Genomic DNA, 72089 nt, shown 5'->3' with positions numbered 1-72089 from the left:
GGATTTTCTGTCGACCAATACCGGTTGTTTTGGGAATTTACGTACCCAGACAGGTGGAACCACGCCTCGTCCCTCATGATGAGCATTAGTGGATCCAAGAAACCACTGGCAACATTGCTCAACAGCCATGAACAGAAATGCACCCTCTTCTGCAGGTCAGGCTCCTTCAGTTCTTGCACAACACTTATCCGGTACGGTTTTAACTTCAGTCCCCTTAAAACACGTCTGCAACTTCTCTCACTCGCATGAACCTGTTGACTCAATCTCCTGGTTGACTTTCGAGGACTTCTTGTCATTATCTCCTCCACCTGCATCTTTAATTCAGGTGTGCAGACAGATGGTCGTCTGTTCCTGGGAGCATTTTGAACCGATCCTGTACTCCGCCATTTTTCAATCAATTCCTGAATGGTGCTTTTTGCTGGCACAGAACGTCCTGGAAATTTCTCTCCAAAACAAATTCTTTGTTTTCACAAAAGATCCAGTGAGAATGAACCCTTCAACAATGGCAACACGCTCGGGTATCGAATACGGCATTATCACACACTGACACTCACCCGGCTTAACACAACGAGGCCTTTTTCTCAACTGGTTTCGACAAGTTTCACTGGCTGCGGCTGCACGTGACTGCTGCAGGTCACGTAAGTCGACCCGACCTCGACACGCCATCTCTTGGTAGGAAGGTAGATTATCTAAGTGTTGCCAAAAACACAATATACCGGAATATTACGACGGGCCGGTTTTACGTGCCGCACCCTGTATATCCACAACATTATGTAGCAAAATTGAATCGGTTCACAAATGTTTCATTAGGCTATTGTGTAGAAATAAGAAAAAAGATTACTACTCTCATAGTTATGATTACTGGAACGAATACTGGGGGTTGCAAGAATTACAAGTAAAAAGAAAAATGATAGAGAAAAACTTTATTCAGAAAATTTTAGATAATAGATATAGTAGTGAATACTGCCTACATAATATAAGTATAAGGGTACCAACATATAATCTTAGAAAAGCATCGGAAGTGGTTCCCATGAATAAAAATTCTATAATCTTAAGAAAACTGACAAGTTCTTTTAATATATTATCGGGATAATTGTACTTATTGTACAGACGTATAGATTTTAATAGGTATGTATATTTTTATAGTATATTTGTATGTTTGACGGTATCCTTGTTTTAAGGACAATTTTAAGAAAATTGACTAACTATTTTAATGAATAATGAAGTAATTGTTTATCCAGACAAGATACAAGTCTAAAATTATGTATATATTTTAAGATAGACAATGACCTCCTATCGTCGAAACAAATATATTGTTAATATTAAAAGGTATATAAGATGTGTGTTATAACCCTTAATTCTATGACTAAGTGCTGTATTTTTACTATCTGACTGTTCATGGCACTAAAAATAAATATATTATTATTATTATTATTATTATTATTATTATTATTATTATTATTATTATTATTATTATTATTATTATTATTATTATTATTATGTTACATATTGCTTGAGACTACCATTAGGAACGACCATTAGGAAGATCTAGGCGCAGATGGGAGGACAATATTAAGATGGATCTCGCAGAAATAGGAATACAAAGTAGAAACTGGATCCAGTTAGCTGAAGATAGAAGCAAGTGGAGAGGTTTTGTGAACGCGGCATTGAGCCTCCGGGTTCCATAGGCCATAGAGTTAGTTAGTTAGTTAGTTAGTATTACTTGAGAATCAAACTATAGTTGCAATATTTTTTAGAAGGAATGTTGCCTAATTGATAATGCCTATGAAAATTTTTAGGTTTCTTAAGTTGTGGAAACTACCCTTCCCACTCTGGGAAAGCAGTAATTACGTAAGTTCTTCTTACCCTCTACAAATAAAGCTCTGTATAGCACATATACCACTGGAAAAATATATTAAATTTTAAACTGGAAATTAGAAATTTACATATTGTTTTGTCTGTGAAACATATGCTTGTTTAGCTTTATTGGAAAGTGTTAATTTTGACAAAAATATTGAACATCTTTTTATGTGACTCAGGCACGTAGCCAGGATTTCGTGAAGGGGGGGGGGTCCGTGACATGAAATACTGTGGTCATCCCAAAAGGGGCTCGATCATTCTAAACTATTTTACTGAAACATATATTGGTTCGTTTAGCCAGGATTTCGTAACGGGGGGGGGGGGAGGGCAGAGTGACATGAAATTCTGAAGGCCCAGGAGCTCGATCAATCTAAACTACTTTACTATCAACATATATTTGGTTGTTAGGACAATAAAATGAGGATATGTTGGCAAGTATTTTAATAACAAACTATAAAGAAATTTCTAGCAAATAATAAAAAAAAGTATTGAAAAAGATTTTACAATATTTACGTCCTTCTCCTGTTTATTCAAATATAACAATTTTCCTTTCGTTATGACCTCAATTATTATAAAAAGTACTTACTCAATACTGTCTTGTAAACTATCTTCTAATATAAATAAAATAAAGAGTTTGTTTGTGTGTTTGTCTGTCTGTGTGCGGCCTGGGGACCAGATGAGTGGACCGAGAGTTACCAAATTTTGGTCAAGGGTACCTTGGCTCAGGCCCCAGATCAAGACGAAGCGTTTTTTTAAATTTCTAAACAGGGGGTCTCAGAGGGCGTTTACCGGAACCGGTTTGGGAACCAGACAAATTGACCGAGAGTTACCAAATTTTAGTCACGAATACCTTGGTCCAGGCTCCAGACCAGATTTAAATGTTTTTGTCGAAATTCGAACCAGGGGGGTCTCAGCGGGGCGTTTACCGGAACATGTAAAAGTAGTAGAAAATGACCGATATTTATTTATTTATTTAACAATCACCAGATACAGCTCAGAGGCCATTTTACACTGGATACCCAACAACAACAACAATAACAATGGAAAGGATTTGGGAAGGTATCGGCCAGGGCCTGTTTAGTAGGTACCATCCCGGCATTTGCCTGGTAGGACTGAGGGAAACCCTGGAAAATCTCAGGATGGTCGGCAGCAGGATTCGAAGCCACGACCTCTCGAATGCGAAGTCAACGCTCTACCACTTGAGCTATTAGTGTCGAATTCATATTTTCGCGGTCGTTGAAATCAATGGTGAAACTCGGATCGCATTAACTTCCAAATTCACGCTATTCGGCTCCGGGCCGGGGGTCGCCGGAGGGGAAAGACATAAAAGTAATCCAAAATGATCGACATTAGAGTCAAATCCATAGTTTTCGCGGTCGCTGAAATCAATGGTGACATTTCCATTAGCGATGACGTGCAAATTTAGTTACAATTGTATGCGGGCTGGGAGTCAGCGGGGGGTGGATACCGAGACATGTAAAAAATAGCCCAAAATGACCGATATTAGTATCAAATCCATAGTTTTTGTCGTCGCTGAGATTCATGGTGATACTCCCACAGGCGTTGACTTCCAAATACAGCCCCTGTGGCGAAGCATGTGTATGTTCAACTAGTTTTACAATATATACGTTCCTTTCTCTGTTGAATCAAATGCTAACAGAACTTTCTTTCAACATAAATTATTGTTTTTATTATTCCGTCAACTATTGTCGGTTCCAAATGACAGGTTAAAGGAGCAATAGAAAATTGTCCTTGAAATAACATGTTGGATACTACAAGGATGCGATGACAAAAAATTATGATTTAAAATGTCCACGCTGTTACAGAACGGCACTATGCTTTCGAAAGCTTGAAATCTCCCTGACTAGTAGCAGAAATTCTGAGAATTTCATAACTTTTCTTGAAATTTCAAATTCCCTGACTCTTCCAGAATATCTCGCTTACCTCGCCACCATATTGGAAGTAATACAAATTTCCTCATAAGAAAGAATAAGCAAAAGCTTCCTGTAGTTTTCTTTTTAATTTTTAACGGTGATCCTTCATTTCATTTTGTCATTTCGTCATTTCATTTTGTTTTATCCTTCCTTAATTTTTTCATTTCTGGTCTCGAAGGGGGGGTCCGCACCCCCCGAACCCCCTTCCTTGGCTACGTGCCTGTGTGACTCTGTTTCAAATACAACCATTATTAAACACTACATTTTCATAAACTTATTCTTATAGCAACTATATTAATTTCCTAATTAAATTCAATTTATAGACTTTTGTCTTACATATTAGCTGATATTCATGCTATAAACTATACAATAAATTAACATTTGATGTAAATAAATAAGAAATGTAAGATATTACAGATTCTGGAATTGCCATTTAACTCAATTTTTAGCAGTACACATTTTCTATATGATTGTTCAAATTACTTTATAAAAAATCCAGATTATGATTTACACTAACTATTTTAATTATAAATACAAGCATATATATAGTATTTTATCTCTCTCTCGCAGTCTCACTTTCTCTCTACATATACACCTGTGTGTTGCAATAGATATTAATAACATGAATAATTTTCATTCTAGACGTATGGTTTAAGGTTGCTATTCAGATCTCAAATTTGTTCTCATTATAACGGATGTGGTATTAACGTTAATAAGGATAGTTAACGTTCCTCATTTTAGTGTCTTCCTATATACCCTAAGTGATGAACATACTGAATAAATGTGACTGAGATTTGAAAAGTAATTGTTCATCTGGTCTTGGGTTTTCAAGCACTTCAAAGCAGGCATTTATATTTTAAAAAAGATGTCACTATATTGAAGAAAAAAGGAGCTTTCTGCACTCAGGTTTGAACTGCCACCCTTCGATTCTAGAATTTCAACAGCATTGCTAAACACGCTTGGCCATGGAGGCGTGTTACGCAATAATGCATTGTGATATCTATATATATAAAAGAGAACGCACAAATCCTTTGTGAACTCATCACGCTAATACGGCTGAACCAATTTCTTTCATTTTTGGGGGGTTATTAGGATTTGGACCCTAGATGGTTTTTATCATATCACTTTAATTTTTAATTACCAGTGTCTTGAGATAATTGACCATTCAAGTGTCCATAACGTACAAATCCTTTGTTAGTTCATCATAGGTAAAAATAAACGTATTTATATGCAACCCGCATGACCGTGTCACTCGGCGGGTTAACATAAATGACAGGCGATATAATGTTAACATTTACTGCAATCTACTATGGTTTTTATCATATCACTTGAAAGCGAAAAAGTAAAAATTATCTAAGTAACAACGTTTATTGCGTTCCGGGGTGACCCCAGCGAAGCGGGGTGAACGCTGCTAGTTAGAAATAGAATCGCTCCAAGCGCAGGTTTACACTTGGAGTTTTAAATAGCCATTTTCTGTCTTTTTCAATAATTTCAACTGAAGATATTGATTGATCTCCCATATTGGAACTTCGCGTGAAGTGTGAATTGTATGTTCATTTTAAAAATATATTATTTTCTATTCCTTCAATTTTACGTATTTGTGCTCCTAATACCTGTGCACTCTGTGGAGTCAATTTCCCTCGGGATATTCTTCGCGTAATTATCTGACAGACTAAAGTTCCATAAGAGTCAAAGTCTCTTGCTTACAATTTTCTTATTTTGCTTTATTTTTTCTCAAAAATCATAAACAACTATACATTACTACACTGCTTTGTTAAGGAAAGCACAAAGAAGCGATAATATATTAAGAAAACTGAGTTATTAATGAAAATGTGGAAGTTACAGTATATGTGAACTTTTTTTTTTTTTTTTTTGCGGGTGACGATACAATTGATAGTAGGAGTTGTTCTGGAGATACGTGCAATAGATTTTTATATATATATATATATATATATATATATATATATATATATATAGTGAAACCAGATTGATCACTGAGCCACCGCGATAGAGGTCTCCACGGGCCGGAAGATTTAGCCCGGGCCCGGCTCGGCCTGTGAATTTACAATGTGAGGCCCGATCCGAGTCCGCAATATGTTTTAGCATTTAGGCCCGAGCTTGTGTGATAATCAAATGAACTCGAAATAACCCCGAATTACCGAAACTTAATAATTAACGCAAAATTGTATTTTTATTTACAGCAATTATTAATTTTGCAGTTGTGCTTTAGAAGTTCTCCAGAAAGAACGGTGCAATATATATCGTTGCACAGTATATTTACAAAGTTAGGCCCGAAAAATATGGTTGTATATTTAAAAATTTACGGCCCGGGCCCGAAGTGATATATGCTTTGTAGGCCCGTGAGCTCGGTCGGAGCCCGTGCAGACCTCTAAACCGCGAGCCCTTTAAAACGAAGAGTTGCGGGTAATGTCGAAACAGAGTAGTACACTATTTACTATTTACTTTTGTTACTGTTGGTAACAATTAATATACGAAACAGCCTACATTACTTAGTTTGAAGATGATTGGTAATCGATTGATAACGGGCTCTCTTTCTTGTTTCTACAGTGTCATTATTATGTTTCTGAATAATAAAAATTACGGCAGACTATTTATATCTGCAGAATTAAATCAATAATTCACAAACTATTGTTGCTTTCATTGGTTTTTCACGCCAGTGTTCTTTTCCGATCTTAGAAGTTTATTTTGTTTTGTTGCGAATGTTGCATTAACTTTGTATTTTCCCGTTTGTGTCAATGTGTGTATGTAGTAAAATGGCAGCTTCGAGTTCAAAGAGAAGATTGTACGATACAGTGAAGATTACATAAGGTATGGTTTTAGATGGTATTCAACTACCACAGTGTGTTATGTGTTATGCTGTCCTTAGTAATGATCAGCGTTGCCAATGTGTGTGTAATTGCACAAAATGTGTGCAATTTTGGCCTGTTTGTGCATTTTGTGTGTAATGCCAATCTGTGTGCATTTTGTGTGTAATTTGGCACAATTAAAAATTTTGAACATTGATGATTTTTCGAAGTTCCTTTCATTCAAATATTCATTATTTCCACAATTTTTTCCCCTGAAAATTACCTTCTAAAAACTAAGAGCTCCAACGCCTGACTCCAGGTAGTGCAATAAAACCACAGATAAAATAACAAGGTATTTGTTATTATAGTTTATCTCTTGTTATTTTCTCTACAGTATGATAAAACCTATCTTGCTTCCTTGGTACCTCAATTCTTGTTTTTCAGAGGCGGGTGTCATGACATTCCCAAGCAAGCAAGCAAGCAAGCAATGTGAATGAATGTTGACCCTTGATGTTGGCCAAAACATGAGGCGGAGGGGGTAAGAAGTCTTGTTTTCTCACCACTTGTGAAGAAAATGCCACTGGCGTCTCTGGCATGTAAAATTTAGGGGGGGGGACATCAAAGAAACTTATTTAAATGGTACTACCTAGCCCAACCTGTTTATTTATCATTGATTCCATGTGTTACCTTTCTGCTTACCTTCACGGACCCCCTGAGGTATATCACGAACTCTGTTACCTATTATATTGCAAATAAATAAAATAATTATTACTTATATGTAGTTCTGTCGTTAGTAAATAAATTAAATTAGAATAAAATATTGAATATTTTGTACTCCAAAATATTGGGGGGACGCGTCTTCCTCGTCCCCCCGCCAGAGACGCTCAGGGAAAATGCCATTTTGCAAACAGATGAACGACAGAGTGGCCGATGTTCAATTGAAAACAGTAAGTATGTCGAAAGCAATGGCATAGACTTTCCAAGATTTATGTGGGTGCATATCAATGGGGGGTCATTTTAGCCTATATGTTTTCAGGGAAGTCTCGATGTTTGATTGATTTACTTTTAGTTAAAATATTTTATGAACATTGTCATAAAGGCCTATGCTGTGAGAAAGTAAAATATTCCTGTACTATAAGGATAAGTTGGGGATGCCCTAGCTCAGTCAGTAACACGACTGATTTAAACGCAAGAGAAACTGGTTCAAACCCGGGTTCAAGCTAAAAATCTTGTGGGTTCAAGCTAAAGATCTTTTGACATGAAATTTACCACATACATGTCTCTGCCGATTATACACATAGTAAGAGTGTTAAATGTACCCTGCGATATCATTATCCAAATATATTCGCGCAACAAGCCTGTTATAAATATGCAACAATCATTTTGGACATGAGTGTACGTATAGGTATGTACGTCATTAGACATAATATACATATAGTTAGATAGTTATGTATTGTGTAATGTTGTGTGCACTGTCTTCCAGCTTGTGTGTAAAATTGTGCAATTTGGACGGAAGGTGTGTGTAATTTTGCTTGCCGTGTCTGGCAACACTGGTAATGATGCTCCCCGCTCAGTTCGAATGAAACGACATTTATCAACAATACATCCAGCCTACAAAGACAAATTTAATTTTTTCTTATTTTTATTTTGAAAAGAAATTTGCCGAAATATATGAAGTTGTACTCCTCTGGAAACTTTCACAAACAAAATGAGAAGGTGATGGAAGCATCATATTAGCTTTCTATTCTCATAACGTATAAAGAACTTAATATTATTGGTGGTAAACTTATCAAACCTTGCATACTTCCAAAATTGTACTTGGGAAGAAAGTCGCAAAAAATTGACAAAATATTGCTTTCAGACAATACTCTGAAACGTAGAATTAATTAAATGGCCTTGAATGGCCTGGGCCAGGTAATTGAAAAGGTTAAAAAAAAACTCCATTTTTGCCCTTTAGTGTGATGGTTTCACGGACATTCTAAGTGTTGTCATTTAATAGTGTATTTTCGATTGATAAATGAAAAGAGGTTAATGGAAGAAATGTAGTTTTCAAAGACTTTGGAGACATCATCCTAAGGTTCTGATGCTTTCTCTGCTACCAGTATTTTGTTGTTGTTGTTGTTGTTGAAATTGATTTGAAATGTTGTTGAAAAGTATTTTAACTTCATTCTATTTAACTTCATTCCATTTAAATGCAGTTTTTATCAATGAGCGGTCTCAAAGGCCAAATGGGATGGAAATCTCCAAGAGAGAGGAACAAAAACAGTTTCTTATGATAAATTCTAGGTCAAAGTTCGAAGCACTTGTTTCTGACAGGTGCTTTTTTCTTTATTTTTTGGAACCTAATAAACTACAGTATATAATATTGCAAATTTGCAATTGGATTTATTTACATTGCTATTTCTGGTAATAAAGAAATTATCATTGGAAGACATTATGTGTTTTGTTTCGTCACCCAACGCAAATCTTAGGGTTGCCTCGTCCCCCAAGATTGATATCGAAAATTTATGATATGGATATCTCGATGTTGATATATTTGCGATATCGAATGTTATGTGTCAATATTGATATATTGTACAGGCTTAGATCCAAGAAATAATGCTTGAAATATACTGGAATCAATAATCGAAATCTAAATGTGTTCTTCCATTCTGTATCCAACGTTAGGCGGAAGGGGTGTAATGCGTTAACCCGTTGCATTACATAACATTTTGGAAGTATAGAGAAGGATACCGATCTGTATCGGATGATTTAAATACTTAAAATCTAAATTAAATCTTCAACTTTTTCGCATCGAAACTCATAAACAAACTGGTAAAAAAAGATGGCCTGTAAATCACATATCGTGTAGACGACATTTTCTGATTGTTAACTGGTAATTTAGTTTGAAAATATGAACAAGTAAATGTGTAGAGCCTCTTATCAAAATGTCTAGTGCTAAAACCAACTGTAAAATTACATTTGTGCTTAGATTTAAAAATAATAACCAGATAAAATTAAATAATTAAAATTAGATCGAGCTGTCGCATTTACGTCCATATTCTATCAATGATTTGCAGTTTTACAAAAACATAGTGATTTAATCAATTAGTACTTTTGATGATGTCTATACGCATATATACATTAAGAATCTAATTCTAGTTTTGAAAACAGCCATTTACAGAATTCGATGAAGAAATACGAGGGATTTTAATAATACGATAAAGTATGATAATCATATACAGTATAAATATAAAGAAGATTATAATCTGTATAATGAATACTTTATAATATGTAAAAAACCGTGGAAAGATTTCAGAATTGATCTTAATTAAAATATGATATAAATATATATGTTTTCTTAAATGCTGCATAATCTGGTCGATCTTTTCATAGAGTTAATTGCACAGCTAGAGTATTACTAGTCAGATGTTCCTCATTGTGGGAGTTTCTCCATCAACACACGAACCTCACATATGAATATACATCAAATGTACAAAGTAACAGTACTGTGAGAGCAGGTGAGTTTCAGGGATGAACCCGAACAAACATTTTAAGCCCAAAAAAATTGTTTTTTACCTCTGTTGCTGATTGTTATCAGAAATCAGCGACAGTACACATACTTTACATAGTATAGCAATATACTCTATAATTTTTCACAACTAAGCAAACCGGAAGATGAAATTCTTGTGATAATAAAGTAGAATGTTCTACAAAGTAATCATAATTCATTGGCCTTATTTCTGTCAGTAATTCTGACACAGACACAGAACTACAATATTAATAGGACTAGAAATGAGAGATTTAATTCCTTTCTTCTCTCTCACTAAAAGAAGCTCTGCATTTTGCTGAGATTGTCTTCCTTATATATAAGTCCCCTATCCCGGGCTAATTCTGGATACCGGGGTTTCGAGGTATCGGTACCGGAAAGTGTAAAGTTTGTTGACTCAGATCTCGACAGTTTGTTAAAAGAGATTTAACAATTCATGTTGTTATTTCTTCGTTACAAAATACTTCTGATTGACTATATTCATGGTGAATAACTGAACTTATACACTCTGCATAAAAAAACGACAGCTAACGACAGCTAGGCCATCCAATATATAAATTCTTATTACACAATCGTGTATAGTAAAGAGACCCGCTGTCACTCCTCCTTTTCTTTCTTCCATATTAAAGTCAGCACAATTCTAATGAACATGAACACAATTCTAATTTCAAAATATACATGTATTAGTGAAAATAAAGTGAAAGAATAAAAATGAGACGAAACGAGATTCATAAGTTGATGTAGAGAGAAACTTAAACATATCTGAATAAAAAATTGAAACCAATAGATATCTGTTGAAGGTACGGAAGTGAGATAGAGAGAGAAAAGGATATAGAAGTAGAAAAAGGAACGTGAACACAGATAAAAATATTGGATTTAAACGTAATAAGGGAAGTACCTAACATGATAAACTTCCGTCTTCAGGAATCCAACAGTAATATAGAAATAATGTGTTTTTTTATTTTTGTCAGAACTATTGAAATAAATACTTAGAGGATGCTTGAAAAATTCATTAAGTCTCTTTGAAAATGAATACCAAACTTGGTGATCAAATTCAGTACTCAATTTCCATTGAAACTGACAAGTTCCGAGACACATCTAGGATCATGCCAAAAGTTTAACACACATTCTGTCTCTCCGCGTGGTTCGGTTGCAAATTCGGTAGTGTTCATTAAACGTACAGATCTGAAACACATTATAATAGACCTAGTAGGTAGCGTCCAGACTATTAATGAAAACTGAACAAAGAAAAAGAAAAAAATATAGAAAAAGGACAGAAAAAAACATTGAATGAGTCCTAGTTTACTGCTAAATTTCTATTAGAAATAGCCTACACTAAAAGTCGAAATTGTATCATAATGAAAAGTTACGTATGTTTAAACGGAAAATTGGATGTTGGTTCCTTATAGACGTAGCAAATCTTGTATTTCGCACTTCATAGTGGATAAAACAAATTGAAGAATTATAGGACGAAAACGAATTTTGCGTGAATTTAATATAAATAAAATCTCTTTTGAAATAACCCAAAAGGGAGTCATTTCGTAGTCATTTCTAAACATTTGTCTTCTATGAATATCCACTCTCGATTCCAGTTATTGCGGATATAACGCTGTGATTTGCAATGTTAAAATGAACACGCTAGAGGTGAAACGGGCCATCGCTGTGACACAGTGATTCGGTTGAGACTCGCCTTAGTCGTGGGAGACTCAGGTTCGATTTCCCCTCATGTTGTCCGGATTCCATGTTAATCAGTAGGTCCTCGTCTCATATAACCTCGCTGCTGAACGGGACGTTAAACTCAAAATCAACTCAACTCGATTGAGACTCACTAACACAAAAAAGAGACTTTACTTATTTCCTTGACATAGAGTGTGTATTTGGGTTTTTGTGAGGGAGAAGAGAAAGATGCAAGACATGATAAGGAAACGTCAAGAAAGATGAATAGAAAGAGAGAAAAAGAGACGAATATAAATATTAAAACTACTTATCAATACTCTGTATGATCAAGATGACACACACAGTTTATTCGGATTCTCACCTTGTTACTTCTCCAACCAATGTATTATGAGAAAAGAAACATATTACCTGATGGGCATTCAAAGGGAGATTTTCCGTTTGGAAGTCTAGGACGGTACAAATACACCAACGGTTACTCTACCGTATTTAACATAAGGTATAGTGTTTCTGTCTAAGAACAATAACATGAAAAGTGGATAGTACAGACCAGTTAAGTGTTCCGGATTGTCGTAGTAGCGCCGATAGTTATTATTTGCCCTTTCCCAATTAACATTTGTAAATCGTCTTTCATGATACTGGTGTTTGCTTCCACATTCTTACGGATTGCTCGTTTAGTATGAGAAGTTACTCTTCGATTCTTCACGATCCTTTGTGGAAAAAAAAGACCTTCGCCTTCACCAGGATTCGAACCTACGCTTTGAACCTATACCACTCGTTAGTTCTGAATGTTACCCCTACACTACGCTGCCACCTGAAACTGTAATTCAAATCTTACTAAGTTCAGTTCTGATCTTTGGAACGAACTGGCTTTTTTCTGTAAGGTTATTTACACCAAAGTGCACGCCGAAATTCACTGATTCGACGACCTGGAGACAAATTAGTGGCAACTAATAAACGAAATAACATAAAATCCAGGAAAAATTACACAAATGATAAGATACTGTGCTTTAATTACACCGTGCAAGTTCAAACCAAATGCCGTAAACGTCGCCAACACATAGTGGCCCACTTGCTGGTAAATGTCGATCGTCGCTATACCGACGTGTCGAAGGATTGCCGCTAGTGTGCCACTGGCGGCAGGGTTTCGTTGAGTCGAAAGAGATATCTAGGGTCGGAGTATTAAAGTTACCACCATATCCATATCCTAAATTTTCGATATCGCTGTTGTGGGGGCGAGGCATAGGGGGCCCCTAAGACTTGCGTTGGGAAACAAGTAGAGTTCCGTCTGTTTACCTTGCATGGGAGGTTCACAAATCTACGCTAATGGTATCCCTTAGTCTGTGTTTGTCTCTCTTTCCGTTTCCTGTGCTGTTAAGCGTTTATATTAAACCTTTACATTATGTAACCTATTTTCTTATTTCCGAGTTTTTTTTAAAAAAAGCAAGAAACTGCTTTCCTCTTATATCTATTTCTTACCATTCATCTTGTTTCGACTGATTAAATAAGATGATTTTGTAACTTTTTGTGTCATCCATTTCTCTCAGAGTAATAAAACCGTCATTCTTAACAATTTACTTTATTTTCTTTTTTGCAGTTTGCCACACGATATACTTGTAACAGAATTGAGGTTTGGTCAAATGCCTTTCGAATTGTCAATACATCTTCCTATCATTTTGGGTTGCCTACTATTGCAGGAAAAGGAGAATTGCAGGTGGTAATGCACTTTTGGAGTCGTGTATACATGTTGTATAAGTGTGTGAATGTGCATGCATATATATATATATATATATATATATATATATATATATATATATATATATATATATATATATATATATATATATATATATACTTAATCATTTAAGTTAATTAATTGTTAGTTTAGATTAGTTTAGTAAACATTGTCATTTGTGTGAATACATTCAGCAAACTTACAGGTGTCCTTATACTTCGATTTACTAACTCAGTTAGTTGAAGGAGATTGGCTGATGCCAGTAGTCAATCAGAAAGAAGATGTGTCAAAATTAGAAGCTTTGCTTGTATACAAGATTGTAATACCTGTATAACTTATATAGTGTTGCTGAAGCAAAACAAGATATTACTTTGGAGGCGAAAACCGTCGTAAATATATTGTTTTGCTCAGCAAATAATAAGTTTGTATTTAATTATATACAAAGCAAAGCTTCTAATTTTGAAAAATATCACAATTGTTTATTTAATATAGACATCATATAACAAGTTATGTAATCGAAGTATAAGGACACCTGTAAGTTTGCTGAAATGTATAATGCAAATATCCGTAACATATCGGATTTTTAAGCTACTACAACTAATGTGTAATTATTTATACATTGTTTAGTGAATATTAATGAATTCAAGACTGATAATTACGAACTGTATGGGCAAATGTATCGTTATAAATTAGTAATATTTCCCACCCAGAAACCTTTGAGATCAGTTTGAAGCCAAAGTAAAACTATCTCAGATACGTTATATAAACAATAACTCAAGAACGGATTACATTCTGTCAGGTAATAATAAGAAAGTATATAGAAATACAAATATGAATATTTGGGAAAACGGAGATAGCCCTAGTGCTAGAGTTGAAGATAAAGATAATAATATGACAGCATCTGAATCAACAACGAATGTAGTCGATCTTATACGGCAACTTGGACAGCAAATGAACTTAATGTCACCAAAATATCGTATCCCTCTGTCTATCGGAAGATATTTACTATCCAGTTCTGGAACCATCGGGTAGAGGATGAAGGAAGAAGGGTACGAATAAACGTCACGCGCTGAAAATTTAGCAGTTCTATGAAATTCTATGAAAAATACAAAAGAATTGTTCGGCGACTTGCTGGCATCTAAGCAGCGTCGATAACTCTTAACTAAAGGAAACTAACCTGCATTAATATTATCTTCCCAGCATTCCAAGCTTAACTTTGTATAATTTGTGGACGTTGATTCAGTAGCTAAGAAACACTCGCGATCTCCCTCACTTGTTCTCCAAAAATATATAGTTGAGTGTTGGTACATTAGTCTTCAGCAGTACATATTCTCTTAGTTTCCAGAAAAAGTCGTTTTGTGTCCATTGAAATTCTGCATCTCTCTTCCAATTTCGCCAAATGTTATGCTATTATAATATACAGTGCATTTAGCTTTAATAGGCTAATGTGACACAATTTAATTATCTCAGTAAAATTAAAATAATAATTTATGTATATTTAATTACATCATCATTTGCATTTTGCTATGCAAACAGTTTGATATCAAAATGTTAAAATAAACAACAAATCTCCCCAACAAAATTCAAATTAATAACACACAGGTAGTATACACTTGTTTATTGTTCCTATTGTTATTAATTCTGTGTGTGTTGAGTAAATATTGAACTTCATTCGTAAATGTCATACATTTAGCTTTTACACAGTTGATTTTTAACAAGTTACTTCTGTGCCAGTTATTTGTTGTATCAAAATGTTTTTTTAAAAGTAATTATCATATTCATAGTTAAATATTCTAAAAAGTTTTATGTCATGTGTGTAGAGTAGTATTTTTGATGTTTGATTTTTTTATGTTTAATAACAAGTGTTTCAAATACAAATACTAATCGACTTTACACTGAAACAAGGCAACATAAAATATACAAAAAAACAACTAAAAATAAAATAATTTATATATAATATTTATCATATTTACAAATATATTGATTGTTAGACACTTTTTGTCTAACAATAGCTAGAAAAAAGTTAGTAACGTACTCAAAATAGGATAACTGAGAAGCACAAGCTATGTTCCATAATGGTAAATAATATTCAATTTTAGATTACAAAAAAAATGAAGATACTGAGAGGTTTGATATTGCAAACAATTAAGTAAACCTGTACAGACTATCCAGCATTGTCATAGTACTCTTCACAGTAGCAGGTAAATAAGGAGGAAACGAGGGGTCCTACTGGAGACCTTTGAGATATTCCCTTTCCTCTTTGACCTTGACTAGATAATACATTACCATTTTCTACTTTAAAATTTCTATTTCACAGATAGTTTTCAAATCATGCAATATTTATGCTAATGATAGTCCGATATTTGATAGCTTCTTAACAAGTAATTCATGATCAATTAACCCGAAGGCCTTTGACATATCGATATGTATAATATAAACCTGTAAATTACATTTTAATTCAAACTATGTGAAGTCAGTAAAATGAGTAACATTGTTACAATCGATCTGCTTTTCTAGATTCTGTGTTTATTTCAGCTAAAATATTTTTGCGTTAAAATACAAGTGTTCGTTTATAATTAATTCTAGAATTTTAGAGAACACATTCAGTAAACTTATAGGCCTATAGTTTTTAATATTTTTGCCAAAACCTGATTTATGTGTTGGCACAACACGACTTGTTTCCATTTCGAAGGGAATCCTCCAATTTTTAATTTAATATTAAAAATCGTCGATACATTTGTTACTACATCATTATTACACTGTAGTATGAAATATTATCAGGTCCAAGAGTAATACTCCTTTAATTCTTCAAACTGTTTGAATTACACCAGTTTCAGCGACACTTGGATTACAAATCGACATATCTAAACTGTTACTAAATTTTCTCAATTTCATAACTTCACATTTTAAATATTGATTGGAATCTAAGTTAAAAGAGTTATAAAAAAAATCTTTAAAAGATCCTGCAATGCAATCATCTCCGTCATTGACGTGTTATTATATTTATTCTACCTTGGGATTTGATTGTCACGTGATATTTTTTTTTGAATATTCTTCAGAAATGTAAATTATCCCTATTAATACAGTTCTCCATAGTTGAGAAGTAACTATTTCTTTTAACAATCTTTCTCAACTCCGAGTCTCTTTGATTTCAAATATTGTTGTCTGATCGTTTGTCCTTTACAAAACATTTTGTTTTTATTTATTAATGGTTTAAGTTCTCTGTTCATTCATGGATCCTTTTCTGCTCATCCACATATTATTATATTTGTTGCTTTATTATACAATTTCTTAAGAACATGGTCATCAAACACTTATTTATCATAGAAGTTTATTGTCATTTCGTGGGCATTATTTGCATGATCCTTATTTTCACTTATTGCCTTAGTTCCGTAATATAGCTTAGGGAAATCAGCTTTTTAAAAAAATCATAATTAATGGTCTCATATATGTTCTTCTTAGAGTTTATTATCCAATTATATTCTAAATATGGATGAAAACGATCAACTTTTGTTAGAGGAGACCATTGGGGTTTATGACATTATATTCACCAGATAATTGTACGAAATGTTCATTTGTTTCTTTGAACCATGTTTCAGTAATGCAACATATATATATATATATATATATATATATATATATATATATATATATATATATATATATATATATATATATATATATATATATACAAGGTTAGACTAGTCAAGGGGTACACCCTTTCTTCGGGAAGGGCATGAAGGGAAATCTATGGGATAGGTGATAGAAGGTGAGGGCTAAGTGATTTAAATGAATGGAGGGCAATTGGACAAGACAAACACAGGGAAGATGATTAGTATAGACAAATGCAGGGTTAGCTTCTGTTCTGTGGCAACTCAGAACTAATGAGCACAGATGAGCCTCTGGAACCACAATGATGAGTACTAATGCAAAGATGGATAGATGTGCCGTGATAAATGATCAGGGTGGTAGATGGCAAAATCTTGTTTATTAGGATCGTTGTCATCAAGGGTATTGGAGTACATAGTAAGAAGATGTTGAAGAGGGCTATCAAGATGTTGAGAAGGCGTGTCTAGCAGGATGTCTATATGGATGGCGTCAAGAATAAGGGGATTACCTGATTGAATGCCTTTGGGTGATGTACTTGAAGCGTGTTTGTTCGAGATGTTGAAGAATGGTAGGAAAAGGAATTCTCTCGTAGAGTAGTGCTGTAGGGGACGGAAGGCGAATGCGAAAAGCTAGTCGAAAAGCGTGGTGTTCAATGATTTCTAGTCGCTGATACAGTTGTGGTAGGGCAGATATCCGCAATAAAAATCATACTTTTCATAATTAATTTGTAAATGAATATTGCTTATGTGTGAAATCATTTACATTTTATTAGTACAAATGGGTGGTCCTATGCCAAAACGGAGTAACTACATTTGTGATGAAATTTAGATAGAGTAGCATTTTCTGAATTGAGAGCTTTATCATGCCAGAATGAAGTTCTTTAGTTCTAGGTTCTTTACTTGCCAAGGGACGGTGCAGTGATGCCAACTCGTGGGAAAAACCCCATGTTGAGGAATTTTTTTGACAATGATTTCTCGAAATGGGATAAATAGAGTTTTAATAAAAATTGGCAGAATTTGTGGGATTTTTCATACATCTATTCCATTGAAGCTGCCAAAGTTGTCTATAGGCGAAGAGTAGATAAATGAGTCTTCAATAAACTAGAAATTAATACTAATTTCAAATTGTGTTACTGTAAAATGCATGTTAGTGTTAAAATAATTTATGCAATGACTTGTTTATCTTAAAAAATAAGCGCCAAGAAACGTTAATTGTACTCTGGTATTAAAAATAAGAGAGAGAGAGAAATGAAAGAAAGAACAGAATTAAAGAGTCTTCATCCCGGCGAAATTAAAATACCGCTAATTTTACAGTAATTATGTGATATCTTCAAATAGATAAAAGATAATCGAAATGTGGAAGAAGAGCGCCCTAGACAATATTATTTTACATGAGAAACCGTTATCATGACTCACTTATCTGCTTTCGATTTCGAGCCACTTTGAAAATCGGCATTTATTTTAGCGTTTCTAAACAGCTGAAAACGGAAAGCCACTAGGTGACTTGTGATAACGGTACCTCACGCAAAATAATATTGTCTAGGGCGCTCTTGTTCCATATTTCAATTATCTTTTATCTATTTGATGATATCACATAATTACTGAAAAATTAGCGGTATTTTAATTTCGCCAGAATGAAGACTCTTAACGGAAAAAAATAAAACGAGAAACGTTCAACTCCCAAATTGTTTCATATGCAATGACTAAAGAATGAAGTTGAACTAATTTTATTACTTTCAGCTGAAGATTATGACATAAAAGCGAAATGAAATACTAACCTTACAACAAAATTATTTTCACCAGCATTTTAACCAGCATTTTCTATTGTCTCTTTCAATTAAGGAAAATGCTTTTTCATTAACTGTTTGATAAACATGGACGATAGGAATTTTTGAATAATTCACTCATACATTGAAGATTATTGATATACACTAATTTCACTGTTTATATTTTAGAAATTTCTTTAGAAGTTTAGAACATTTTGTTATTAGTATTGCGTGAGAAATTCAAAAGCAGAATGAGAATTTCTGGCTCTCGAGATGAGATTTTATAGCGTTTCAGGTTGGTATCACTTTGATAGAGTAAGTTGTGATGAGTGGGTTCTATGGCGAGTGGGTCCCGTTTTGGCATGGGACCATCCAAATGCAAGTTCAAGTTTTGATTATGTTATTTTTCGTAATATATTTCATCAAACTGACTTTTTTCTCCGTTTCATTTGATTGTTGCACAGTTATTTCATTCGTCACACTACTACTAAAAGTAGCAAACAGAACATCGTCCAGCGAAATATATAAATTACGCACAGTATTAAATTCATTTCCTCACATAGAATGACGAGTAGCTGTAATGTTTAATGTTTAACCGACTTAGAAAAAGAACATCTCAAATGAAACATAGTACATAAAAACAGTAGCGTAGCCAGTAATTTTGTTTGGGAGGGGCCTAAATATACTGTATATCTATCTATCTATCTATATATATATATATATCTAAATATATATATATATATATATATATATATATATATATATATATATATATATATATATATATATATATATATATATATATATATATATATATGTGCGTGTGTGTGTGTGTGTGTGTGTGTAGGTGTGACTTCGTCAAGGGAGACAAGTTTAGTTTTTTATTATTATTATTATTGTAATTAATAATAATAATAACACTAACTTCTTTCTCTTCTTTAGATTTTTCTTGGTTGATTCTCGATTGTTTTTGGATATTCTCTTCGCCAAAATTAACACCACTACTACCTGTTTTTCGTGGTAGCCACCTTTCTCAAACGTTTTTCGAGTCTTTCTCTGAATTAATATCTTGTTTATATCTTTCTCCGTTTTTTTTCTTTTTTTTTTTTTTTTGTTTATTTGTTTGCACATTTTCTTCACCGAAATTAACACAATTGTCCTTCTTCCACTTTAACCACTTTAGTAAAACGTTTTCCGACATTTTACAATTGCAGAGTAAGGTCTTATGCGACACCATGAACACGTATAACTCAAACAAATCTTCTGAACTGATCTAACTGATCAAACATCAGTGACACGCTACATGTCTTTACAATTATTTTCTACTTTCTCCTGTTGAAAATTTTTTCCTCAAAAGTTTGTCATCTGAATGAAACCAAAACAAGGGAAAATCTTTATTTTTACTCTTTCTTTTTTTCTTTTTACCTTGCACGTTAAGAAAACTAGCTGCTAAACATTTATCGATATCAATTGATCGGCGCTTTTTTTTTTTAAATGCGAATTGCGGCCCTTGAACTATGGTAAAGATTTTTGGGGCTCTCCTTTTATTATCAGAAAGGAACTGATTCTTTTCAGCATTGCCTGGCTCTGCCTCCGAACTTTGGCTTTGCATCAAAGAAAACTCGTAAAAACTGTGGTCATTGCTATGTCAAACAGTAGAACAATAATTTCAAGGTCACCATATACATATATTACCTCTTTACCTCTTTCCATTCTTCTCTTTGAATAGCAGGGGTTCCCGGAAAACACGATTTTTTATACCCCTTCCAAAATTCAAAATTTTTTAGAGAATAAAGCCAACGTTGGCGAACACAGCTTGTCTAGGAACCGTTTAGTGACATATTTTGTTTTGAAATAGTATACACGAAAGGCAATTGTTTGTTCCGAAAAAATAATTACAAACATCAAAGTACCAAAGTACATTGTTGGAACTCTTTGCAGGGGGGCCGGGCTCCCCACGGCTGGGCCCATCCCTTCCCTGCGCCACTGCTACAATCTGTGATTCTAATTTTACACACTGTCAAAACTCATCATATTTCAACTACAAATAATAATAATAATAATAATAATAATAATAATAATAATAATAATAATAATAATAATAATAATAATAATAATAATAATAATAATATGTACTATGCATGGTGCGTTATGCTTTCACATTCTGAGGAAGCACTTTTGGTTCGCTTTTAGTTTGTAAAAGTCGACCCCCCTCTAAAAAACTTGGGGCCCCGTAAAAAAAACTTGCTTACACCCCTTAATATATATATATATATATATATATATATATATATATATATATATATATATATATATATATATATTCTTAGTAGTAGTAAAAGTATAATTACAGATAATTCACCTTTGTGTTTGGGCAACAAACAGTTCATCAAATTCGCTATTTTTGGAACACAAGGTTGCTACATTTTAATCTTCAAATGTGCTAACATTGGTTTCACTTCAGATGCAGGCAAATTAACATGAGAAGAAAACGAGAACAAAATTAACCGATTTGTTTCTGCTTTTTCTTATTATTTCACGATTGATTTGATATATAAGATTTACCCAATATCTTTGTAAAAAGTTTTGTGATTGACTCTTTGTCCAGCCCTCTCTTATATAACAGAAACGATCAAAAAGCGTTGCTGCAACAGAGCACGAACTGAACATTCACATATTACTATCTTCATGGTTCATCCGAGAAGAAAATATTGAAGCAATTACTCATAATTGCTTCTCAAAAAGTTGAAAATTTATGAGTAGTTGTTGGAGTGACTGACAAGTGCTAAGCGTTTTTTTTTTTTTTTTTAAGGGTTAAGCCGGTCAAAGGGTTATGCCCTTTCTTCGGGACGAGAGTTATAGGTATGGGGAATTTTCTTTATTTATAGGGGGGCATTGAGGGTTAGGAGCATTATTTTATTTTATTTCATTTCATTCTTATTTGTGGGCATCTTTTTTTTTATTTTTATTTTTATTTTTTTTATTTTTTTATTTTTTTTATTTTTTAATTTTTTTTATTTATTTTTTTATTTTTTTTTATGAGAGATGAGGTGAAGTGCTGATGGACGTCACAAACACGAGGGTAATGTTAGTATGGACGAGTGAATGGTTATCTTCTGCCCTGGGCGTCACAGGGCTGATGAGGACAGATGAAGCCCGCTGCTAGCAACATTGATGGAACACTAGTGCAGAGATGGATAAATGCATGGACTAAGATGAGGTGGACGGTATATAGCAAAATCGGCCTTGTGGGGGTCATTATCGTCTAAAGTCGTATGGTACAGAGTAAGAAGATGTTGAAGAGGTGTGGCTTGATGTTGAGGAGGGGTATCATGAATGATGTCCTGGTGAAAGGTGTCGAGGAAGAGCGGATTACCTTCGGCAATGACTTTTGTTATGTATTTTGTGCGGAGTGTTTCCAAGTGTTGTAAGATGGTGGGAAAGTTGATACGGCGATAGAGATCGGCAGTTGGTGCTGGTAGTCTTATGCGATAGGCAAGGCGGAGAGCATGACGTTCGGATATTGCAAGTCTAGTATATAGTGTGTCAGGGGCAGAGATCCAGCATATATGGCCATGTGTGAGAGCAGGTCGAAGGAAAACCTTATAAGTCTTAATAACAGTGTCAGTATGTAAGCCCCAAGTGGTGCCCACTAGCCGCCGGAGAAGGTTTAATCGATTTGTAGCCTGTGATCGGATTTTCTGTAAGTGAGGTTTCCAGCTGAGTTTTGAGTCAAAGATGATTCCGAGGTATGTTGCTTGTGATGATGGGCGTATGAAAGTGCCATTGACGTGAATATGAAGAAGAGCAGGATTGCGATGAATTCGTGATCGGCAGCGAGGTGGAAGAAGAATGATAGCCTGTGTTTTGAGGGGATTTATTGTTAGGCGCCACTTGTCACACCAGGAAGTGAAGGCATCAATTGCTTGTTGAAGTGTTCGATTTATCTGTTGAACAGTGTTGGCTGTGGTGAAAAAAGCTGTATCGTCGGCATATTGATATAATGAGACATTTGGTGGTAGAGGGGGCATGTCTGCTACGTATAATACATAAAGAAGGGGTGAAAGAACAGAGCCTTGAGGAACACCACAGTGAAGAAAGATCGGATGTGAAAGTGATTGGTTGACGGTAATGTAAGTCATACGATTTGAAAGGAAAGAATGGATACATCTGATGTAGGAGAAAGGAAGATGAAAAGAGAGAAGTTTTGCGATGAGGCCGGCATGCCAAACTTTGTCAAAAGCCTTTTCAAGATCGAACAGTAACAGGCAGGAAGGTTTGGAGGTATTGTAATGATTAGTTATGGCAGTCGTGAGGCGTAAGAGTTGATCGGAAATACTGATGTTTGGGCGAAAACCAGCTTGATGAAGAGGAATGAGGTTTCGTTCAGAAAGATGGTTATGAAGGCGACTGACAAGAATGCGTTCAAAGATTTTGCTGAGTACTGATGTCAGTTGTATAGGACGGTATGATGAGAGTTCTGTAGGAGATTTATTGGGTTTGGTGAAAAGTAGAGTTTTTGAGATTTTCCATTGTGGTGGATAAAAGCCGGTGCGGAGAATGAAGTTGTATATGGCTGCAAGAAGTGTATATAAGACGGGAGGAGAGGCTTTTATGAGTTTATAAGTAATATGGTCAAAGCCAGGCGCCGTGGTACGTTTCGATTTGATGGAGGCTGAGATATCTGCAGGAGTAATGGGATCATTAAGAGGTGAATCGGTGGGTTGATGGTGAATGTTGGGTTGTAGGAGGGGGGAGTGCGGATTTGCAAGGCGTTCGACACGTCGGGTGATAGTTGGATGTGGTAGTTGTACGGTAGGGGTAAATATTTCTTGGAAGAAGGAGGCAAAAGCATTTGCTTTATCAGTATCGGTTTGGAGAGGATGATGATGAGAGATGATAGGGTATGATGTATGTCGAGTTTGACCAGTTAACTGATGGAATTTTTGCCAGAATTTGGTAGGATGTGATGTAGTTGAGAGGGAGTTGCAGGTGGAGATCCAACGTTTTCTTTTATAGGCAGTAAGGTAATTATGAAGCATGCGGGTCCAACGACGATGCTGTGCTAAGGATATAGGATTATGAGTACGTTGAAAGTCACGGAAAGAGCGACGAGAAGCAGCAAGGATGGAAAGGTATTGTGGAGGGATCGGAGGTTTGTGTGGATGACGTATACGTAAGGGTATGTTATTGTGGGTGGCTGTGTCAAGAGATGCTGTGAGTTGGTCAACAAGGTCATAGAGTTCGTGCTCTGAGGTAGGCTCTGGAAGATGCTGTATCGAATTTGTAAGATCCGCTTGGAAATTAGCCCAATTTGCATGCTTATAATCAAAGTAGTGAATGGGCGGTGGTTGTGTTTGAGCTGAATGGGTGAGAATAATATCGAGTAGTATCGGAGCATGATAGTGCTAAGCGGCGGTGCACTGCGACAACTAATACTTTACTTATAAATCTTCCTGTGAGTACTTCTAATTTCCTGTTTCATATGTAAGTTGTTGGAAAGACTGTGTTTTTAGAAGTAACAGCTTAACTCATATGGTATCGAGAGTAACTCTTATGATAATACTTAGAAAGGTAATGAAATAATTGTGTTAAATTTTTAAAATACTGACAAGTTTCTATATGCTGCCATCTATGGAGTTAATCTATACTATTATTTAAAATTAGAAATGTGTGTTATCGTGACGTAAACCGTATTAGTCTGAGAGACGGGAGCTCATCGAGTGCAAAAGATTGATTAACATTTTTTGTTTACATATGAAGTAAGAATTTCAGAAAAGTGAATCCTACAAAAATCAACTGGCGAAATGCTACACGACAATGTCATTAATATGGCTACCGTGATATGAAGTTGCTTTATTAAAATAGGATTGCTTCTCAACCATTCACAATATACAGAATGATTCATTAAAATATTTTTTAATGCAATGGCTAATTCTTTCTGTTTCACGCATGCTTGTTAGTTTCATTAGTTTTCTTTTAAAAAAGACAATTTAATTTTGTACGTATAGTACCAAACGATATTCACGTGTCCTCTTCACTGTATAAATTACTTTCCTTGTGTTCTTTTCAGGGGTGGCTTTAGAATTTTAATATTGGGTAGGCCCTCACCCTAGCTTATGGATACACATTTGATTGATTAATTACATAGTAGGAAATTACTTTTACAGTAGTGGTTGATGCTCTTTCTTAAATAATTATCTACCATTAATACAAATAGCGGAAAATATATTTACTCTTTATTGTTATGTATATTTTAGCATTTATATATTTTTCAAAATTTTTGAGTAGGTCCGTGCCTACCCCGGCCTACAGGCTAAAACCGCCACTGGTTCTTTTCCGGAGCCTTTTGAAAATGTTGAACTATAGCACCAGTGACGCGCTAGAGGGGGGAAAGGAGGGTGGGAGCTCCCAATGTCATCGTCTCAACTGCTCGCCCCTCGGACCATTTCCATAGCCACGATTATTTCATTCGACCACACCTTTTTAGGGGCCTACTAAAAATTATTTTCATGATATAATCATACTGATGATATACGTCCATATTGCGTTTTTATTATTTTTAATATATACATATCAGCATTTTTTAAACGTACGTAGTTTGCTAACAAAATCATTGAATTGCTGTGCAAACGAAAAACTGCATAGCAAAATGCGATGCAACTATTACTAACGAAATGAGGTATTTTTACGACAGAGACCATATCATAGTCTTCCCTGCATGATAAAATGGTTCTTGTTTGATATACCATATAACTTAGTTGTGCTTTTTCTCTCCTCGAAAATACGACGTTTTTCTGTGGCTTCCTCTTGGGTTCCCCATAATACACTATACACTCCAATGCATTGTAGATTAAGGACTATATTGCCTGGGACTGCCTGTAGAATTGATTACAAAGAATCAATGTGAACTTCGACATTTTATAACTAACTAACTGTATGGCCTATGAAACCGGAGGTTCAATACCGCGTTCACAAAAGCTCTCTACTGACTCCAATCCTTAGCCAACTGGATCCAGTTTCTACTTTTTGTATTCATATTTCTGCGAGATTCTTCTTAATATTGTTCTCCCATCTGCGCCTAGCTCTTCCTAATAATCGTTTTATAATTGATCTTCCAGTTAGGACTTTGAAAGTTTTCCTACTTTCTTCCATCCTGGCTCCATGACCTGCCCACCTAAGCCTCCTAGACTTGATGACCCTAACAGTGCTTGATAAACCGAATAAATTATGTAGTTCCTCGTTATGGAGTTTCCGCCATTCCCCATTTTCGTTCCTCTTGGGTCAAATATTCGTCTCAGGACCTTTTTCTCAAATACTTTCAGTCTATGCTCTTCCTTCTAAGAAAGCGACCATGTTTCGCAACCATACAGAACAACAGGCATGATTATCGTTTTATATAGAAAAATATTTTAAGCTTCAAATTCCTCGCCAGAATTTGCGATGACAAGAGATTTTGAACTGAATAATAACATGAATTCCCTGCTTGTAATCGACATTTAATTTCTTGGTGAATATGGTTTTTGCCTGGTAACATTGATCCTAGATATTTGAAAGTATCCACTTTATCCAAAGTATTATTCGATGTTTTAACGCAACCATAATTTGCCGTATTACGAGCCCGACGAGCTTCCTTGTATTTAGTTCTCTCTTCATTTACTTGTAAATCCATGTCCCTGCAAGTGTTTAATAAGAACTCTGCATTTCTTTTTATTGTTCTCATATCATCCCCTATTAAATTTACATCATCAGCATTTTGTTTTGCTGAGGTCGTGCCAAGTTATCAGTCCTTGTCCGAGGCTTCTGTGTGTGTTTCTGAACATTTTTTTTTTACAGGATGAGGTTGTTAGCCTCACCCAAACCCCAAATCCTTGTCGACTGCTTATTCAATATATTAGCAGCTAACCTCTATATCTGGATTCCTTCTAGGAATGGGCACGACTCGAGCTAAAACGAATTTAAGTCGAGTTTCGACTCGAGTCAAAGGTAATTTTCTCGAGTCGAGTTCCGACCCGAGTCACTGTTTTGAGGTCGAGTTTCAAGTCGAGTCGAGTTTGAAAAATGGCCGCTCGTTTAGCTCGTTTTAACTCGTTTTGAAATCATCGCCTGATTAGACTGGATAGGAAAAGCTATGAGAAATGTAAGCAGTAATGTGGAATATTTGTAGTGTTGCTCACGAGGTGAGACACTGCTCGCATCTCGCCTCGTCTCGATTAACAAGACGACAATGGATTTTTATAACGAGACACCCTCAAATGTTGTGAGCACTAACATAAGTATGTACGGTGGTTCTCACCATTAAGGCTGAGACCTGCATGATGAAAGTTTTGAGCCGAAGCAGAAGCCCAACCCGTGTAGGGATGTTAATTGGCTTAGCTCGGTTCAACTGAGCGATCAGCTCGAGCCGGCTTGGTTGAGATGAGGCGCCGACTGGGATTAGTTGAGCCATCGTCTCGAGCCGGTTCGGTTGGGGTGAACCATCAGGTCGGTTTGTTTATGCTTGTGTCGGTTTCGGTAGGTGAGCTGTTGGCTCGGCTCGATAGGGAATGAGTTGTGAGCCGAGCCGCTCGAGCCGTTGACAACCCTAAATCCGGACCAAGCCGTTTTGAACATATGTGGCCGGCGTTTTCTAACTTTTAACGATTTTTGGTTCGAGTCCGGATACTTGCTCCTCAAACCCAGAACCTCGTGAACAATGTCCTTACCTCCTAGACTTCACGACTATGGAGGTCAGTAGTCAACTAGATTTTAGTATTCAGATACAAACCACCTGTCTTTCGTGTTTATGCACGGTGTTGTTATGATAATAACAATAATAATAATGTTATAGTAGTAGTAGAATCATTGCTAATAATTATATTGTCTATGTAGGATACTTGAAGAAAGTACTTGAAACTACACACAGCATTTGGCTCCATTTGGCTCGTTTTGGCTCGACTCGACTCGAAACTCGAGTCAAATTCCAGTCGAGTTTCGAGTCGAGTTGGAGGAAATTTTTCGAGCCGATTTCTCGGGTCGAGCTCAAAGATGTCTGTTTCGAGTCGAGTCGAGTTTCAATGAAAACTTGCTCGAACTCGCTCGTGCCCATCCCTAATTTCTTCTCGTCAGTCCGCAACGTGAGGACGCGCCATGCCATGGTGGCAGAAACTCACATTACACATGGTCAACAGTTTATAACATAATGAAAATTAAGCATCTCGATAGTCGATTGAAATGCAAGACCTGAGTTTACTTTTAGGAAATTAGGTAAGTATCGAAAACCGGTAACATTAACAATATCCTCCTTTGTACCCTCTGTTGTTTGAAGCTCGACGCGTCTACGTAATTATTTCATAGCATTGACCAAGAAATTCTTTTGCCGTTTTGTCTTATTTTTTCATTGAAATAGTGAAAAACAAGTTGCGTTCAGTTACACCTTTTAAAAATGGAAGAATGAATTTTATCTAGGTATTATTTGGCTACAATATGTTAGAAAATTAACACTTGTGCGCAAGAAACACTGATATACATATATATAAAGAAGTCCCGTATGAGGGAGTAATTGACTGACTGACCAATGCCTAAGCCAAACGGCTTAATCTAAAAACCTAAAAATTTGTAATTAGACACGCATTTTAGCGTGTTTTGATAATTCCCCTACAACTGAAGAAAACAGGCGAGAAAGAAAGGTGGGGATTGTTAAAATAAGAGGGTTGCATCACGAAGTCCCTTGAGATTAGAGACCAGGATGGCGTGAGTCAAAGAATACTTGACCCATGATTCCCTGACCCACCACCCATCGTGACCCACGATCCACCGTCACCTACTCTGATCCACCACTCACAATGAACCACGTTGATCCATTGTGACCCACTCCGACCCACCAAAACCCATCGTTATCAACTCTGACCATAACCCATGCCCTCCTCTCCACTGACTAAAGAGTTTACTTGTAATAAAACAACGCTGTGCAATTATCGCTCATCGGAGTTTTAATTTTTACGAACAATCGCTCAAACACCGCCCTGTTACAATACCGGTGGATCTGAACTTGAAGGTATTAAATGGTAAAGTGTTTGTCATGGGCTAAATTACGACGAATTTCAATTTAATTCTTATATATCCTTATTGAATTACAGATACTTTTCAGTAAAAATCAGAATGAAATTTAAATTCTCAAATCAAGGTATTGTAGATCAACGTAAAGGGAAAAAAGGTGTAGAATTTTCCATATAATTAAGCATACCGTAGGAGACTTAAAATTTCCATGTAATTAAGCTTACAGTACATTGTTTGCTCACAACTTTATGGCTTGATTACCTTCTGCTCTGAACGCTCCATATAATAAACACAAGTTTCAGCAATTATTATAATAGAAAGCAGAGGATATATAATGCTAAGCACTGTATTTCTTGTTTCTGAATTAATAATTGTATCTCAACTAATATCGATCGTTTTCGATTATCAATCCACTACCAATTTCCCATATATAGAAAGTGCCTCCCAATAAAAGAGAATTTTTTTAAAAGGCTAGTACATGTTCTGTTTTTTTTAATGAGTTAATATACAGAATTTCAGCTCCCTAAGTTGAACGACATGTTTGATACTAAATTTTTCAGAAAAATTCGAACCCCCACTTCCCCCTTAGTATATATACTATAAAGAAAGCGACATGATGACATCCCAATTGGGATTGAGGCCTAACTACCGTATATACCAAAAGTAATTTCATTTGGCTTTGCCATTTGGCCGTGGTGATGAGGCATACATAGCTACATTCAATTCTTTGTATAATAAATCATGTATTACAGGTGATTCAAAATATATATTTTTTCCAGTAGTTAGCTCCTCTAAAAACTCACAGACTGTATCTCGAAAGCCTATTGCTATTATTGCAATTACTAATATCAATATCCAAAAGTATCTTAACTTCTTTTTGCACTTAGATGTGCTTATCTCAGAAAGGTAAATAGAAATATATGAATAGGGATGCATTCGAGTCGAGTCGAGTCGAGATTTAAGCCTGTCTCGGCTCGACTCGAGAAAATGTTGTCTCGACTCGTGTCTCGACTCGAAAATATGTTGCTGTCTCGACTCGTGTCTCGACTCGACAGTCTCTGTCTCGACTCGACTCGAATTCGAGTCGAGACGTCTCGAAATTCGAGTCGAGACAAAATATACGAGTTAAAATATACACACACATCAGCCAGACCGTTATGACTACCTACCTAATTGTTAGTATATCCACCTTTTGGCATGAATAACAACGGCAGCGCGTCTTGGCATGGTCGCAATGTTCCTCGGTGGGTCGCTGGAGAGAGTTGGCACCACATATGCACACACAGGTCATCTAATAACCGTAAATTCCGGGGAGGGGGTGATGCACCCTCACGTCACGTTCAATCACATCCCAGATGTGATCGATTGGGTTCAAATCCGGAGAGTTTGGGAGCCAGCACATCACTTGGAACTCGCTCCTGTGTTCCTCGAACCACTCCATCACACTCCTGGCCTTGCGACATGGTGCATTATCTTGTCGAAAAATGCCACTACCGATGGGAAACATGGCCGTCATGAAGGGGTGTACGTAGTCTGCAAGCAGCGTGCGATCCCTTGGCCGTCATGGTGCCTTGCTCAAGCTCCACTAGACACATAGATGCTCACCTGAATGTTCCCCAGATAATAATTAAGCCGCAGCCAGTTTTTCTCCGTCCCGCAGTACAGATGTCAAGGAGCTGTTCCCTATGAACACTACGGATTCGCACCCTCACATCGTCATGATGAAGAAGATATCGGGATTCATCAGACAATGCAACGCTCTGCCATTGTGCCAAGGTCTAGTGGCGATGGTCACATGTTCATTTTAGTTATAGTTGCCGATGTCGTGGTGTTAACATTCGCCATCGTTAGGAGTCTGTGTTCAGACTAGTGTTGTGAAGGTCTGTGAAAAAAACGGAAATTTTGGGTTAAAAAAACAGTTTTTTAACTGTTATTCCGAGCTGGGGAATAAACGGAAAATTTGGGTATTATCAGAATCATCATTTAATCACAGAATCATTTTAGTTAATATGTTAAATCAAACATATATTTCATAGAGATATCTTGATTGTTCTATGTAAAATTCCGGAAATTTTGAAACCATTAGAAAAAATCGTTTGTTCGGAAATATTGGCAAAAAACAGGAAAATGTATTTTAAAAACTATTTGTTAGCCTGATGCTAGTAATCTTACTTGCTGTAACATGTCTGCAACATATACAGTGGGAAGTCGAAAATCCGAACTAATTGGGACCACAGGTATTCGGATTTTCAAATTGTTCGGATTTTCGAAAATGACCAAGAAAATGCCATTTAGGCTTACATACTGTACGGTGTGTTCTTCTATCGATACAGTGGTTATTCAGTACATACAGTAATTACAATACCGTACGTAAGGCTACTTACATTTAATGTTTCTGCAGAACTTGCTTGTACTCTAAATAACACTGTTCTTGTAAGTCACACTTAAAACTTATAGGCCTAAGAAAAAATAAAAATAAAAATACATGACAAACAATTACCTATAAATGAAATTTTGTAAAAACACTGACTTCACATAACGTCGATGGACACGCTATTGTTTGTTTATCGCTAGCGTTAAGACAAAATGTAAAAAGCTTCTAGGGACCGCATTCGGATTTTTGACGTTAGGATTATCGACGTCCTACTGTATATACAATGTATTTCGCTAACGGAAAAATACTTAAAGCAACAGGTTTTAATTCTACTTTACACATATATACCGCATAAGTGAGTAAATTTGAGCAGCGAGAAATATATTAAATGAAACTTCCGTTAGTTATTATCACAGACTAGCAGAATATCCATTCTTCGCACGGGGAGAATACGTTTCATTTGGGACACAAAGAGCACCAAAACTGTCATTAATGAACTTGTGGAGCCCCAAAACTATGAATTTGACATTAATATCGATAATTTTCAATTATCTTTACATGTCACCATCCTCCTTAGAGTACTAATGGGGCTGAATTTGTGAATCTAAACGGCATCTTCTGCTCATCTCAGCGAGTATGGATTCGAGGCCATTTTCGATCATATATATATATATATATATATATATATATATATATATATATATATATATATATATATATACAGGCGGATCCAAGGGGGCTATAGCCCCCCCTTCACACTCAAGTATACACTGCATAAAATGGGCTTCAATCCTGCTTTACACTGGATAAAACTGCAAACTATGGTTTAGCCCCTCCCTTGATCATATCCTGAATCCGCCACTATATATATATACTGTATATAATGCTCAAAAAATTAGGGGTTCAGCTGAAATATCACACAAGACCTTAAGATAGTGTATGAATAAGCTTGTGTTTGACTCATATATATCATACAAGAAGGAATGCTTTAAGATACACTAGAAAAATGGGGCACATACTGGTGTTGGGGCACGGAAAACCTTGTTCACATGGCTCATGACACAAGACGGTTATGTGTGCATCTCTCGAACTGCCCATAAACAGGCAAAGCAACAACACTGATTGTTCCTTAATATGTCATATGATCACTTCGAATAGCCAACAGAGCCTCGCACCTGCGTGGCATGGATTCAATCAGATTATCGATGAGTTCTTGGGGGATGTTGTGCCACTCATCCAGAAGAGCGACTTCCAGCTCTGGAATGGTTGTTGGATTTACTGGCCTAGCGGCAATTCGTCTGCCAAGCATATCCCAGACATGCTCAACTGGAACGAGTTCCGGAGAGCATGCTAGCCACTTCATCCGAGCGATACCCTCAGCATCTCATCCACTAACCGAGTTCTGTGAGGACAAGTATTGTCATCCATAAAAAGGAACGAATAACCAATGGCACCAGCATAAGGAAGAACAAGAGTTTTCATGACCTCATCCCTATATCTGAGAGCCGTCAAAGAGCCATTTCGGATGATGTGGAACTCAGTACGCTCACCAATGCTGATTCCTGCCTACACCATCAGTCCACCACTATGATACTGGGATCTTTCTCGCACAAACATGGAATTGTGTCGTGTTCCACACTCTCTCCAGATGAAAACACGTCGATTATTAGGCTCTACACTGAATCGAGACTCGTCAGAGAACAAAACATTGCCCCATTCATTGCGTCCCCACCCACGATGTTCCTCCGCCTACGCTCTTCGATCAACACGGTGTCGTGCAGTTAATGGGACACATACCATAGGCCTACGTGCGTAGAGACCACCTTCTCGAAGGCGATTGCGGACCGTTTGAGTAGATATTATGCGTCCTGTTGTTGTTCGGAAGGCTCGCGGTAGCAGAGTTGTATTCTGGTTTCGACGGGCTGTTAACAACAGATAACGATCGTCTCTGGCTTTAGTTGCTAGTGGACGGCCCTGTCCTTGTCTTCTTCGAACACTTCCAGTTGTTTGAAATCGATTCCACAATCGGGAAATCACACTTTGTGCCACTCCTATGGCATGTGCCACCTCCCGCCATGACTGACCAGCTTCCAACCTCATTGGGGGCCGCGGTGGCTCAGTGGTAGAGCGTTCACCTCTGGTGTTTGGGGTCCCGGGTTCGATTCCAGCCCCTGCCAAGTAAACTTTGTGGTGTACAAACACCGTGTGCGTGGGTTTTCTCGGGGTTGTCCCGTTTCCTCCCACTTTCTTCATTCCACCCTTTCACTTATCTCTCATCATCACCGTCTCCTTTAGCCTAACCGGCATAACCGTGGGACGTAGAAACTTAAAGATTTTTCCCGGTCCGCATAAAATTATAGCTGAATTTGCATATCATCACAAATGGAATTGTCACCATTGATTTCAGCGACTGCGAAAACTATGGATTTGACACTAATATCGGTCATTTTGGATTACTTTTACTTGTCTCGGTATCCGATCCCCCCGGTGACCCCCGGCCCGAATAGGGTGAATTTGTAAGTTAATGTGATCAGAGTTTTCAGCGACCGCGAAAACTACGAATTCGACAGTAATATCGGCCATTTTCTACCACTTTTACATGTCCCTGTAAGCGCCCCCTGAGACCTCCTGGTCCGAATTAAAAAAAAAAAAGAATCGTCTTGATCTGGGGCTTGGGCCAGGGTACCCCTGACTAAAATTTGGTAACTCTCGGTCCACTCGTCTGGTCCCCAGACCGCATACAAACAGACAAACACAAACAAACTATTTATTTTATATATATTAGACTAGATAGATTCTTGCAAATTATGCCAGATTTTCATATTATCTTTCCGAACTAATTTTAAAGACCCGCTCCTACTTATCTTTATATATATATACGCAGTATCTCTATACATATCTATCTATATATGTATATAACAAACGTAGGCATTACACCCTCAATAACGCTCCTGGAGGACCCCTTTCTCAAAAAAAAAAAAAAAAAAATGCTGGGGAAACACTTGTAGAAACTTCATTTTTCGTGCCAGACAATTACCGAGACCTGGTGAAAAAAAATAAATTAGCGATCGAATTAAAAAAAAAATAGTTCTCCATAATAGTATTAGTAGATATGAGGCACTATGGCTGAAATTTGATCCCTCCCGTTCTTAGAATTCGGTATCATTTCCTGGAATTGGTAGGCAAGTTTCGACAAGCCTTTAGTTGCTATGGTCATAGCCTTTTACGGCTACCACAGAAGCCCGTGGGAAAATTTTGGTTTATTTGACCCCCCGTCAACCCCTCCTCCTCTTTAGTTGCTATGTTCATAGCCTTTTACGGTTACCACAGAAGCCCGTGGGAAAATGTTGGTTTGCTGTTGCTATGCTCATAGTCTTGGACGCCTACCAGATGTAAAAACAAGATAAAACATGCCTTTTTCATCCAAGAGATAAATCACAAATTAAACATTTGAGTTATCAATTAACTCCTGAGAATCCAAAATTTCTTCAAGAAAGTTTCAACGACGCAACAAAGTTACCATATGGATATTTCTTTATTGATTTAAAACAGGATACGCCAGATGAACTTCGTTTTCAAACAAATATCTTTCCTGATGATATTTATCATTACGTTTTCGATGATAAAAAGAGAGAGAAAGGGGGCATTGAACACTTGAAAGTGTTATAGTGCTTCGAAATGAAGAGCTTCGAACAATGTGCATATCATATGCTACGCTAAAACCAGGCGATTTAACAAATGAAGTCCTCGAATATGGTAAAGAAGCCTATATTTCAGAATATGTATCGGCGGGCCCGAAGAATTACAGTTTACGTATTTTTGATCCCAGCACGAAGAAGGAGTTTCAAGTATGCAAGATACGATATCCAGATCCTAGCATAGATTTCAGTTTATTTTTTGCTTTGTCTTGCAAGACGGATCTCGCTTCACCCATTCGTTGATGAAAGGATTCGTTAATAGGTTGATTGTCGATGATGACATCAGTAATAACGTTTGCTCCAGATTTTAATAATTCCTTTCCTACTGTTTTAGCTCCTTGTTTTACTAGTGGCATGACAGAACGAAATAATCCTCCAAGGAAACTTCCAATACCATGTCCAACTTGATAAGGGGAGCCAACATAAACGTTTCCAGTTCCAGAAAGAGCTTGTTTTTGATAATATTGTAAATATGGATTATTCATATTTGTCGATGTTGACGCACTGGTCGAAAATGTAGTTTAACGCATACAGTTCCGAAAGTGAATGCCAATGGAGAGCCTGTACTATCTCTTATATCTATTTTGATGTGTTCAAAATGCATCTTCTCTATAGGCACATAATGTGGAGGATTAAAAATTTCTCTACTTCGATACATTTGGATTTCCTCCATATGTAATGCATCATATTCAATTTCTACGTAGAAATTCCACTTCTTATACATTTAATAATAAACAAATTCAAAGTGTGAAATCATCCCTATGTGGACATTATTCATATCTTTTCCTATGCTTCAAAGCTGTGAATCATACATTTGGAAGTAGTGTTATAGAAATTTTTAATCCTCCACATTATGTGCCTATAGAGAAGATGCATTTTGAACACATCAAAATAGATATAAGCGTCTAAAATGTTCACTTTAGCTTCAACAGACGCATCACTAGCGATGAGACAAAAGTTTGGCTTTGCAGGAATTAACTTGAGACGTAATTCTACTCCTTGGATTAAAAATTTATCTTGATTAAAAATATCACAATGAAGATGTCCAAGCATGTCGCTGTATTTCATTTATGAATACATTTGAATCTGAAACTAATGTCAATCCCTTACTTGAATGTATTACAATTGCCAGTGCATGTAATTTGGTATATCGTAGAAATTTCTTAAAGGAAAATACAATTGGTATCATACCAAAGAACGGATATCGATGGAGAGATGTACAATCAGTTGAAGCAGTACAATGGATAGCTTGGGAAGAAAAAACCAGAAACATCCAAATTACCAATGCTGCACGTAGTAAGGAAAAACGAATAGCATCAATGAAAGTAGATGCTGTATGGACAGATCCCAACACAGGAAAAATACACGTCTGGGAGTATGAAGGCGATTTCACACATGGTTGTATCTACTGCTACCCTAACGACGTGTAATTCTTCTTTTCCTTCGTTGATATCCAGATCCTAGCATAGATTTCAGTTTATTTTTTGCTTTGTCTTGCAAGACGGATCTCGCTTCACCCATTCGTTGATGAAAGGATTCGTTAATAGGTTGATTGTCGATGATGACATCAGTAATAACGTTTGCTCCAGATTTTAATAATTCCTTTCCTACTGTTTTAGCTCCTTGTTTTACTAGTGGCATGACAGAACGAAATAATCCTCCAAGGAAACTTCCAATACCATGTCCAACTTGATAAGGGGAACCAACATAAACGTTTCCAGTTCCAGAAAGAGCTTGTTTTTGATAATATTGTAAATATGGATTATTCATATTTGTCGATGTTGACGCACTGGTCGAAAATGTAGTTTAACGCATACAGTTCCGAAAGTGAATGCCAATGGAGAGCCTGTACTATCTCTTATATCTATTTTGATGTGTTCAAAATGCATCTTCTCTATAGGCACATAATGTGGAGGATTAAAAATTTCTATAACACTACTTCCAAATGTATGATTCACAGGATTCATATTTATGATACGTAATAATGGTGCTACTGTATCTCCAACAAATACAGATTGAATTATATCACAATACACATACATTGTAGATGGAAGTCCTAAACGTAAATTTGGAATGCTTTGACCTTGTTGCATATCCTTTAAATCAACGCTTGGATCAAACCCCAACATCGCACTAACACTTGGTGATAATGCAACGTCTACATCTATGTCTTTATGAAGACGTCGTATAAAACAGGTATTACTCTCACGAGTATAAGAAATATGTAAATTTGTGAATCTGTTGTACGTATTTATTATCTTTATCAGTTCTGATATGTCAGTGTAATAACGTACAGGAATAGTTATAAATTTCCATTCATCACTTTTTGCAGGTTTGTAAAAAATTTTATTATTTTCGTCATTAATATTTAATATTGAATGAGGATAATGAATTTCAACAATAGCCACTTCCCACTTTTCATGGAATTCCATTCTTTGATGAAGTTTCGTAGTGTATGATGTTAAGGTGTTGTCAGGAAAATATTCCATAGAACTATTACTGGGAAGCGTAACGTAAAAATCTCCATCAGGTTCCATTGTACTTCTCTAACATATTTTTTCCTCGTATATTATAAGTGATACGTATAATAATAATAATAATAATCATAATGAATTCAAATTCTTGAAATGAATGTTAAAATAAAAATTAGTATTTGAAATTATTATTATTATACAACTTTGTCTTAAGTATGATAGGACTTTTTTTTAATTTTTAAAAAAGGAACTCAAATAATTAATATTAAAATTTTAAAAACAAAAGTCCTATCATAATAATAATAATAATATTGAATTCACATACTTGATTTAATTTACGAAAGAATAACTGATTAAGTATTTGAATTCATTATTATTATTATGTAGTTATATGATTACATCATTGAATTAAAAATCAGTTTTAGAATTTTTTTTTTTAAATCACTATGAAATTCTTTAATTCAATGACTTAAAAATATGTTTTATGATATGTGTATTTAATTACATAACTGATCATAAAACATATTTATTTATTAGGAAACGGAGAAAATAAGAAATAAAACATTTGTTTTCAAAGAGAAAAAATAATACAAAGTGTTTATTGTTGATGAAACTATTTACACAATTAAAACGCCGGTAAGTATAGTACATTTTAAAAAAAAGAACGTTAGATTTTGTTTCCATTGTCCATGTGTTGATAACTTCACAACTGTCATATACTGTTCACTGATGATACTACTGCTGTTGATGTTGGTGATGAAACGTAGATACAAGTCAATCTGAACATTGAAGATGATGTCCATACACACGATGACGATCTTTTACTCTCTGAAATGAAAAAAATGAAAAAAACAAACTTAAAATTTATTTTATCTATAATCATGAACAAATAATAATACATACAAACACATTATAATAAAGAAGAAGAAGAAGAAGAAATGGCTACCTGCAATAATATGAAAAGAAAGTAATCAAAACAAACGAAGAAGAAGAATGAAGACATGATTACCTGTAAAAGTAAATACAGCAAACGACGATCATTTTTTTCTGGAGTTGATGAGAAAGTGTAATGAAATTCATTTAAGGACTTTCCTTTAGCTTTGAAGCATAGGAAAAGATATGAATAATGTCCACATAGGGATGATTTCACACTTTGAATTTGTTTATTATTAAATGTATAAGAAGTGGAATTTCTACGTAGAAATTGAATATGATGCATTACATATGGAGGAAATCCAAATGTATCGAAGTAGTGGGCACGGCCATCAGTATGAATATATACGGAAATCCAGTGTGTGCCAAGTTTGTTCGAGGGATCTGTATTTATGATGATAGCTGCAGGTAGTGGAACATGTGCTGGTAATTCATTGGCTGCATATACGCCAACGAAATGATTGTGAAATAAAGAATTTGTTTGCAAAGCATTTAATAAATCTAGTGTAGAGGACATCATGTATAAAAATGCAGACATGTACATATATGATATGATATTTAAATAACGTACCTTTAAAAATCCATGATGATGTTCCTCTGATGATCCACTTCTAAGAGAGATTGGAATTCTCCATACACAATGCAGGAGATAGGTGCTGGTAGAGGCTTCGTAAAATGAACTTCCAGACGAACACACCCATGACGTATAAGATTCCAATGCTGCACAGCGCTGGCTTCTCCATCTTGAGTAATGTCGAAAACAAAGATAGTGTATCCTTGAGGAAAGTCAAGGCGAGGAATATTGTTGCCATGATTTGAAAAGTGAATGCCTGATCCACAGAATAAGGTATGGTATGAGGAAACATAGAGGTTGTTTTCGAAAATTGGTTGTAATGGTTTTGAAGGTACAGGTTTTCCATCAATGTATAGAGAGAAGAAATTGATGTCAAAATGTTTGAAATGAAATGGATTTGAAGTTATTGTTCCTGTATAGGCATCATTTTGTGTAAACGCCACAATCACTCGAGTTGGTAATACTCCCATAAATAAATTATCTATTGTTTTTGATTGAAGATCCTTTGGAATGACGAACGACTTCATTTGCACTCTTGTGAGAGGATATTTGGCTGTTGTTGATTGTAGAAGCTTGTTATGTGCTAGTTTTATTGTAGGACTAACATTAATCTTTTTAATATGTAAAGCAGCGTCTAAAATGTTCACTTTAGCTTCAACAGACGCATCACTAGCGATGAGACAAAAGTTTGGCTTTGCAGGAATTAACTTGAGACGTAATTCTACTCCTTGGATTAAAAATTTATCTTGATTAAAAATATCACAATGAAGATGTCCAAGCATGTCGAATTTTGCACTTTTTTTTGTTAATTCATAACGTTGTTGAAATCCTTTATTACCACTAGATGTTGCATCCATATGTCCAGCAGTATCTTGAAACCAGAATGCACATTGAAGATGAGTATTTTTAGCAGAATCATCATAATTTAACAGTTTTTCAATGTATGATCGATATGGATGATTATGAGATGGAAATGAAATCAGTTTGTTATTTAAATACACTTCCACTTCACTGAACATAGAATTTAAAAAGTCATTAATAGGAGCCACAGCTTTATCACTTTCACCAAATGCTGATCCATCAGGCTTAACGATTTGAGCTTCGATGTAAAGAAGAGTATGTGGTAGATCTATGTATTCATCACTTGTTCCTGGGATGACAAACTCTATAGGAGCATTATCAGCTAGTGAACTGATTGGTTTGTATGTAACAACATGATTATCCAATATACTGGTTTGCGTTGGTTTTGTAGAAAAAATATCTAGTTCACTTTTTACACACTCGCAGGATTGATGATGTAAGAAAGCCATAATGGTGATGATTTAATCAAAGATATCGTGTGATAACTTCCTCTTCTTATAAGACTGATTTTTCTTTGTTTTCTGTGTACGTTTCCTCTTGCCCTTCTCCTTCTTCTTCTTGCGCTTGATGATGTGTAATGGTGAAGGGTTAAAGATGGAATGATGTGTAATTCTTCTTTTCCTTCGTTGATATCCAGATCCTAGCATAGATTTCAGTTTATTTTTTGCTTTGTCTTGCAAGACGGATCTCGCTTCACCCATTCGTTGATGAAAGGATTCGTTAATAGGTTGATTGTCGATGATGACATCAGTAATAACGTTTGCTCCAGATTTTAATAATTCCTTTCCTACTGTTTTAGCTCCTTGTTTTACTAGTGGCATGACAGAACGAAATAATCCTCCAAGGAAACTTCCAATACCATGTCCAACTTGATAAGGGGAGCCAACATAAACGTTTCCAGTTCCAGAAAGAGCTTGTTTTTGATAATATTGTAAATATGGATTATTCATATTTGTCGATGTTGACGCACTGGTCGAAAATGTAGTTTAACGCATACAGTTCCGAAAGTGAATGCCAATGGAGAGCCTGTACTATCTCTTATATCTATTTTGATGTGTTCAAAATGCATCTTCTCTATAGGCACATAATGTGGAGGATTAAAAATTTCTATAACACTACTTCCAAATGTATGATTCACAGGATTCATATTTATGATACGTAATAATGGTGCTACTGTATCTCCAACAAATACAGATTGAATTATATCACAATACACATACATTGTAGATGGAAGTCCTAAACGTAAATTTGGAATGCTTTGACCTTGTTGCATATCCTTTAAATCAACGCTTGGATCAAACCCCAACATCGCACTAACACTTGGTGATAACTGTGTTGCCCATAACTCAAAGGGATATGACGCACATTTCATCATTAAGACCATGGTTGAGAAGATGAATTGGACTCCAGAAGTAATCATGAATGGAGCAAAAATTCTCTCTCTTAAAATAGAAAACGTAACCTTCATCGATTCACTAAGCTTTCTTCCTATGCCCTTAAGTAAATTAAGTGGTGCATTTGGACTTCAATCGTGCAAAGGATATTTCCCACACTTCTTTAATCGACGTGAGAACCAAACCTATGAAGGGCCGCTTCCAGACATTAAATATTATGGAGCAGATACTATGAAAGTAGACGAAAGACGCAAGTTTCTCCAATGGTATACCGAACATCAAAACGACACCTTTAAAATGAAAGAAGAACTCATCAAGTATTGTGTACAGGATGTCGAGGTATTACGTCAAGCCTGTATTTCATTTATGAATACATTTGAATCTGAAACTAATGTCAATCCCTTACTTGAATGTATTACAATTGCCAGTGCATGTAATTTGGTATATCGTAGAAATTTCTTAAAGGAAAATACAATTGGTATCATACCAAAGAACGGATATCGATGGAGAGATGTACAATCAGTTGAAGCAGTACAATGGATAGCTTGGGAAGAAAAAACCAGAAACATCCAAATTACCAATGCTGCACGTAGTAAGGAAAAACGAATAGCATCAATGAAAGTAGATGGTGTATGGACAGATCCCAACACAGGAAAAATACACGTCTGGGAGTATGAAGGCGATTTCACACATGGTTGTATCTACTGCTACCCTAACGACAGAGATAAACCCATCTATAACAATGCTACAGATACCATGGAATTTCGATATGAAGCAACAAAGAAGAAAATCCAAAAATTAAAAGATTTTGGCTGTGAAGTGCATGAAATATGGGGTTGTGAATTTAAAAAGCAATTGGCAGGAAATGAAGAGATGAAGAAGTATGTTAGTAATCATCCGTATACAAAGAAATCACCATTAAATCCTCGTGACGCTTTTTATGGAGGACGTGTGAATGCCATACGTTTGTATCATAAAGCACAAGAATCTGAAGGAGAGACCATAAAATACAAAGATGTTATTTCCCTTTATCCTTTTATCTCTAAGACCAAGAAGTTTCCAATTCGTCATCCTACTATCTACCTGCCTGGAGATTCAAATATTCCCACCATTGAAGAAGTAGAAGGATTAGTTAAGCTCAGTATTTTGCCTCCAAAACAACTGTTTCATCCTGTCCTCCCTTATAAATCAAATGATAGATTGATGTTTCCACTCTGCCGTACATGTTGTGATGAATTAAACCAAGCACCTTGTAATCACAATGATGAAGATCGAGTTCTACATGGAACATGGGTAGCAGATGAAGTAAGAAAGGCATTAGAAAAAGGATACAAAATAATAGATATTCATGAAATATGGGCATATGACGTTGTTCAATATGATGAAAAAACAAAAAGTGGTGGCTTATTTGCAGAATACATAAACACCTTCCTGAAAGCAAAAACAGAAGCTAGTGGATGGCCAGCATGGTGTGAAACAGATGAATTAAAGAAGAAGTACATTCAGCGATTTTATGAAAAGGAAGGAATACGTCTCGATGAGAACAAAATTAAACATAATCCAGCACTTAGAAGTTTAGCTAAATTAATGTTAAATTCATTTTGGGGAAAATTTGGTCAACGTGAGAACATGGGTCATGTCAGCATTATTAATGAACCCAAGGAATTATATGAGAAATTATCATCTCATGATATAGATGTTCATCAAATATTCCCAGTAAATGATGACATGTTATATGTATATTGGCAATACACCGATGACGTTCCTGTTTCACTACCAACAGTAAATGTTGTCATAGCCGCATACACAACAGCACAAGCAAGATTAGAATTGTACAAATATTTAGATCAACTACAAGAAAGAGTATTATATTTTGATACTGATTCCGTCATTTATACGCAAAAACCTGGTGAAAGTACAATTCCAACTGGTGACTTTTTAGGCGATTTAACAAATGAAGTCCTCGAATATGGTAAAGAAGCCTATATTTCAGAATATGTATCGGCGGGCCCGAAGAATTACAGTTTACGTATTTTTGATCCCAGCACGAAGAAGGAGTTTCAAGTATGCAAGATACGAGGCTTTTCATTAAACTATGAATCTTCAAAACACCTAAATTTTGATGTAATGAAGAAAATGATAGTAGATAATGAAGAGGATGCAGAAGAAGAGGAAGAATCTCGTCCCACGGAAGTAAAAATTACCAATGAGAAAAAAATTTGCCGCAGGAAAGACCATACTATCGTCAGCATGCCCGAAACAAAAATTTATAAGATAAATTATATTAAACGACGTAGAATACCAAATTCATATGATACTCTTCCATATGGCTACACTACTTCCAACAAAAGAAGAAGAGAAATGTAATAAGACCCTTTATAAATATACGTATGAAGAAAGAATGATCATATTCTTTAACATGGACACGACGTGGAAACATCCCTTTTCATGTATTGTTGCCGGACCAAGTGGATGTGGAAAAACTTCCTTTGTAATACGTTTCCTGTCCAATTTATCACGTATGGTTAATACATCGTTTCGTCATATTTATTGGTACTATGCAGAATGGCAAAATGCATACAGAGAAATTTCGACAAAAGTACAATTTATTGAAGGATTACCTCGAACAAAAGACTTTTTACCTGAAACTGGACCACATCTTATTATTATTGATGATCAAATGTGTGAAGTGAACCGCAATATAGTTGATTTCTTTACAAAGGGTTCTCATCATAGAAATCTTAGTGTACTATTTATTACACAAAACATATTTCATCAGGGAAAAGGAAGCAGAGATATGAGCTTAAATTGTTCTTATCTCGTATTATTTAAAAATCCAAGAGATAAATCACAAATTAAACATTTGAGTTATCAATTAACTCCTGAGAATCCAAAATTTCTTCAAGAAAGTTTCAACGACGCAACAAAGTTACCATATGGATATTTCTTTATTGATTTAAAACAGGATACGCCAGATGAACTTCGTTTTCAAACAAATATCTTTCCTGATGATATTTATCATTACGTTTATGTTCCATCGAAATAGAAGAAGAAGATGTGTTTATAATGTTTGTTTTAAACTGTGTTTCTTCATTCTGACAATATGTCTCCAAGAGTAAAACACGGAGATCTTCTTCGTACGCTGAGCAAAGCAAATCCTAAATTACGTAAAGCTATATTGGCCAATGCAGACTCTTCAGTGATTCGAAGTATTTGTGAATGTTGTTATAATGTATTAAAAGGGAATGTACCTCTTACAAAGACACAGAAAGCAAGATTAAAGCGATACAAGAGGACGCTTCGATATCTTGTGAAGAAAGGAAACTCCATCCAAAAGAAGAAGAAGCATTTATTAGTACAGCAGCAGGGTGGATTCCTACCGGCATTATTAGCTCCTATTTTAACTGGTGCATTATCAAGTTTACTATTCCGTTAGTACAATGGAACATGCAAAGAAGATGATTTTAGTTCCACCTGAAGTTCTGAATCGTATACAAACACCAACATCATCATCATCATCAGCCCTGGAGAAACGTGAATCTAATTTGGATCAAGAAATGCAAGAGATTTTACAGTTATCATCGCTTAGTGATGAAGAAAAGTGGAATCAGTATAATAATATTCTTCAAAAATATTTACATTTAATACGAAAACAAGAAGAACCTGTAACACTTTCAATTACGTCAACTAAATCAGAGAAGCCTGAAGTAGAAGAAGAAATATTATTATCTATACCCAAAATGTTTCGTAAAAGAGCTGAATTACTACTACATAGAATGAAACATGATGATAATATCACGTGGGATAATAAAGGAACTGTTTACATCAGAGGTGATAAACTAGAAGGATCTCACATTGTAGATTTAATTTCTGATGTGTCGCGACCCCGGAAACACACAAATCCACCGGGATGGGAGAAATTTTGTAATTATTTATCTTCTAATAACACACCTCAAGAACTTATTGGAAATCCAAAACGTTTGTCATATATTTTACGACGAACTAAAGCATCACCAACAGCATCATCGTCAAGGGAAAAAATACCTCTGAAATCGTTTGCAGAAGACGACGAAGAAGAAGCAGAAGAAGAAGAAGAAAAGGAAAAAGTAATATCTCCTATAAGGAAAAGGAAACGTGCCTGTAAACGTCCAGTATGGTCAAGGTGGAAACCGTAAACAAACAGTTAAGCAAGATTTACTACAACCCTTCACATCCTGCCTCGTTTTCAACTGTTAAAAAATTGTGGATAGCTACAAAAAAGAAAATTCCTATACACTGTATAAGAAGATGGTTACTGCAACAAACAACATATACGTTACACAAACCTGTACGTCGTCGTTTTAAAAGAGATTTCTATGTAGTGAATAACATTGATGATGAGTGGGAAAGTGATATTAATGATCTTCAATCTCTTCATAAATTTAATGATGGATATCGTTATATTCTTACAGTGATAGATGTGTTCAGTCGATATGCATGGGCTGTGCCATTAAAATCTAAAAGTACAAATGATGTCTTAAAAGCATTGCAAATTGTGTTCAAAGACAGAAAACCAATTACATTTCGAACAGATAAAGGAAGTGAGTTTACTAATAAAACAATACAGAAGTACTTAGTGGACAACAAAATAAAACATATTACAACTAAAAATCCTGATATAAAAGCTAGTATTGTAGAGCGTTTTAACAGAACTCTAAAAGAAAAAATGTGGAAGTATTTTACAAAGTATCAAACGTATAATTATTTAAATGTATTACCTCTTCTTGTGAAATCATACAATGAAGGTTATCATTCAAGCATAAAGATGTCACCTGCAAATGTTTCTCAAAATAACCTATTACAAGTATGGCATAATCAATATGATAATAAAATAAAGAAGACGAAGAAAAAGAATCCAAATTTCTCAAAACATCTTAAGATTGGTGATACAGTACGAATTAGTAAAACTAAACGTACATTTGATAAAGGATATATGCAAAATTGGACTTGGGAAATATTTAAAGTGAAGAAGATAATACCAAGAGATCCATCTGTTTATGAAATTGAAGATTTAAACAAGGAACCACTGGATGGATTATTTTACAGAGAGGAATTACAACCTGTGACGTTATCAAAGACATTTTACATAGATAAAATCATACGTACAAGAAGAAAAGGCAGCAGAAAAGAATATCTTGTTCATTGGAAAGGATATCCTTCTTCTTTCGATTCCTGGATACCTGCATCATCCGTAAAGAAGATCGAGAAGTACAATGGAACCTGATGGAGATTTTTACGTTACGCTTCCCAGTAATAGTTCTATGGAATATTTTCCTGACAACACCTTAACATCATACACTACGAAACTTCATCAAAGAATGGAATTCCATGAAAAGTGGGAAGTGGCTATTGTTGAAATTCATTATCCTCATTCAATATTAAATATTAATGACGAAAATAATAAAATTTTTTACAAACCTGCAAAAAGTGATGAATGGAAATTTATAACTATTCCTGTACGTTATTACACTGACATATCAGAATTGATAAAGATAATAAATACGTACAACAGATTCACAAATTTACATATTTCTTATACTCGTGAGAGTAATACCTGTTTTATACGACGTCTTCATAAAGACATAGATGTAGACGTTGCATTATCACCAAGTGTTAGTGCGATGTTGGGGTTTGATCCAAGCGTTGATTTAAAGGATATGCAACAAGGTCAAAGCATTCCAAATTTACGTTTAGGACTTCCATCTACAATGTATGTGTATTGTGATATAATTCAATCTGTATTTGTTGGAGATACAGTAGCACCATTATTACGTATCATAAATATGAATCCTGTGAATCATACATTTGGAAGTAGTGTTATAGAAATTTTTAATCCTCCACATTATGTGCCTATAGAGAAGATGCATTTTGAACACATCAAAATAGATATAAGAGATAGTACAGGCTCTCCATTGGCATTCACTTTCGGAACTGTATGCGTTAAACTACATTTTCGACCAGTGCGTCAACATCGACAAATATGAATAATCCATATTTACAATATTATCAAAAACAAGCTCTTTCTGGAACTGGAAACGTTTATGTTGGTTCCCCTTATCAAGTTGGACATGGTATTGGAAGTTTCCTTGGAGGATTATTTCGTTCTGTCATGCCACTAGTAAAACAAGGAGCTAAAACAGTAGGAAAGGAATTATTAAAATCTGGAGCAAACGTTATTACTGATGTCATCATCGACAATCAACCTATTAACGAATCCTTTCATCAACGAATGGGTGAAGCGAGATCCGTCTTGCAAGACAAAGCAAAAAATAAACTGAAATCTATGCTAGGATCTGGATATCAACGAAGGAAAAGAAGAATTACACATCATTCCATCTTTAACCCTTCACCATTACACATCATCAAGCGCAAGAAGAAGAAGGAGAAGGACAAGAGGAAACGTACACAGAAAACAAAGAAAAATCAGTCTTATAAGAAGAGGAAGTTATCACACGATATCTTTGATTAAATCATCACCATTATGGCTTTCTTACATCATCAATCCTGCGAGTGTGTAAAAAGTGAACTAGATATTTTTTCTACAAAACCAACGCAAACCAGTATATTGGATAATCATGTTGTTACATACAAACCAATCAGTTCACTAGCTGATAATGCTCCTATAGAGTTTGTCATCCCAGGAACAAGTGATGAATACATAGATCTACCACATACTCTTCTTTACATCGAAGCTCAAATCGTTAAGCCTGATGGATCAGCATTTGGTGAAAGTGATAAAGCTGTGGCTCCTATTAATGACTTTTTAAATTCTATGTTCAGTGAAGTGGAAGTGTATTTAAATAACAAACTGATTTCATTTCCATCTCATAATCATCCATATCGATCATACATTGAAAAACTGTTAAATTATGATGATTCTGCTAAAAATACTCATCTTCAATGTGCATTCTGGTTTCAAGATACTGCTGGACATATGGATGCAACATCTAGTGGTAATAAAGGATTTCAACAACGTTATGAATTAACAAAAAAAAAGTGCAAAATTCGACATGCTTGGACATCTTCATTGTGATATTTTTAATCAAGATAAATTTTTAATCCAAGGAGTAGAATTACGTCTCAAGTTAATTCCTGCAAAGCCAAACTTTTGTCTCATCGCTAGTGATGCGTCTGTTGAGGCTAAAGTGAACATTTTAGACGCTGCTTTACATATTAAAAAGATTAATGTTAGTCCTACAATAAAACTAGCCCATAACAAGCTTCTACAATCAACAACAGCCAAATATCCTCTCACAAGAGTGCAAATGAAGTCATTCGTCATTCCAAAGGATCTTCAATCAAAAACAATTGATAATTTATTTATGGGAGTATTACCAACTCGAGTGATTGTGGCGTTTACACAAAATGATGCCTATACAGGAACAATAACTTCAAATCCATTTCATTTCAAACATTTTGACATCAATTTCTTCTCTCTATACATTGATGGAAAACCTGTACCTTCAAAACCATTACAACCAATTTTCGAAAACAACCTCTATGTTTCCTCATATCATACCTTATTCTGTGGATCAGGCATTCACTTTTCCAATCATGGCAACAATATTCCTCGCCTTGACTTTCCACAAGGATACACTATCTTTGTTTTCGACATTACTCAAGATGGAGAAGCCAGCGCTGTGCAGCATTGGAATCTTATACGTCATGGGTGTGTTCGTCTAGAAGTTCATTTTACGAAGCCTCTACCAGCACCTATCTCCTGCATTGTGTATGGAGAATTCCAATCTCTCTTAGAAGTGGATCATCAGAGGAACATCATCATGGATTTTTAAAGGTACGTTATTTAAATATCATATCATATATGTACATGTCTGCATTTTTATACATGATGTCCTCTACACTAGATTTATTGAATGCTTTGCAAACAAATTCTTTATTTCACAATCATTTCGTTGGCGTATATGCAGCCAATGAATTACCAGCACATGTTCCACTACCTGCAGCTATCATCATAAATACAGATCCCTCGAACAAACTTGGCACACACTGGATTTCCGTATATATTCATACTGATGGCCGTGCCCACTACTTCGATACATTTGGATTTCCTCCATATGTAATGCATCATATTCAATTTCTACGTAGAAATTCCACTTCTTATACATTTAATAATAAACAAATTCAAAGTGTAAAATCATCCTTATGTGGGCATTATTCATATCTTTTCCTATGCTTCAAAGCTAAAGGAAAGTCCTTAAATGAATTTCATTACACTTTCTCATCAACTCCAGAAAAAAATGATCGTCGTTTGCTGTATTTACTTTTACAGGTAATCATGTCTTCATTCTTCTTCTTCTTCGTTTGTTTTGATTACTTTCTTTTCATATTATTGCAGGTAGCCATTTCTTCTTCTTCTTCTTCTTTATTATAATGTGTTTGTATGTATTATTATTTGTTCATGATTATAGATAAAATAAATTTTAAGTTTGTTTTTTTTTCATTTTTTTCATTTCAGAGAGTAAAAGATCGTCATCGTGTGTATGGACATCATCTTCAATGTTCAGATTGACTTGTATCTACGTTTCATCACCAACATCAACAGCAGTAGTATCATCAGTGAACAGTATATGGCAGTTGTGAAGTTATCAACACATGGACAGTGGAAACAAAATCTAACGTTCTTTTAAAATGTACTATACTTACCGTCGTTTTAATTGTGTAAATAGTTTCATCAACAATAAACACTTTGTATTATTTTTTCTCTTTGAAAACAAATGTTTTATTTCTTATTTTCTCCGTTTCCTAATAAATAAATGTTTTATGTCAGCTATGTAATTAAATACACATATCATAAAACATGTTTTTAAGTCATTGAATTAAAGAATTTCATAGTGAATTAAAAAAAAGATTCTAAAACTGATTTTTAATTCAATGATGTAATCATATAACTACATAATAATAATAATGAATTCAAATACTTAATCAGTTATTCTTTCGTAAATTAAATCAAGTATGTGAATTCAATATTATTATTATTATTATGATAGGACTTTTGTTTTTTAAAATTTTAATATTAATTATTTGAGTTCCTTTTTTAAAAATTAAAAAAAGTCTTATCATACTTAAGACAAAGTTGTATAATAATAATAATTTCAAATACTAATTTTTATTTTAACATTCATTTCAAGAATTTGAATTCATTATGATTATTATTATTATTATTATTATACGTATCACTTATAATATACGAGGAAAAAATATGTTAGGATTTTTTTCTTATAAAAAATTTTAAAATCCTAACATATTGAGGTGTATGAAACGAACACAAAACACACACACACAAATAAAACATTTCACTTTCCACTATATATATATTTTTATTACATTTGATATTACGTTGTTTCGTATACATGAAAAACAAATCAATTTCTCCTTCTTTATGAAGAGTCGTTCACTTCATTGATACCCTCCGAAGGTTGAGTTTCGGTTTCCCCCCACCATGGCTGTGCCGATACACTATCAAATAAATCAGCCATTATTGAATCTATGAGTTTTTGTTTGCAAAATACTTTCATTTCCAATTTTAATCGTTCACCATCAATGTTCACATCACTGTTCTTATCAAGAGAGACACTTGGAAAACTGATGTTCATACCATTAATAATACTCTGTTCATCTACACAGGTATGGATTCCGGCAAGTCCTCTGCATGTAAGACACTGTAATTGTACATGATTACGAATAGTATCTGTACACAAGTCAAAATATTCACGTAGCACAACACTACAGACTTTACTGTTTTTCACAGCATGTTCAATACACGGTAATATTTCCAAGAAATAAAGCCAATCACTTGAAGATAAGTACACAGTGTTTCGAGGAGCATGAAGTGTTCCTTTCTTCTCTAACATCACTAATTTTTCACCCATTAGTTTTCGTACCACCAGTTCGTTTTTTCGACCAAGAGATTTTATAAATGTAATTTCCACTTGAGAATTTAAATAGTCCGTAACAAATGGGGTTAAATGTACAAGTTTCTCCCACTCTGCCAAATTTAACTCCACTCCAAACACAAGTCCTTTGCCAACACGAATCACTGGTTCAAATGTATCACTATCCAGTCCAATGCAAATTAATTTGGTTTTCATTGAATTAAGTCCATATTCAACATTTAACAAGTACTCTTTTTTGATATCCATAGTTGACGCACAAGCACTCAAAGACATGTTACTCCAGTCGCTGGTCAGTACAGAATAACGACACTATGCATACAGATGACTGCGCATGCATGAAGAGGAGGGGCGAAGAGGAAAATTCATGTTTCATCTTGTTTGTACATGGCACCATACACTTACGATGAGTAAACCAGTTCAGTAAATTCAAGATCGTGCATGTTACGTCCAGATACATTAATCTTCATTCCTTTATATATTAAACAGACATTTCCACTTTGTAAATACGTTAATAATGCACCATTATCTGCTTCCAATTTTTCAGTACAACGTCCAGGTAAAATCACTTTTTCACCTCCTTCAAATGTCACACAGGCCTTCCTACCATATACCGTTGTAATTATCTCACAGTTTACAATACGAAATGGTACTCCAATCTCCAAATCTCGCATTTTTGTAAAGGGTACCATTGATGGCTTATTAAGTTTATCTAATAAACTCATTGACGATGACATCTTTAAAATTTTTGACGTTTCTTCCTTTGCAACAGCTGCTAACAGAATGATCTACACAAGCACATACGTTCCGCTTACGCTCTTCGCAGGAGGGGTGAGGGGTTTGGGGATTCAAATTATTAGCCAATAAACGACAAGAACACGAAAAAGGCATGTTTTATCTTGTTTTTACATCTGGTAGGCGTCCAAGACTATGAGCATAGCAACAGCAAACCAACATTTTCCCACGGGCTTCTGTGGTAACCGTAAAAGGCTATGAACATAGCAACTAAAGAGGAGGAGGGGTTGACGGGGGGTCAAATAAACCAAAATTTTCCCACGGGCTTCTGTGGTAGCCGTAAAAGGCTATGACCATAGCAACTAAAGGCTTGTCGAAACTTGCCTACCAATTCCAGGAAATGATACCGAATTCTAAGAACGGGAGGGATCAAATTTCAGCCATAGTGCCTCATATCTACTGTATTCACTGAGAATAATATTATACATTTTAAATTTTATGGGTAAATCAGTAGACTTTCAATACATCCACATCGTATCCACTAAGTTGCGAAATTGTGTACCTCCAGACATGGGCGGCCGAAGAAAATTTTCTAGGGGGGCATCTTCAATGTTTGCTATATTAGTCTGGCATTTAATGTGCATGATTTGTTATATTACGTGTACATTTTCGTGAGCCAGGGAGGTTCATTCTTATCAAACACGGAGATTAAGAAGGAGCAGATCTACTGCACAAAATATAATAAAAACATCTCTTTCGGATTTCTATCATCCCGCAGTCCAACCCCGAGACGGAAACATAAGAGATAGGCTTTTTGTTTTTAAACAAGATAACGTGCCTAGCGAATGCTTTACATTGTGAAGATTATATTAGTGAAAATTAAACGAATATAATTTTACAACTTAATATACATATCACTTAATGTTGAGCTCCCCGTTGCTATGTGGTTAGCGTATGCGCCTTTCTCGAACGAGTTTTGATTCATGGTAGGAGCTCATGTGTTTCAAATCCGACTTTAAACTGTACGTTCACGTCTTGTAGAGCTTTGCTCCTGAAAACGACGCTAAACTATAATCTAATTTAATATTACTAAATATTAAAAAATAATGACTTACCAAGGTGACGTCAATTTGGCAGTCATCAAATCCATTTTATACTTTCACTTAATCCAGTGGATATTAATATAACAATTACAAGACACACGTCATCATCTTCTCATGTATCTGCATTATTTGATTCATCCATAGATTTGTTATTTGTACGCATCATTCATTTTTGCATTTTCGGGATTGTTCAGGGTTCTTTCTTCATTTAAAGAGTCGGTTCTCTGTATTGGAAAGAGAATCAGGGGAAGAAATATATACAAAACATGCCGCTTCCGACGCAGCACTGAAGCATTTCTTTTAGCGGTCATACCCCCCTCCCCTCTCAAGTTGTAAAGTGAGAAGGGACAGAAACATCCCAGACACTCAGGGTTCAGTTGACAATAATAAAACTATGGGTAAGTAAACATCTTGTACAGAGTCACGTTTTGCTTATTTTTGAACATTTCTGTGATTTCAACAATACAACAGCGGAAATACTAACTGGTTTTATTACTCCAACCATCGCTTCAACTAAGGGTAATTCCCAACGCTCAGTGAGCCATCTAAATTTTCGTTCTTTTTCTGTTCTCCAGAGGAAACAATGAGATTTTGCCAAGATGCTAAAGTCAAGATGCTAGATGCTAGATGGGAGTGAATTATACTAGATCTAGCACCAAGATGCTAGATATGGCTTCACTGGCGGGCTTCGATATCTACAGAACTTTCTGCCAAAGCATACAAAAAAACACAAAGCACAATAGTTTCGATAACATCTGTGTGGTCCTTCGGTGGGCTACACATCCGGTAAGAAGCTCAATCCAAAGAAGCCCAATCCAAGACAAAAGACTCGTAGCCGGCTTGTATAGATAATTGAGTTCAAATTTTCAAGTATCCATTTACTGAATGCCAATATCGTGTATGCATGCATTTGCATGCATTATTTAATAAGTAAATAAAGTACACACACAATTAATTATGTCAGTGATAAACGGTGTTTATTGAAAAAAAAAAACCTCTCCAAACAATGAAGATTAATCTTAGACTGGAGAAATGGTTATCCTTCGTTTTCATTATCATTTGGCCATGAAACAAACGCCTGACAGATATATAACCCCTATATACAACTATGCGATGTTCTAATATATAACTCGTAGGGTATGATGCTTTACTTTTTCAAAAATTTCAGTACTTCTAGTGAAATGAAATCTTTAGTTTTACGTCCTACGGTTATGCCGGTTAGGCTAAAGGAGACGGTGATGATGAGAAATGAATGAAATGGTGGAATGAAGAAAGTGGGAGGAAACGGGAGAACCCCGAGAAAACCCACGAGCATGGTGTTTGTCCACCACAAAGTCCACACGGCGCGATCTGGGATCAAACCAGGGACCCCATGCACCGGAGGTGAACGTCCTACCACTGAGCCACCGCGCCCCCACAGTACTTCTTGTGTACCCCTATAAATGCAATAAAGAACTAATGGCCATGTTTTTTTTTTTTTTTTACAAAAATATTCAATTAGAACTGGACAATTTACATAAAATTTGGAATCGACAAATGAAAACGGCACGTTTCTAGCACTTGTGGGTTCGAGGTCTCATTGTTGAAAGGATTGGAGACAAACATATAAAGTTTTCTGTGAGGAGAAACATATACGCGTAAATCTAGTATTTTAATATATAGATAATAATTGGAATAATTTTATTTTCGAGTGCTATTTTTTAATATTCGCAATATTGAAATTTTTGAACTTAAATTTTTCCCGTGTTTGAAAAAAAAAAAAAAAGATATCATTACTAGTAAAATTAACCTAATACAAACATATTTATTTTTTTCAATTTTTCCAGAAAATCGAAAAAAACGTTTTTTTAAAATACAGGTTCAATATTTCTGGAAATTTGACAAAACTAGTTCAGATACACTTGTACTTTGCCCAGCATTAAACTCTGATCTTAGTTCCGACGCAGTTCGCCGCCTGTTCTGTTTTACCAATCTGCCCAGACTAGAACGTTCGACATCTGTACTGAGGTGGGGGCACCCAACCCCTCGACATTTGGACGTCTTTTCCCCTTGGTTTCGCCACTTGCTGAAGACAATCACCACGGCACTCCTCGAACACCTGACAAGTCCTGCAGTTTCCGAAATACTCGTGCCGAGTGTTTCTGAGTGAGCACTTTCTTCAAAATAATATTAAAAATTATAGAAAAATTTTCGAGACATTCGAGTCGAGTCGAGATTTTTAGCAGCTGTCTCGACTCGACTCGAGTCTCGACTCGAAAATTCGAGTCGAGAAATACGTTTGTCTCGACTCGTCTCGAATTTTACAAAGTGTGTCTCGACTCGAATCTCGACTCGAATTCGAGTCGAATCGAGTCGAGATTCGAGACATGTCTCGACTCGTGCGCATCCCTATATATGAAAAGGAACAAAAGTGGAGGCCTTGAAAGTAAAACGTAAAAAAAATTCACCAGTGTTCAGAAGATGCTGTCTACAATGCACTGAGTGGAGTTCGTTGGTGGGTCCAAGTGAGTCGGTGGGTCAGAGTGGGGTCCGTGGATCAGAGTGGGTTACGTCCTGTTGACCTATTGACCCACTCATAAATCTCGACCCATTCTGTTAGAAGCATGTTAGGGATATGAAAAATGCGAGGCAGCGTTTCCGGAAATATATATATATATATATATATATATATATATATATATATATATATATATATATATATATATATGCGTTTTTGCGCCAGAGTGTTTAGTTTTAACAATAATAGTAATACATGTTTGTCTGAAGAACTGGCTGTTTTACATATTTCTTCGTTGTTTCTCGATTGCTGTTTATGCACATTTTCTTCGCCAAAATTAACACAACTACTGTCCTTTTTCCGTTCTAGTCATTTTTTAAAAATGTTTCTCGATTCTTTCTCTGAAGTAATATCTTGTTTAGATTCTTCTCAGTTTTTTTTTTCTTGTTTTGTTTTCTTTACACATTTTCCTTATCGAAATTAACACAATTGTCATTCTTCCGCTTTAAGGTTAGCGTAAAGGGATAAGTTTTGCCGATAGATGTCACTACTGTCTTGGTATCTGTCCCATGTATTTTTTACTTTTCACGAAAATTTACAATTTCTTTTATAAATTTCAACCTAGAGACTTCAAATTTCTAGAGAAGGAACTTTATAACCTATTAAAGGGAACAATACGTGCCGATTTTTATTTAGAATTTTCTTCATTGTTGAAACAGTTCCATTGTTAAAGGTTTGGATATCCATTTCAACAATGAAGAAAATTCTAAATAAAAAATCGGCACGGACTATTGCCTTCGATAGATTATGAAGTTCCTTTTCAAAAAATTTGAAGTCTGTAGGTTGAAATTTGTAAGAGAAAACGTGAATTTTCGTGAAAGACAAAAAATACATGGGAGAGATACGAAGACTGTGGTGTCATCTATCGGCAGAACTTGTCTCTTTAAACCAACCTTAACCACTTTTTAAAACGTTTTGTGACATTTTGCAATTGCAAAGTAAGTCCTTATTCCGACACCCTAAACACGTCTAACTCGAGCAAATCTTCTGAAGTGCTCTAATTGAACAAACATCAGAGATTACTGTGAGCTAGTCACACACTACAAGTCTTTACTATCGTTTTGCACCCTCTCCTGTTAATATTTTTTCCTAAAATATTTTTCATCTCAATGAAACCAAAATAAAAAAGGAAAATCTTTATTTTTACCCCTCCTTTTTTTCTTTCTTTCTTTTTCTCCCTCGTAGGCTTCACCACTTTCTTTGATGCCAATTGCTGGATGATTCCTGGTGTAGTTAATCCTTTGGGAACGGCGGTGAATGATTCAAAATAGGGGATGATAAGTCACGTGTTTTGTTATTTTTGTCGAGGTCAATGATTTCTTGGGCTCAAATATGTCCATTCCCTCTTAACCCTTCAGCGGAGGTAAGGATTTTTTTTTTTCGGAAGATCCTTTTATGATCAGAAAGGAAATTGATTTTTTTCTTTCTGCCTGGCCCCGTATGCAAAGGCTTTGGGTCAAAGAAGATACGTGAAAATGTGGCAATTAACAGTAGAACAATAACTACAAGATCACCATATGCATTTCTTCTCTTTGAACAGCAGAGATTCCTGGAAAACTGTTTCAATACTTCCTCCCAGAAATGCAAACATTTTTAAAGAATAAAGACGATGTTAGCGAACATAGCTTGTCTAGAAACTGTTTAGTGACATATTTTATTTTGAAGTAGAATACATGGAAGGCAATTGTTGTTTATTCCGAGAAAAATTACAAACATCAAAGTACCGGTACCAAAGTAAATTGTCGGAACCATTTGGGGGGGCCTCCCCTTCTATACGCCACTGCATAAAAACAGAATTTCTATCGGTATTGTTCAAACCCTGCTCCCGCCAAGTGAACTTTGTGGTGGACAAACACCGTGTGCGTGGGTTTTCTCTGGGTTCTCCCGTGTCCTCCCACTTTCTTCATTCCACCATTTCACTTATTACTCATCTTCACCGTCTCATTTAGCCTAACCGGCATAACCTTGCGACGTAAAACTCAAAAATTTCATTTTCATTTTTTCTATCGGTATTACTGTACTAAAATGAGGAGAATTTGAACCGAGTCAGGTTCCTGCTTTCGCCATTGAAATTGATTAATTTTCAGCTTTGTTATTCTCATTTACCTGACTGGATGCACGCACACAGTTGCGATTTTACGACTATACTATTGGTGGGGTGCTGACTGCCACGGGTGCTGACTGCCACAGCCAATTAATGGTGCTGCTTGCCACGACTGGCTCTGATTGCCAATATCAAGGTGCTGACTGCCACGATGGCGTGCTGATTGCCACGAGCCTGAGAGAAAGTTGCTAGACGTAACATTACCGAACGCCAAGAAGCATGAAAGAAACTAGATGATCCTTAGGATCGTGTTGTTCAGACCAACACCTAACAAAGGTAAACAGGTGTCTGTATGTACACTCATGTCCAAAATTATTGTCACATGATTAAGTAGTAGAAAATGGATCGATCTGGGCCAACCTGGAACATATGAGGCCAACCTAGGCCAACTCAGGAGCCCCTGAGAAATTGAGCACCGTACACCGTGAGCCCACGGTCTTTTACGACCTCCATTTTAGGGGTGAATTTATTCCCTTTTATGAGCACTTTTTAGGGGGTGTACTCGTTCTCTTTTACAAGCACATTTTAGGGGGTGAACTCGTTCCCTTTTATGAGCATATTTTCCAACCCCTACGAACATCACACAGCAGAGCAGATAACACATAAGACTCGTTCTCTTTTATGAGCACATTTTTCAACCCCTTAGCATCAGACTACATAACATAACAAAACTAGTAAAAGAGTATGGTATATTTTCCAACCCCTATTTGAACATAGCGCATCAGACAGAGACTACGAAACATAGCAGGGGTGAACACACAACCACCTCCATTTTAGGGGTGTACTCGTTTCCCAACCCCTATTTGAACATAGTAGAAATTACATAAAACTAACACAATAATGAGGGTGTATTCGTTCCACCCCTATTTTAACATAGGAATTTATTCCCTTTTATGAGCACTTTTTAAGGGGTGAACTCGTTTCCAACCCCTCAGAGACTACGAAACATAGCAGGGGTGAACTCGTTTTTACGAACACACAGCAGAGCATTCCATGAACATAGCAGAGATTATTTTCTTTTACGGGGGTAGCAACACCCCCAACCCTCCTCCTTTCTCATCCAGGGCTTGGGACCGGCAATGGCGGAGTTTAAAAAAATAACATCATCATACTCTCATAAATGAATAAAGCATAATATCATTAGCATCAATAGTGGTAAGTGAGAATTTGTTTAAAAAATCCTGCATCGAATAACCAGATGCACGACATGCTAGATATAGAAAACAGTAATGTCCACAAAATTGAGATAAATCACCTTGAATACGTCTATTATTCCATGTATAATACAGACAGTTTCGTTTTAAAAACCTTATATGATGTTGTATATAGGGAGGTATACCATAGCTATCGAAATACTCTCCCACACACATATTAGATATATAAACAGCAACCCAATGTTCACCAGGCTTATCACTAGAATCAGTATTTATAATTATAGCGGCTGGAAATGTATGAATAAACAAAGGTAACTCATCAGCAGCATACACACCAATAAAATGATCTTTAGGCAAATTTTATTGTAATGCTTCATAAAGCTCAATTGTATTTAACATTTTTTTCTTTAATTAATATATATTTTTCTCTGGAAATCAATTTCTAATTCTGAAGAAAATTCACCATAAATAATTGTTGTTACAGGAGATGGCAGTGCTTCTTTAAAATGAACCTCTAAACGTACACTTCCTTGCCGTTGTGGACTAGTATGAAATGCAGCACTTGCGCTTTAATCAGGAGTTAAATCAAACACCAGTAGAGTATAACCATTAGGATATTCGGCGAGTGAAATATTATTACCTTGACTAGAATAATAAATACCTGAACCTGTAAATAACGTAGAATATGCTTGTACATATAGATTATTATTAAAATCCGGTTGTAAAGGTTTGAAGGGCACTGGAGTTCCATCAACATAGAGTGTAAAAAACGTCATACTAAAATGTTGAAAATGGAATGGATTTGTTTGATAAGTACCATTGAAAGCAGTATTAGTAACAAAACCAATAATAATACGTTTAGGCACTATGCCTGAAAACAGATCTGGAAGTGTACTATCCATAATTCCTTGTGGCAGAGTTTCTGTCTTCACCTGCACTTTTGTTATAGGATATTTTATTCCAAATTTAGGATTTTATAATACTTTATTTTGTGCTATTTTAACTGCTGGTGATACATCAACCTTTTTCACAAGCAATGTTGCATCTGTAATTACAACTTTTCCATCAGCATCTGCGTCACCCATTAGACAAAATGTAGGTTTAGCTGGAATTAGTTTAATACGCAATTGTACACCATTCAGTAAGAATTTCTCCTGATTGAAAATATCAGCATGAATATAACCCAATAATTCAAATGACTGACTTAAGGTAGTGAGAAGAAAACGTTGTTTAAATCCTACATTAGCATCGGCCACACTGTCCATATGCCCTGCAGTATCTTTAAACCACATTGATGTTTGAAGATGCGTTGTTTTAGCTTCAGCATTATAATTTAGTAGTTTTTCAATATACGATCGATATGGATATGTATGTGAAGAGTAGGAAATAATTTGATTATTTAAGTATAATTGCACTTCACTGAACATTGCATTGAGAAAATCATTTACAGGGCGGATTTTCTTATCGGCAGAAGTTAAATTAGAACCATCTGATTTAGTAATTTTACCTTTAACATATAACATTGTGTGCGGTAAGTCAATATAGTCATCCCCATGACCGGGGACTACAAATTCTATTGGTGCATTATCAGCTATCGAAGCCACAGGCTTATATGGAACTATTTTATTACCTATAATACTGGATTGAGTGGGTAAACCAGCAAATAAATCTAATTCTGATTTCATACACTCACACTGCATTTTTCTCTTTTCTTACTATTAATATTCACACATGATAAAATTTACAATACCATATTACGTCTACGAAAATGTAATTTTACACATACACTGCCATATTGGAAAGGAAGTGGATTACCTGTACTATCTCTTAAATCAATAATAATTTGATCAAATTGTTTACGTTGCACGGTGACATAATGAGGATTATCAAAAATATGTACATTATTAATACCATGCTCTGTAATATTTGTATTTATAATACGTAACAATGGAGCTACGGTGTCCCCACCATTTGTGGTTCTACAATATCACTGTAAATATACATAAGTGTAGGTAGCGCTTTTTGTAAATCAGGTGGATAACGAGCATGATGAACAACTGCAATATCTTCTTGTTGCATGTGATCAAAGCCTAGTATTCTGGCTAGTTCAGGAGATAGGCGTACTTGTATACGCTTCTCTTGATCTTTTATTACTCTATTAACCTCAATTCGTTTCACTGATGCTTTGACTTTTAATTGTAAATTTAATATATCACTTTTATGATTAATTTGAGATAGAATATCATCAACATGATAATAGTGGCCTGGTAAGATTTGAGTTATGTTCCAGTTTTTTGTATTCATGAGACGATAATAAATATTATTTGTATATTTGGAAACATTCTGAAATGAACTTGTATAATGTACTTCAACAACAGCTGTTTCCCACACTCCCTTCTCCAGTACAATAGGTTGATATAATTTAGTAGTATAACAACCAAGAGTATTTTGAGGAAAATATTTCATAGAACTATTGCTAGGAAGTGTAAGATAAAAACTATCACTTTGCTCCATAGTCGATCATCAATCAATCAAAAATATCTTTGGATCTTTTTAGCCGTTTCACACCACCACCACCACTAAAATGAACTTTCTTTCTTTTTCTTCTTCCAGATCCTTCCAACATTTGATTTAATTTATTTTGAGCTTTATTTTTTAAATTTGTTTTAGCTTCTTGCCATCGATCATGCAAAGACTCTTCAATAGGTCTATTATTATCTAGTACATCTCTTGCTACATTAATTCCTGTACGTATCAATTCTTTACCAACAGTTTTTGCACCTTGTTTTAATAAAGGAAATACAGTACGAAATAAACCTCCTAGAAAACTACCAATGCCATAACCTTCTTGATATGCTGTACCTCTATACACGTTATAATTACCTCCTGCTTGACGTGTGTAATAATTAAGGTAGAGCTCATTCATCTTTCTTTCTTTCTATATACTTAAAAATATCAATAGATTACAATAGAATATTATTATTATTGCTTATAAGTACACCATTTGCGTTTACGGGGTGGAGGACCATCCTCTTCGTCCTCTTCGTCTTCTGTTAGTTTTCTAATATAATCTATTCGTTGAGGATTACCAATGTACTCTAAGGGTATATTGGCTTTTGCTAATAATGTAGCAAAAGGTTTCCAGCCGGCAACTGAAATATTTTTCTTACGACATCTAAAAAAATCGGATATCAGATCCACTATATTTGCACCTGGAATTAATTTATTATTAATATTCACATTTCCATTATCGTCCCATTGAATATTTGGATTTTGTTTCAATTTACGTAATAAACGTCTTGCTTTACGTTTACAAATTTCAGGGAGAGTAGATATTATTTCATCCTCCTCCTCCTCCTCCTCTTCTTCTTCTTCCTACGTAGTAGTAGTAGTAGTAGTAGTTGCTGTTGTTGTAACTGCTGCCGGTTTTTGAATTATATTTAAATATTTTTGTAAGACTTCTCTATATCTTGTCCATTTTTCTTCTGCATTTAAACTTTTATTATTTAAAATTTCTTTCATTTCATCATCAAGATTAGATATCGTTTGATAATGATGTAATTTTTCTGGTGAGATTAAAATAAGTTTTTGTGCGTTTTGCATAATTATTTAATTAAACTAGATAGTATACCTCCTAAAATAGGTGCAAGCAATGCAGTAAGAAAACCACCTTTTTGTATAATTATTCGTTTTTTCTTTTGTTTTAATGACGGACCTTTTTTCACCAAATATCTCAGTTCCTTTTTATATATTTTTTAGCTTATTTATCTCTGTTTTATTTAATGGAACATTTCCCTTTAATACGTTATAGGAACATTCACAAATAGAGTGAATTAAATCAGGATCTGCATTTTGTAAAATTGCCTTACGTGCTTTCGGTTTTGACTTGGCTAAAAGTTTTAACAAATGTGCATTTTCCTTACTAATCATTTTTTTACTTCTATTAAAGCACAAATAGTTGTTAGAATATAAACCATATTACAATTATTTTTTTACAGGTACATAAACATAATTAAAAGAATCTGTTGGAAAGATATTTGTTCGAACTCGCTGCTCATCAGGAGTATTTTGTTTTAAATCAAAGAGTAAATAACCATGTGCAATTCGAGTTGCATCTTGATATGCTTCTTGAATAAATTTTGTATTACCTGGATACAATTGTCGTGCGAGATAATTAATTTGAGCTTGGTCTCTAGGATTTTTAAAACAAACAATATAATGACAATTTAACGAAATATCCCGCATTCCTTTTTGTTGATGGAAAATATTCTGTGTTATAAATATTACACTTATATTTCTATGATGGCTACCCTTAGTAAAAATATCTACAATCCGATGGTCACACTCACGCATTAAATCATCAATAATGACAAGATGTGGACCTTCGTGTGCTTGAAATTCATTATTTTGAGGTAAACCTTCTTTAAACGTGCAGTCTGAAAGAGTATCATACAACGGCTGCCATTCACCATAACACCATACAATATTTTTAAATAACTTACTATAATGGTCAAGAAATGTTTTAACAAAATATGATTTTCCACAACCTGCAGGACCTGCTACCATACATGTAAAAGGAATTTTCCATTCCATCTCTATTACAGATATATTGCTTTCTTTTCTCCTTTACATAAAAAAAACAGCGTTTGTTGAAGAACGAAAATTTACAGTGCTGCTAGAATTTAAAATACTTGTGACGACATGCTTCACCTATAAATTCTTGACTTCTCTTTTTTTACAATATAGTATGTTTTACATCAATCCAAGAATTTTCACTTTTTGGCAGACCTAACCATTTCACATAGGCCTTATTATTTTTCTTTCGCAAAACTTTTTCAATTAAATATGTTTTTGGAAATTTCGTTAATTGTAATTCGTGTCCGTAAAATCTTCCTTCAATAGGTTTATTATTTGAGTCTACTAAGTGATATGTCGGAGGATTAGTGAAGAAAACTTTAGCAATTCGAAAAATTTCTGTACTCCAATTCCGTGCAAAACCTCTATCAAAACCAGGACGTTTAAGTTTACTAATTCTTACATATTCACCTATCTTAAATTTACTTTTTCTTTTTATCACAGAAAACTTTTTGCAATAGATGTTTGTCAATAGATGTTTTTCATTTTCTTTTTTAATAGCGTCGATAGGTTTCATTTTAATAGTGGAATGAATAATATTATTATATTTATGTAGTAATTCCGGCAGAATGCCAATCCATTTATAATTTCCCTGCAGTGTAAATTGTCTCCACATTAAATTACGTAATGATCTATTAAATCTTTCAATAATACTTGCTTTCACATCACTGTACGTGGAATAATGTTTAATGTTATTTTGCTCCATCGCCTTCTGAAACTCTGAATTATAAAATTCTCAACCCCTGTCAGTTTGTAAAAATTTAGGGCTTTTGTTTGGTTTTCTCAGTACTGTTATAAATGCTTGTGTAATTTCTTTCCCAGTTTTATTTTTCACAGGAATAGCCCAAGCATATTTAGAGAATGTATCTATGACAGTTAATAAATATTTGTAATTTCGATCAATTTTTGCTAGACCTTTCAATTTTCCACTATTCATTTCAACTAAATCAGCTTGCCATAAATCATGAATACCTTTCGTTATAACGGGTATTCGAGGATAGTTTCGTCTTGCATTTTTATGTAATTCTGCAACTATTTGTTCTCGAACTGATTGTGACATATTTTTTTAATACTAATGTATCCAAAAAATTTATCATATTTACAATATACAAATCGTACATGTTAAATCTTTATTATGATACCCCCAAGGAACAGTGTGTATATTACAATTTAAAATTTTTCTTTTGTCATCATACGGATCTAACGCTAATTTTGTTACCTGATTTGTTGTTAAATTGTGATATTTACTTTTAATTTCAAATTGTGTTTTATGAATCGTTTCGTTTTGAAATAGACATGATTTATAATCGTCAAACGTAATTTGATCTTGAACTACATTTTTCTTGATCCCTTTACATTTTTTCAATTCTTTATTTTCATCAGTTTTTATTGCATAATATTTTGCTCGTAAACCAACATATTCAATGATAGGAACTCCACTTAACTCGTCTTTCATTTTACCTAAAGCTTTTTTTATTTTTCAATGGAATATCATACGGATTAGGTTGAAAAAAAATTGAGGTATCAAAATACTCAATCATGTCTTTTATATCTTTATAAATATCGTCGGTTTTAATGTAGTAAATGAAAGAGTCAGTATCCATATAAGTAATGCTAATCTTATTTCCATATCGAGGTTTCATTATATTATAATGGAATTCATACATTGCTAATTTTGATAATTCTAAAACTGTAGCTCCTACATAGATCAGTTTATTTAAAGTTACAGATTCTTTTTAACATATGGAATAATGCAAGATTATCTCCTAATTTTACCCAATTTTGAAACTGATCTTGCGCTACTAATTTTTTACACTTTTCTCATTGTTAATTAATTTTATATCAATTCGTTTTCGTACATTCTCCATTGTCTTTCCGTATACAGAATTATTTATTAACTTATAGAAATCTTTTTCAAATTCAATTGTAGCATTTTTCATGGCGTTGAGTATTTTCTTGTATATAAGATGCAAGCCATTTAGATTGACGAAACCATAATATTTTATGTACTTTTACCAATATTAAACCTAGTTTTAGATAAAATTGTAATACTCTATAATGCAAGATATAATTCGATTTCGATTTAAGTGTCAATAGTAATTTTGAGTATTTACCATTTAGTGGAACTTCATTGGTAGGAGCACACGGAAAATCAGAACGGTATTCGTGTAAATAATTTGGATACTCTAAGTCCACTTCTAGAAAAAAAACCATTCACTATCCGTGGGCAAATTGATAATTTTATTCATGTCTTGCCAATTGTCAATTTTATCCTCCCACCGAAAACCACCATATGGTAAATAGTCAATCATTGATAGTCCGTACAGATTGTTCATGTCAATATAGAGTAAATAAGATTTTTCTTTTTCCGCATCAAAATCATGTACGTAGGGATTATTAGCTTTGGCATACCTTAACACAGCTTGTGTAATACCTCCGCGAATCGATTTTTCTACAAACATATACATATTGATATCTGATAAAAGTTGAAGTTCAATTTTTGTTTTATATAACATGGCTTGTCATGCCAACCCAGGTGCAGTAAAACAATTAATCGGATCAATGCAAAAAGCGTTTAAACATGTCTTTCGAAAATTCTTCAACACATCTGCTGTGAGAAGTACATCACATTTTAAATATAGATCGTGGTAGTCCCCTAAATTTTCACATTTAAACACACGCCAAATCAGTTTTGCATATTGATAGTCAGTCTCGGAAATTTGTGTTCCATTCAATTTGCTATTAAATGCCTCTCTTTCAGGAAATTCAATTTCATTAAATGTATCTAAATTTGTTATGTAATCATAATAATAAATTCCCTTACGAAGAATTAAAGGGAACTTATCATCAGAAAAATATTGCTTTGTATAGACAAATTGCTCAGGTTTTAATTTTGACACCAAATTTTCGAGACTGTACGGCAGGAATTTAAATAAGTCTACAAAACGTAACTCGATAGGTCTACCATTAAAATTAAGGTGTTTAGAGAATATGATGTATTTCTAAGTGATTTCAGCAATTACCGAAATATTGCCAGGGGTGCAACCTAATTCTTTCACAAATAAATGTGCATCATACCCAGACAAATTATGGAAAAATACAGGGATAAAATTACTTTGACGTTTAATTTGTAAATTGCAATTGTTGCACACCGTTGCAATATACTGACCAGTTAAATGGTTATGATGTTTAGCTTTTCTATTGTTACTCGTATATTTAATATAGCAAACAGAGCATTCAGTGGATAGATTAAATTCCTGTAACTGAGAACTATTTAATGGTATTAATGGTTTTTGTTGATCTAATATGTTTATGATTTTTCTTAATTCATTCTCCATAGCAGACATAAACTTCGATACATTTTCTCCCCGATAAATAACTAAATCTGATTTCATATAGTTGTTACTCCAACATATAATATAACCAAAACTGCATGGTATATGTTGCTGAATTTGTATTGTATGAGATCCACTTTGTTTATTTATAGGTTTTAATAAACTTTCAAAATCTGCAACTATTATCACATCATTCTGTAATAACAATTTCAAATTTCGAAATTTTAAAACTTCTCCTTGTTTCGGCATGTTAATTTTGGTTGGAGTGTGTTCTTTACATAATTTGTCATGTTCATCTAATTTTGATTTGTTATAAAAAGATACTAAATATCGTCTACAAATAAATGTTTGGTGAGTACCTAACTGGTGTCTAACTAAACCATTCAAATTTGTAATTAAACAATAATGAGAGTTTAAATATAATAAATCTATATGTTTAAATACACCTGTATTTTCGCTTATACGTAACGGAAAAATTGTTTCATTATCATAATTAATGCCATATATATTAATAGAAATTTGTTCCTTAGTAAATACAGAATTATACATATGTTCAAATTTGCTTGTGTTCTATTTCGACTGGGAATTTTATATTCGTTTTTTCAAATAACGGTAATAAAGTATTAATATATTGTATGTAATTATTCACACGATGTGGATGTTCTTTTGCGGGATGCAACGCAGCTAGAATACTATACATAAAACATCTATTATCGTTATTTTGAATATTTATAACACATTTTGTGGATAAAATCCATTGAGGTAATTTTACATAAGTTTTGTCTTTATGACTTTTCAATAACGAATTGAGATTTTTTATAAGACAATAATGACTGTTGCAATTTTCTTCCCAATACAGTAAATCTATACGTTTAAATACAGATGTGTTTTCGCTTATACGTAACGGAAAAATTGTTTCATTATCATAATCAATGCCATATATATTATTAGAAATTTTTTCCTTAGTAAATACGGAATTATACATATGTTCAAATTTGCTTATGTGTGCTATTTCGACTGGAAATTTTATATTCGTTTTTTCAAATAACGGTAATAAAGTATTAATATATTGTATGTAATTATTCACACGATGTGGATTATCTTTTGCGGGATATAAAGCAGCTAGAATACTATACATAAAACATCTATTATCGTTATTTTGAATATTTATAACACATTTTGTGGATAAAATCCATTGAGGTAATTTTACATAAGTTTTGTCTTTATGACTTTTCAATAACGAATTGAGATTTTTTATAAGACAATAAGGACTGTTGCAACTTTCTTCACAATACAGTACAACGACTCACCAAAGGTAGTCGTCAACCTGGTTCGGCTAATAATATAAGTAAATCTTGAGTGGTAGTAATTGTTTACACATAAAAATATCTTCAATAATTATATACACTATTATTCTCACCTTTTCTATCGAAATTACAAATCGATGATCGGTATTAAATGATTTATTAGTTGATACTCCTTTTAACGTATTTTTACACAAACTGTCTTGTAAGCACACATGTTAAGTTAGGTATCTATAAACAACTACATAGCAACGAATTATACAATAATGCATATTTCTTTTACATATATTAAAAACATTCTTCTTTTGTTATTTTAAATTAACATTATATCAAGTATATTGCTTGAGTATGAGCACTTTCTGCCCAAGGTACAGGTAATTATTAAACGATACAAAGTATCTCGTTGTATAAAAATGTCGCCCGACGATGGGACTGAATATAAAAGTTACAAGCGAGCTTGGCTTTTATATTTAAGAACCACTGGTCCGTTTACAATAATGATGTTACATTACTTATGTCCTTTACATTTTGATCGCCCCTCGTATATATATATCTTCATTAAGCTTCATATATATAAATACATTTATAATAAATTATTTTATTCCATTATCATTTATCTTTTATTACAAAAACGTCGTCGCTTAATAATATAATTAATGAAGGGTGCGAAGCTAAAAATCGTAAGAGACAAATTACCTTTTAAAACATAAAACACAAAGATTAGCAGTTTCAATCATTATTAAAACGGTGATGTTAAGAAAATAATATTTGATCTCTCCAGGGCGCATTATATAATAACAACATTAGCTGATATTTCAAAATATACATTGTATCCATAAGGCATCAGAATATAGAAGAATCTTATTCGGGTAACATATAAAGTAGCGCATAAAGACAGTCGTCGAATAAATAGCTTAATAGAATGAACCTTATTCTTAACATAATCTTTGACAACAAATTCTCAACACAAATACCTATAATATAAATAACCTTTGCCTTTAATCAATTATAAATCGAATTATAATTCTTCACATTAACAAGAGAGAATTAAAATCTTTTGAAAATTATCATCTGTTGAAACAGACATGATAAAATATCTAAAAGTCATAAGGGTTGTTTTCATTATTAACATTAACACATAAATTTGAAGATAAATGTTAATAAGAATCTATAGTTGATATGGGTTTAACCCTTACTTCATCAATTGCAGTCAGTTTAAATTCGTACTTGCATATGATTCTAATAAAGTACATTGTACTGCACAATCGTGATTAGGTTCCGCATTATCATTTTGTACACGAATTGCGTCATTATTTTGATTTTGAGATGAAGTGCCATCTCTTGAACTACGACTACGTCTATCCATGTAGTTTACTGTATTCCTTGAATTTCGCCATGTATTTCGTCTATTTTTGAATCTATTTTGGTTATATGGTCTAACATAAGGATTGCCACGATTAATTAGGTTAGGTGGATTCCCAACATATCTTTGCCTAGTTTGCTCGTTCGGATTACTTAAATTCACTCGATTTAGGTTGTGTTCAATATTGTTCGCATTACGGATATTTAGATTACGAACAGGTACAAAGTGATCTGAATTGTTTTTAATTTTGCCTGATCCCGCTTGATGATTCTGAGCATGGTATTGAGTTTCATAACATTGTACAAGCATTAATAAATGATTAAAACTCATACACTGGGTAGAAAACAGGATCTGTTGTAGCTTAAACGGTAGCAAATTTCGGATTGATGCAATTACTCTGGATTCCGATTGCAACGGATTTACGACTTTTAATTCGTTATATGTATTTACAACAAAGTCAACAACAGATTTGTGCAAACGAGGATTGAAAGGTTGATTTCTAATTGTGGCATCTCTGTTTGCAAGCAAAAAGTCATTTTCGTAATTTGCAATCAGCGCTGCTTTGAATTCTTCATATGTATTGACGTGATCTCGTACAGCTTTAAACCATAAAGAACATGGTGGGAGTAATAAATGAGGGATTAGTTTCATATATTGCGATTTATCTATACACATTATATTGCACTCGTCCTGAAATTTTTCTAGGAAAGAGGTAGCATTTTCGTTACATTTACCACTGAACTTACTCATAGCACGTATTTCACTCATCTTTACACTTAACTTTACCTTTCTTTCACCTTTCCGTGTTCGTGTTGAGTGACAATTCCTACCTACTGCGTGATGTGTAGTTCCACCATCTCTTTTTCGCCCATCTGTATTCCTTGGATGAATTCCTTCCAAAATAATGTCCTCATCGGATGGGTTACTTGAAGATGAGATAATGTGAGGTCCACTTTGATCTGCTACGGGTGAATGCGAGGTCATCTCCTGTCAACAAGGGAACTCCAGATGATCATTAACCATGTTGTTGTGGTATGCGTTGTCCTTAATCTGTAGCATCCTGATTTCCTCTTGTAATGCAGATATCAACTGAGTATTCGCACGTATTTTGGTAGAATTATCCGTGACCTGAATCTTTTGTTGCCGTATAGAAGATTCTATTACTTCCAAATCCTTTTTTACACAGTTGACTTCTTGAATTGTATGGTTGTAATTATCCTGGCAATCTTCAGATACTCTTCTTAGCTTTTCATCGAACTGTGATGTAATGTCACTCACCGCCTGGATAATAGATTGTTTCGTCTCTCCGGATGTCTGCTCCAATCGTTTACTTAATTCCTCGTACTGTTTACTGGAAGTCTGCTTTAATTCTTCATACTGTTTACTGGAAGTCTGCTTTAATTCTTCATACTGTTTACTGGAAGTCTGCTTTAAATTTTCCGACATCTGGGCTAAACTTTGTTCCAATCGTTGTTCTTGTCTCTGTAAAGCCATTAAGATTTTGTCTTCTAACGTTAACATTTCGGATACAACAGGACCTGTATTTTGTTCTTCGTTACCACTGTCACCAGTCTCTTTTTCCATTGCCTCACCGATCATCATTTTTCTTGTGATTATTCTACCACTTCTAAGTACAGTAAAGTTCGTAGTCATGAACCTTATTACAGAAGTAAATTCACCCTTACTTTATACTTCAGGATATGAATTTACAAAGTTCCCGGGTGAGGTAAACCAAAAATTTTACAACGACTCACCAAAGGTAGTCGTCAACCTGGTTCGGCTAATGATATAAGTAAATCTTGAGTGGTAGTAATTGTTTACACATAAAAATATCTTCAATAATTATATACACTATTATTCTCACCTTTTCTATCGAAATTACAAATCGATGATCGGTATTAAATGATTTATTAGTTGATACTCCTTTTAACGTATTTTTACACAAACTGTCTTGTAAGCACACATGTTAAGTTAGGTATCTATAAACAACTACATAGCAACGAATTATACAATAATGCATATTTCTTTTACATATATTAAAAACATTCTTCTTTTGTTATTTTAAATTAACATTATATCAAGTATATTGCTTGAGTATGAGCACTTTCTGCCCAAGGTGCAGGTAATTATTAAACGATACAAAGTATCTCGTTGTAACAGTAAATCTATACGTTTAAATACAGATGTGTTTTCGCTTATACGTAACGGAAAAATTGTTTCATTATCATAATCAATGCCATATATATTATTAGAAATTTGTTCCTTAGTAAATACGGAATTATTCATATGTTCAAATTTGCTTATGTGTGCTATTTCGACTGGAAATTTTATATTCGTTTTTTCAAATAACGGTAATAAAGTATTACTATATTGTATGTAATTATTCACACGATGTGGATGTTCTTTTGCGGGATATAAAGCAGCTAGAATACTATACATAAAACATCTATTATCGTTATTTTGAATATTTATAACACCTTTTTGGATAAAATCCATTGAGGTAATTTTATAAAAGATGAAGCTGACAAAGGATCATATTTACTGATTTTAATTTCTAAGTGATGGTTTGGTTCAGAACATAAAGACCACC

At 34.7% G+C, this 72089-nt stretch overlaps 2 protein-coding genes across 2 annotated transcripts; one reads left to right on the top strand and one right to left on the bottom strand.

The window, feature by feature from the left end:
- Nucleotides 1–38179: 38179 nt before the first annotated feature.
- LOC145674825 (uncharacterized protein F54H12.2-like) lies at nucleotides 38180–41164 on the bottom strand. Its single transcript, XM_081745045.1, has 2 exons — nucleotides 39002–41164; nucleotides 38180–38325 (listed from the first exon to the last, which is right to left on the bottom strand). The coding sequence occupies exon 1, from the start codon at nucleotides 40312–40314 to the stop codon at nucleotides 39004–39006; it is 1311 nt and encodes a 436-aa protein (XP_081601171.1). The 5' UTR covers nucleotides 40315–41164; the 3' UTR covers nucleotides 38180–38325; nucleotides 39002–39003.
- Nucleotides 41165–47881: 6717 nt separating this feature from the next.
- LOC145675473 (uncharacterized protein F54H12.2-like) lies at nucleotides 47882–49996 on the top strand. Its single transcript, XM_081745911.1, has 2 exons — nucleotides 47882–49093; nucleotides 49775–49996. The coding sequence occupies exon 1, from the start codon at nucleotides 48309–48311 to the stop codon at nucleotides 49089–49091; it is 783 nt and encodes a 260-aa protein (XP_081602037.1). The 5' UTR covers nucleotides 47882–48308; the 3' UTR covers nucleotides 49092–49093; nucleotides 49775–49996.
- Nucleotides 49997–72089: the final 22093 nt, after the last annotated feature.

This window comes from Thermobia domestica, chromosome 18, assembly GCF_964235325.1.
Source record: "Thermobia domestica chromosome 18, izTheDome1.hap1.1, whole genome shotgun sequence".
Classification (NCBI taxonomy): Eukaryota; Metazoa; Arthropoda; class Insecta; order Zygentoma; family Lepismatidae; genus Thermobia; species Thermobia domestica.
Note: the sequence above shows the minus strand (reverse complement) of the source record. Positions and strands in the feature narration are given on the sequence as shown.

Bases quoted from the DNA above. Each gene is read 5' to 3' on its own strand.
- LOC145675473 (XM_081745911.1), top strand. From the start codon at position 48,309: ATGCTTGGACATCTTCATTGTGATATTTTTAATCAAGATAAATTTTTA.
- LOC145674825 (XM_081745045.1), bottom strand. From the start codon at position 40,314: ATGGCTTTCTTACATCATCAATCCTGCGAGTGTGTAAAAAGTGAACTA.